The sequence below is a fragment of the Vigna unguiculata genome, chromosome 11 (genome assembly GCF_004118075.2).
Source record: "Vigna unguiculata cultivar IT97K-499-35 chromosome 11, ASM411807v1, whole genome shotgun sequence".
NCBI lineage: Eukaryota > Viridiplantae > Streptophyta > Magnoliopsida > Fabales > Fabaceae > Vigna > Vigna unguiculata.
Genome location: NC_040289.1, coordinates 34533645 through 34604855, shown reverse-complemented (window position 1 = coordinate 34604855; position 71211 = coordinate 34533645). Strand labels below are relative to the sequence as shown.

General features: G+C 30.2%; 8 protein-coding genes and 1 long non-coding RNA gene across 14 annotated transcripts; 2 read left to right on the top strand and 7 right to left on the bottom strand.

Annotated features, from left to right (window-relative positions):
* Window positions 1-11405: 11405 nt before the first annotated feature.
* LOC114168342 (4-coumarate--CoA ligase-like 7) lies at window positions 11406-14434 on the bottom strand. The gene is made up of 7 exons (XM_028053122.1): window positions 13951-14434; window positions 13233-13768; window positions 12921-13110; window positions 12608-12753; window positions 12298-12365; window positions 12099-12201; window positions 11406-11702 (listed from the first exon to the last, which is right to left on the bottom strand). Exons 1-7 carry the CDS (start codon window positions 14432-14434, stop codon window positions 11589-11591), a joined length of 1641 nt encoding a protein of 546 aa, XP_027908923.1. The 3' UTR covers window positions 11406-11588.
* Window positions 14435-15228: 794 nt separating this feature from the next.
* LOC114170033 (lactoylglutathione lyase) lies at window positions 15229-21004 on the top strand. Of its 2 annotated transcripts, none has more exons than XM_028055501.1 (9): window positions 15229-15378; window positions 15643-15762; window positions 15857-15918; window positions 17335-17395; window positions 17606-17685; window positions 17754-17824; window positions 19194-19283; window positions 20449-20569; window positions 20725-21004. In XM_028055501.1, exons 2-8 carry the CDS (start codon window positions 15670-15672, stop codon window positions 20547-20549), a joined length of 558 nt encoding a protein of 185 aa, XP_027911302.1. In that variant the 5' UTR covers window positions 15229-15378; window positions 15643-15669; the 3' UTR covers window positions 20550-20569; window positions 20725-21004. The 2 variants fall into 2 exon arrangements, with proteins under 2 accessions (XP_027911302.1, XP_027911301.1); XM_028055500.1 differs by having other exon boundaries at window positions 15371-15559.
* A 7439-nt stretch (window positions 21005-28443) lies between these two features.
* Window positions 28444-30237, bottom strand: LOC114168731 (transcription factor RAX2-like). Its single transcript, XM_028053644.1, has 3 exons — window positions 30000-30237; window positions 29764-29893; window positions 28444-29397 (listed from the first exon to the last, which is right to left on the bottom strand). Exons 1-3 carry the CDS (start codon window positions 30133-30135, stop codon window positions 28743-28745), a joined length of 921 nt encoding a protein of 306 aa, XP_027909445.1. The 5' UTR covers window positions 30136-30237; the 3' UTR covers window positions 28444-28742.
* A 7652-nt stretch (window positions 30238-37889) lies between these two features.
* Window positions 37890-42225, bottom strand: LOC114168510 (protein N-lysine methyltransferase METTL21A). 5 transcript variants are annotated; one of them, XM_028053352.1, is made up of 11 exons: window positions 42083-42199; window positions 41672-41762; window positions 41005-41087; window positions 40854-40920; window positions 40246-40311; window positions 39676-39769; window positions 39416-39526; window positions 39165-39265; window positions 38741-38815; window positions 38549-38641; window positions 37890-38419 (listed from the first exon to the last, which is right to left on the bottom strand). In XM_028053352.1, the coding sequence occupies exons 4-11, from the start codon at window positions 40893-40895 to the stop codon at window positions 38123-38125; spliced, it is 879 nt and encodes a 292-aa protein (XP_027909153.1). In that variant the 5' UTR covers window positions 40896-40920; window positions 41005-41087; window positions 41672-41762; window positions 42083-42199; the 3' UTR covers window positions 37890-38122. The 5 variants fall into 5 exon arrangements, with proteins under 5 accessions (XP_027909153.1, XP_027909154.1, XP_027909156.1 ...); XM_028053353.1 differs by having other exon boundaries at window positions 41672-41757; window positions 42083-42189; XM_028053355.1 differs by having other exon boundaries at window positions 41012-41087; window positions 41672-41757; window positions 42083-42189.
* A 2714-nt stretch (window positions 42226-44939) lies between these two features.
* Window positions 44940-46872, top strand: LOC114170475. The gene is made up of 3 exons (XR_003601080.1): window positions 44940-45072; window positions 45192-45263; window positions 46525-46872. It is a non-coding gene; the product is annotated as an uncharacterized LOC114170475 (long non-coding RNA).
* Window positions 46873-47072: 200 nt separating this feature from the next.
* LOC114170474 (serine carboxypeptidase-like) lies at window positions 47073-49447 on the bottom strand. The gene is made up of 9 exons (XM_028055961.1): window positions 49149-49447; window positions 48785-48953; window positions 48559-48678; window positions 48342-48485; window positions 48094-48244; window positions 47923-48011; window positions 47586-47847; window positions 47381-47514; window positions 47073-47273 (listed from the first exon to the last, which is right to left on the bottom strand). Exons 1-9 carry the CDS (start codon window positions 49427-49429, stop codon window positions 47079-47081), a joined length of 1545 nt encoding a protein of 514 aa, XP_027911762.1. The 5' UTR covers window positions 49430-49447; the 3' UTR covers window positions 47073-47078.
* Window positions 49448-50929: 1482 nt separating this feature from the next.
* LOC114169160 (serine carboxypeptidase-like) lies at window positions 50930-53356 on the bottom strand. The gene is made up of 9 exons (XM_028054199.1): window positions 52982-53356; window positions 52674-52842; window positions 52478-52597; window positions 52260-52403; window positions 51998-52148; window positions 51816-51895; window positions 51467-51731; window positions 51230-51363; window positions 50930-51151 (listed from the first exon to the last, which is right to left on the bottom strand). Exons 1-9 carry the CDS (start codon window positions 53314-53316, stop codon window positions 51062-51064), a joined length of 1488 nt encoding a protein of 495 aa, XP_027910000.1. The 5' UTR covers window positions 53317-53356; the 3' UTR covers window positions 50930-51061.
* A 4340-nt stretch (window positions 53357-57696) lies between these two features.
* Window positions 57697-60637, bottom strand: LOC114170483 (serine carboxypeptidase-like). The gene is made up of 9 exons (XM_028055969.1): window positions 60288-60637; window positions 59962-60130; window positions 59728-59847; window positions 59494-59637; window positions 59252-59402; window positions 59071-59159; window positions 58709-58970; window positions 58498-58631; window positions 57697-57920 (listed from the first exon to the last, which is right to left on the bottom strand). Exons 1-9 carry the CDS (start codon window positions 60596-60598, stop codon window positions 57813-57815), a joined length of 1488 nt encoding a protein of 495 aa, XP_027911770.1. The 5' UTR covers window positions 60599-60637; the 3' UTR covers window positions 57697-57812.
* Window positions 60638-64353: 3716 nt separating this feature from the next.
* LOC114168282 (vacuolar protein sorting-associated protein 24 homolog 1) lies at window positions 64354-68630 on the bottom strand. Its single transcript, XM_028053035.1, has 6 exons — window positions 68302-68630; window positions 68137-68213; window positions 67341-67443; window positions 65034-65155; window positions 64725-64916; window positions 64354-64632 (listed from the first exon to the last, which is right to left on the bottom strand). Exons 1-6 carry the CDS (start codon window positions 68411-68413, stop codon window positions 64552-64554), a joined length of 687 nt encoding a protein of 228 aa, XP_027908836.1. The 5' UTR covers window positions 68414-68630; the 3' UTR covers window positions 64354-64551.
* Between the last annotated feature and the right edge of the window lie 2581 nt (window positions 68631-71211).

Here is a 71211-nt window from a genome sequence, read left to right as displayed (position 1 = left end):
TGGTCGTCCATTGATTTATACAATTACTCATATGATTGATAATCATATTATTCATTACTCTTTATGATGTAATATTTTGTATTTACTATTTGATTTTATATCCTTTCTGGGTTACCATATTGTACCTATAAATAGGACTCGTCCTATCAGTAATGAGACACACATAAAAACAGAAGTTGCTCCCTACTCTCTCATTCTCTATTCTTCCTCTCCTTTGTCTCTCTTATTACCTTTATTTTATAACAAAAAGATTCTTTTTGTGTTCCTTTCAAATAAGATCATATTTGTCATTGTTGTTAACTATGGTCCATTACTTTTCAGTGAGCATATTTACTCAAAAGAGTCAATATTATGATCATGGTATTTTTTTATAACGTCATTATGCACCTTGATCATATTTGTAAACATTAAAAGTTAACTTTCAATTAATTTATTATATTTATTTTATTTTTATCTTGAAAACTCTACATAATCATTAATTTCTTCTTGAACTTGATTACCACGACACCCTGTTTTTTTTTTTTTTCACCTCATGGCAAAGAGAAGGGCAAGAGGATCATGGTGAGCAAGTATAAATGTTAAGTAGTATCTATCGTTTTTCAGATAATAACTTTTTCTAAAATAGTATACAAATTGGGATAAACATAGCATATTTTAAAGACGGGTTTAAAGAAGAAAGAGAAGAAGAACGAAAACAAATAGAATAATTCTTTACAATTACTTTTTATCTAATAAAATTATAAAAAATACAAAAATCATAATCATCCAAATATAATTAACATGTGTCTGACTATAAAATGGATTCTAATTAGAGCTGTCGAAACAGATAACTCGTTCGACTCAATTTACTATGGGTTGATCATTTAGTGAGCCAATCCAACTTGGTTCACTTATTAGCGAGCCAAAAAAAATTCGAATCTGGTCCGATCCACCACGGGTTGGTGGGTTAAACGGGTTGGCTCACGGGTTCAGTTAATTAAAAAAAATACATTTTTTTTTTATTTTTTTTAGTCAAAACTAAATTATAATTCTAATTAAAATCTAAATAAACTTTAATACAATCCAAATACAAACCAAAATCACAAAAATATAAATTATCTATGTGTTAGGTAAAAAAAAATAACCTAACATGACCCAAAGCAAAACCCAACTTAATAAAAAAATACTGGTGACCCTTTATTTGCGGGTTGATGAGCCAATTCAACTCACTGCGGGTTCAACTTAGATGAGTCAGATTCTAAATTAGTTAAAAATAAACCTATATTGAAATTTCAACCCAAGCTAATTCAAATTCATAATAAACCATGATTCAAAAATTATAATTCATTTGGACAACTCTAAGCTCTAATTCTAAAGTAAAAATAAGTAAAATGAGGGTAAATTCTTGCGTGGCAGTGGGAATGGTGAGAAATGAAATCCCACGTGGGTCTGATGTTTTGCTTCACGTGATGTAAGACCAGGTTGTTCTGTGGCAGACATGCGGGTGCACGGCTCTTTCTCACTTTCGACATCACAACAAAATCTAAAAATCTTATAATGGTGGAGATCATCATCAAATCCTTATCCTTTCATAATCTCATTATTAATCACTCTTCACATTCCCTCTTTCTTCTGCTAAACCCTTCATTACCATAATCATCTTCCATTCCAAATTTCCACATTTTCACTCACTCCACCCCTTTAAATTAAATCCTTATCATCAAATCATTTGCCCCATGTAGCTTCCACAACACAAGCCTGTTATTTTCTCCTTCCAATATGCTCCCTTTGCCTGCATTTGCACCTGCACTTTACTTGCTTTTCTCTCTTCAACTATGTGCCTCAATTACTCCCCACAAAGCACACATGTTAATGGAAAAAAAAAAAAAACGTTGTGTATGTATGTGTGTGGGAATGAATGAGAAACCAAGCACGAGGTGCAGGTGCATCTGCAGGCGAATGACATCTTGGTTAGTTAATATCAACTTCAGCAACCTTTTTTGAGTCAATTGTACTTGTCCCAGGAAAAGAAGGGTAAGAAAGATTAACATGGTACGAAGTGGTTCACAAATAAATGCGAATTAGAGTTAGTGTTTTCAGTTTGTGTAGTACTACATAAAGGAGATTACTTGTTAGAACTTAGAACAGATGGATACTAGTTTCTTAAACAGATCTTACAGTTTTAAGACGATTACTCTTTGATTCTCTATCTGAAAATTTCCGTACAGGTTCACATGAAGAATTTGAAAAGAAGGGTTCTGAAGCTAGATTCCCTTTCCCCTCTGCATTTCCATAGCATGATGTATATATTTAGTTACTTATGCAGATCCAGATCTGGATATGAGTCCTTTGGATTTCTACATGCTAAATTTTTGTTAAAAATGGTTGAATTCAACTTATAAATTCTAGCAACCCTTTTGGAACAGTGAATAGTTTTGAAGAGCTTTTTTTCAAATCTCACCAGAAATGGCATGGTTAATTTTGTCTGAGGGTATAAACCACATCCACACAGTTTTTTAGCCTTTTCATGAAGAAAATGTTGATACTAAAACTCAAGAATGGCATGATATGCTGGAGATACTTTTCTTTGTTTTTGTTTTTGTTTTTGTGTTTCTTTGGATCCATGATATGAGACTCGTACATGAAAATGACACCAAAAACGATGGTGGAACCAAATTGTTTCTTAGCCAAGAGTTTTTGCAATGAACTCTGGTTTCTGAGCATGAACAAATTGTTATTGTCTCTTATATGTGATATATATTGGCATCAAGGAATAATTTATGAACTAGTGAGCATGATAACTGTGCCCTAGTGATCCAAATTAATACACTGGTGATATTTGCTTCATTTGTTAATCTGCAGAATGGATCACACACAAACGCAAAGTGTTTTTCGCAGTCACTTTTCTGCATATTGGAAAACACAATAAAATACACTCACTGTTAGAGTGCACATATCGAGATGGAAAAAGGAGAAAAATGATAAATAATATAATAAGAAATAAAAGTATGTTAGGTCTGAAAACTTAAGATGTAAAAGAAATAAGAGATATTGAAAATTTTAAAAGAAAAAACCCTTTTATATATATATATATATATATATATATATATATATACATACATATATATATATATATATACATATATATATATACATATATATATATATATATATATATATATATATACATGTATATATATACATATATATTCCCCTCTTTCTTTTCTATCTGTAATTTTCTATCTGTAATTTGTCGTGAAGAAAAAAGTAAGCATAAGTGAACAAATTTCAAACCTAAATACAGTGACTGAGTGAGATGCTTCGGTTTAAACACAGTAAGTGTTTTCAAACATGGAGCTTGAACCACGGAGTCAATGAACACAAAGGTATATTACGAAGAAAAAAGGTACTAATTATTTTCAGTTGATTTTGGATATATTAAATACATTTTTTTTTATTGTTTTTGATTAATTCTGAGAATTTAATAAAATTCTGTAATTCATTGAATATGTTATTCACTGGCAATGATAAGTAACTATCAGACTAAATCATGACTTAAATGTTTATGTTCTGATTTTGAAAGTAGAATATAGGTTAAAAGCTAGTCACAGTTACTGATTGTTTGCTTAATTAATGCCAACTATGAATTAGAAAAAAGAAAAGTTGTATTGAGATTTAGTAATTGCCATATTATTTATATAAATGTATGTGTGATAATATTTGTCTTTTTTTAGGTTTGATTGTTATAAAATTAACTTTTGTATAAATTAGACGTAAATTCTGTAATTTTGTTCTTTTTCTTGTAAGTATTTATCGAAAAACTTTTTTCAACGTAACTGAAGTTCAAACATAAAATTATATATATGATTGCATGATGTTTGATTGCTAAATGGTTCAATGACTTGATTAAAGTTAACAAAATTATGATTGATTTTTTCGCCAAAATAAATGTGCGAGACACTTAATTGTTACAAATAAATTATAAAAGAATTAAAAAATGGGACCAAATGCCATTTTTTTAAAAAAAGTTTAAAAAAAAAGACAGAAACTGAATATTTTCACCTTTCTAACTCAAAGCATAAATAGTTATTTTAAAATATACACAAAACAGTTTTCCATTTTTTTACCAAAATTTGAAATATTTTTTTTTTCATTTTCGCATGAAAAAATGTAAGAAAAAATAATTATTAAATTCATTTTGACCTAAATTATGCTTATTTATTAACTTAAGTAATTGTAAAATTTTCTTATATATTACTCTCACTACAAGAAAATAAGCCATTAAAATCGATAAAAAAGACAATACGAACTACTTCATAGCTTGCGTGTTCATACTTAATAGTTTCTAATTGTTAAACCACACAAGATTTGAATTAAGCAAACATAAGTCAATTTGCTAAACCAATGCAACTGACTAGAAAAATGTTCAATATATATTATAGGACTTAAATAACTTCATTTGACGATCATAATTTATTATGGTATAACACTTTTATATAGATGTTAAAGATCTCTTGAGATAAGTGCAAGACTCTCTTATCTTACAATTTGATTTTATAGGATTGAGTTAGACTTAAAATTCAATTCTTAACTTGATATCAAATGTTTGTTGGTCATATTGTACCACGTACTATTAGACAGTTACCGGACCACCCATTAATGTCTAGTCTCACACTTGTATATACCTCGACGTTATAATGGTGCATTGGAGATACCAGATTAACAAGAAATAAGACAATTTTATAGTGGGTGCAAACCTTACTTTACAAGCCGATTTTGTAGAGTTGAGTTATGTTTCCACTTCTTAACCATTCAAAATCAATTTCTAAAAGACTAGAAAATAGGAAAGGAAACAAAATGTGTTACAAATAAAAGATAAGTTTTTATCACAATTGTCTTCACTTCATTAAACCATTTGGGGAATGACATGTTAGAAGAAATAAAAAACTAATTAAATTTTTTGTAGGATTTAGTCGAGCTTAAAGTTTACTTCTTAATATAGTATCAGAGTCATGAGTTAAAGTCTATCCTAGCAAATATTTTTTGTTTGTTCGACCTATTATACACTCGGTATTGAAAAATTTGTTGTTTGTTGGACCTATTATACTATCCGTTATCAAAACACCTATTAATATCTAGTCTCACGCGCTCGATATGTATTGCTTTGGCGTGAGGGTGTGTTGGAGATCTCATATTGACTAAGGATAAGACAATTCCATAAAATATAAGTAAAAACCTCGCCTTATCCGATTTATAAGGGTGAGTTAGGCTTAAAATCCATTTTTTAACAATTCAAAATTAATTTATAAAATAATGAAAGATATTAAAGGAAATAAAATGTGTTAATAAAAATATTCGTTGATAATTTACAATGTCTATATTATCGATAACTATTATTGTTAATAGATTTTATCACTTTATCACTGAAATAGGAGTAGGGATGTCAACGGGCGGGTATGATACATGTAGTTCCTCCCCCGTACCTACTAGATAAATATTCGTCTTGTACCCGTCCCTGTTCCCATATCCGTGCGGATAACCGTTATGCGGGTACCCGTATATTTTTTTAATATCCACAGATATCCGCCGGTACCCGTAGGTATTTACAATCTTTTTTAAAATATTTAACAAATAAAATATAATACATAACATTCATAAATTTCTAACAAAGTTCAAATAACTCAATTAAATAATGTTGAATGACATATTACAAAGTGAAAGTGATTGCATTTTAAAACCAATTGATAAAAATAATCCAAAAATAAATGTGTTAATATTTTAATCATGTTTTTTTTAATTTAAATTAGAGTATAGCGGGTATATGTATCCACGAGTACGGATACTATGATCGTTAACAAGCGAGTACAAAAATTACCTGTACCCATTACCCATAGGTATCCATTTTCAATATCCATTTTCTACCTGTTGCGGGTTTTATCCGCGAAAATTCGTGGGTACGAATTTTTTTGACATCCCTATGTCAAAGTATTTGCTTTTAACTTTATCTATTTCGTGGTAAAATGTGTGTGTTAATAATACACAATTTTCTTTTAAAGAATGAAAGAAAAAAAAAACAAGATGCAATATTTATCGATAAATAATCATCGATCATCAAAATTTATTGGTAATTACTTATTAATATTTACCTACAAATAATGATTGATGATCAAAATTTGTCAATAATTACTAACTAATATTCATTGACGAATAATTACTAACAAATTTTTATTATTAATAATTATTGACAAATTTTTCCTATTTCAAATTGAGTTAGAAATACAATATTAAATGAAATATAAATGTAAGTTCAAATAAAAATATTAAATATTTTTCTCTATTTCACCAAAAATTACCTGTACCCATTACCCATAGGTATCCATTTTCAATATCCCTTTTCTACCTGTTGCGAGCTTTATCTGCGAAAATTCGTGGGTACGAATTTTTTTGACATCCCTATGTCAAAGTATTTGCTTTTAACTTTATCTATTTCGTGGTAAAATGTGTGTGTTAGTAATACACAATTTTCTTTTAAAGAATGAAAAAAAAAGAAAAAAAAACAAAATGCAATATTTATCGATAAATAATCATCGTTCATCAAAATTTATTGGTAATTACTTATTAGTATTTACCTACAAATAATGATTGATGATCAAAATTTGTCAATAATTATTAACTAATATTCATTGACGGATAATTACTAACAAATTTTTATTATTAATAATTATTGACAAATTTTTCCTATTTCAAATTGAGTTAGAAATACAATATTAAATGAAATATAAATGTAAGTTCAAATAAAAATATTAAATACTTTTCTCTATTTCACCAAAAATTACCTGTACCCATTATCCATAGGTATCCATTTTCAATATCCCTTTTCTAACTGTTGCGGGTTTTATCCGCAAAAATTCGTGAATTTTTTTGACATCCCTATGTCAAAGTATTGGCTTTTAACTTTATCTATTTCGTGATAAAATATGTGTGTTAATAATACACAATTTTCTTTTAAAGAATAAAAGAAAAATAAGAAAAAAAAATGCAATATTTATCAATAAATAATCGTCGATCATCAAAATTTATTGATAATTACTTATTAATATTTATCTACTAATAATGATTGATGATCAAAATTTATCAATAATTACTAACTAATATTCATTGACGGATAATTACTAACAAATTTTTATTATTAATAATTATTGACAAATTTTTCCTATTTTAAATTGAGTTAGAAATACAATATTAAATAAAATATAAATGTAAGTTCAAATAAAAATATTAAATACTTTTCTCTATTTCACCTTTAAAAATATTTTTCTTAATGAAATTAAATACCAAATTAACAAGATAGTAGTGGAAGTGGGTTAACCAATATTTACGTACGTTTCTTCTATATAAAAGTTAACAATTGGCTATAGAACTATTATACAAGTTTTTTAATAATAATTAATTAGTTAAATAAATACGGGTTAAGTATTTTTCATTTTATCTAAAAAAAATGTATATAAAACTCATCTTTATGCTTTAAAAATATATGAAATGCATCCTTTTTATTGAACCAAGTTAAGTTTTTTTTTTAGTTATAAACGATGATGCTGAGCATATTAAAAGGTACGTGTATGTGCCTCACTTTCACACAACACAAGTAATTTTAAAAAAATATACTTTTTCTGTTACTTTATTTTATTTTCATGATTTGTTCAGCCAGCGAGAGCCATGATTATCAAACGCAACTCGAAATCAGCATAATGCAACTTTATATTTAAGAAAGTAATACAATTTTATGAAAATAGTATTAAATTTTTTTTAGGAGTTATTTTATAAAAGAAGTTATTCAGTTTTTTTTTTAAATAAAGAAAAGTTATTTAGTTATTTATTTTATTAAATGAATAAATTATTTTTTTGTTTATTAAATGATAAATCTGTACTATTGAAAGACGACATGTATTTCTTTATATAATAGTATAATTGAACTATTTTTTTAAAAAACTTATTATATATATATATATATATATAATATTATATAATATTTTTTTAAAAAATAGTGTAAATAATTGTATATGTTTTTATAATAAATAGCAAATAAAAGAATGTAAAAGTACAGATTAATATTTTTTTATCTTTAAGTTGAATCGGCAGTAACTATAATTGGTTTTTGTTAGAAAAGAAATATTGAACATAATTTTTTTTATTTAAGTGTCAATATTTAAATATACAATAATATGTCCTTTTTAGTGTTTTTATAATTTATTGTGAATTTTATATTATTTATAATATGATTCTTTATTAAAATAATAATTTTGAATTAGTATTTAAATGTAAACATTTTTTAATATAATACTTCATGATTTTATTTATTAAAAAAATATCTAGAATTTATATGTATGTTTGAATTTAATAAATTATTTTATAAGCTTTTAATAATTTCAATGTTACTCTCCTATTATTAAAATTAATATAGTAACCAAGTTTAAATAAAACATAAGAATTATGCTAGTATTTGATCAAGATATTTAAATATTAGTAGTCTTAAAACTGAAAGTACAATGTAATTCAGTTTTTTAAGAACCAGATAATTGAATGAGTACAGTAAATAAAATTTTAATTATATCCAAAAAGGTAAGCATGTTTAAAAAAATTAAGCAAGTATACTTTTAGGCTTAAATACCTTTTTGTCCTCATCTTCGTAGTGTTTGTTACGAATGGTCCTCATTTTGACAGAATGTTTAAAATTGTTCTCATTTTGACCGAATGTTTAAAATGGTCATCATTTTCGCAATTCATGTTTTATTTGGTCATTTGCTGTAACGCCGTTTAAATCATTAACGAAGCATTGTACAGGTGGTACGGTTTGTATTAGGGTGTGTTACGTGTACTGTACAAGTGGCTAATTAACGTTAATTCTTTAATTTAGGGGAAGTTTTACAATTAAGGAAATTTCTTCATTTTCGTCTTTCTTGAGCTCGGATTTGCAAAGGAAGCAGTTAATATTTGTCATTTCATCATTGGATTGCAATTGCGCTCTTCATTTCAATTTTCCAGTTAATCATCATCAACGAGGTAAGTGGATTTAGGGTTTTCTGGGTTGTGTTTGCTTGTGGGTTAAGGTTTTCGTACTTCTAGTTTGGGGTTTGTTTATCTTTCGATTGTTGTGATGTTCTGCATGGTTTCTAAATTACCTGTTGAGACGGCACCAAATGCCCAAACTGCTGAGAATGCACCAACTGCTGAAACTGTTGAGAATGCATCAACTGCTGCAACTCAAACAACTCAACCACCAAGGAATGAAGTGGGGAGTCAAGCAACACCACTACCAACACCAGAAGAACCACCTCAGCAGTTTAGGATGAAATTACAGATTAGGAGGAGGCCATGATAGCAGCTACAAACGTCTTAGTTATTTTTTGGAATTTCTGATGTAGAATTGTACTACATTTTGACTTTCCTTAAATTTCGTTCAATTTCACTTTTGCCAAACATTGATGTAGTGCATTTTGATGATGATGAATTAACGTTATGAATTTAACTTCTTCCAGACTTAGATCAATTTAATTTTTTCCAAACTTATATTAATATCACTTATTTCAATGCTCAGATTAAGATGTCATTTTGAACATGTTTGGACTAATATCAACATAATCAAATTAATTCATTTCTTCATTTAACAATAGTACAAAATAGATTGGACTTTAAAAGATTACACACAATAACATTACGAATAATACAATAACAACACAAGTGAACCCTATTACTAATTACAGCCTCTCCTCACCAACCTTCAATGACTTCTCCAAATCATTAATCTGCCTCATTTGTGTCATGATGATGACATCCTTTTCATCAGCACCACCATTTGAAAAAGTTGCAGCCTACATTATTGGAACCACCACTCTGTAAATCAATTAAACCAAGATTACACACAATAACATTACGAATAATACAATAACAACACAAGTGAACCCTATACTAATTACAGCCTCTCCTCAGCAACCTTCAATGACTTCTCCAAATCATTAATCTGCCTCATTTGTGTCATGATGATGACATCCTTTTCATCAGCACCACCATTTGAAAAAGTTGCAGCCCACATGATTGGAACCACTACTCTGTAAATCAATAAACCAAGAATTAAAACCATTTTATTATTAACACAAAAATAAAAACAGATTGTACCCAAAATTTTCTACCAATTTTCTTTGGAGTTCTTGTCATCCTCAAAGTTGCCATCTCTCCGCAACAATAACTCGGGGTTAATTCATTTCTCGTTGAACCACCAACAGTGCATGAAGATTGGGACCGTAACATACCTATATAATGGGATTGCAGGAAGAATATTGCAGCAACACCAATTGGGAATGGAGGAACAAGATTGCCAAAACTCACCACCTGCCCAAACATTCCTTACCAAAACCCGAACTCACTTATTTATCCTCAAATATCTAATTACCACATGTACAATACATGTAACACACCCTAATACAAACCGTGTCACTTGTACAATGTTCCGTTAATGATTTAAACGGCGTTACAGAAAATGACCAAATAAAACACGAATTGCGAAAATGAGGACCATTTTAAACATTCGGTAAAAATAAGGACCATTTTAAACATTCTGTCAAAATAAGGACCATACTTAACAAACACTACGAAAATGAAGACCAAAAACGTATTTAAGCCTATAGTTTTAATATTTAAATGTATATAATTAGTTTAGAATGGTACAAAAGTATAATATCTTTTATTTAAATTATGATGATTTAATGTAAAAAAAAAAAATACCCGATTAAGTACAATTAAGTGCCTACATTATATTTCAAACCTACAATTTCTCTTTCCATACATTTAGATAAGTTTTTAAATTATTATAATAAAATAACTTTGTAGTAACATACTTAATGTAATAGTTTGTAATTAATGTATAAATTGTGTTGTAATTATCACAATTACTATTACTATTTTAAATTTAAATTCAAAATTTGAAGTCAAATTTAAATATTAAAACTTGAAATAATAATAATATTATACATATTTATAATATTTTTTAATAACAACTAGTTGTTTTCAATTAAAAATCAATAATTATATATATATATATATATTGTTATTTTTGTTGTTTTATATATATTAAACCTTCACTAGAAAAATTTAAAATAACAATTGTACTCACGAATTTCTAAAATATTGATTAAGTATTACTTAAAAAAAAAAACCAGTGCATTAAGCTTATAAACTACTTAAGTTCAAACTAGAGATGAATAATAGTGTGTCCAAATAGTTTATAAATTGTGATATAAAATTACAAACGAATAAAGATAATAAATCTGTAGACTCTTAGAATACCCACCTTAGAATTTCTACTTATTAGAAATAAACACATAACTTTTTCTAACTCTTAAAAGAGATAAATTTAGTACACAACACCAGCTTCACTTTCTTACTTTCCTTTGGTTAGTATATGTTTACTGTAAAATTCACAACAATTTACGTGACAATAAATGCTACTCTGTAGGAACTGTTGTGTGACTTTAATCTTAAACTTGATTTGGCACATCTAATAATTCTTCAACTCATACTTTTCACTCTATCTCAGAAATTGAATTGATAATACATTAAATTTTAGATCGTGCTTTTGCAGCGATCTCTCTTCTAAGGATTTTTCCTGAAGATGTCTTTGGAACACTACTGATGAATGACACCCTTCGCAATTTTTTGAAAGGTGCAACCTGTAAATACGTATAAAAATGAGTAACTACAAGATATGCAGACAGAACAAACATTCAAATGTGATGAATTGACCTAAAAGTGAAAACAATAACAAGTGTGCTTTGCCAAAACTTTAACACACACACAAACAAGATTTTCACAGTATTTTCCCTACTTATTCATAGGTTTAAACAAACTCTGTAATTTTGGAACTTGTACTTGTCTACAGAATGACTACTTCTATAACAGAAAGTTCAAACACAAAACTAAAGGATGAAAGAAGCAACTTTGTTGAAAGCAAGAACTTCCTTTTTCCTTTTCTTGACTAAAATTCACAGTATTTTTACTTCAGCGAACTCTAGTTATTCTATGAGTGACAGCAAAAAATCAAACTAATTCTTTTAGCTTTCTGTTACCTGATCAGCAATAAACTTCTTAATTTCTTCTTCAGTTAGTGAACTATTGGGTGAACGAACAACATAGGCAATTGGAACCTCACCAGCCTCGTCATCGGGATATCTATTAAAGGGAGTTACTGAAGTGTGAGTTCCTAATAATTGATAACATATGATGACAAAAACCACAACATATAGAACATTTATATGATATACTTACGGGACAACAACGGCGTCTAGTATTTCAGGGTGAGAAATGAGAAGGCCTTCAAGTTCAGCTGGTGCAACCTAGTTACATGGAGGCAAATAGCTCTTAGTTCAGTACTATGTTGTCTGAAATAAGCAGAAGGATTATGATATGAACAAATAATTATCCAAACAGAGTAGAAAATGCTATATTATGGACTGAAATTCCTACAATTGAATTAACACATTGACCACTTTGGTATGCAACATCTGTTTGATGTTCTTCAACACCCCACTAGACCCACAAGGATTTGGTAAAGATTTCTGGTGTTTGCACTATTTACCTGAAAACCTTTGTACTTGATCAGTTCTTTGATACGGTCAACCACATAAAGTTGTCCATCTTCATCAAAATATCCAAGATCTCCTGTATGCACCCACCCCTTTTCATCTATGGTCAATCTTGTGGCCTGTGGATTGTTGTGATAACCTGAAAATTTGTGTGTAGTTGCACCAAGTTTTGTTTAGGAAAATATACATAACACATTAATGTCAAACTCCATAGAAAGAAGAATCTGAATTACAGTGTTCAATTTGAAAGTCAGAGTGAAAAGTTGCAGACTTGTATCAGAATAAAGCATTCTGGTATGTCTCTACCTTTCATCATGTTTGGACCTCGCACCCATATTTCCCCCAACTGTTTAGGAGGGAGAGACTTTTGTTTTTCCACACTCACTATTTGAGCTTCAACTCCTGAAGCGAGCATTCCCGTTGACCCAGTATGACGAATCCCTGCTCTTGGATTCTCCACAGAAACAATGCCACAAGTCTCTGTCATGCCATAGCCCTGACAACACCATAAAAACAATTAGTACGATCAAACATATGTAAGATAAAAACAAAAGAAAAAAAAATGATGAAAATAAGATAGAAAAGAAAGTGGATGGACCAAGATAACAGATATGTTACCTGACAAACAACAACATGAGGAAAACGCTTGCCACATTCTTCCATCAACTCTTTCCCCAGAGGAGCAGCACCAGAACCTATACGCTTCAACGAAGAGAGATTGTACTTCCCAACCACACCCTGTTGTTTCACCATAGCAAGCAGAATCGGAGGCACCAACCACAACTTCGTCACTCTGTGTTTCTCAATCGCATTTAGAAACGCCTCCAACTCGAACTTTGCCATCATCACCACCGCACTCCCTCGCCGCAGCGCCGTGTACGTCACAACCACCAGCCCGAACACGTGGAACATCGGCAAAACACAGAGGAACACATCGTTTACCTCTCCGGCCAGGTCATCATCCACGCCGATCATCACTGCCGCCGCGATGAAGTTCCCATGTGTCAGGACAACTCCTTTGCTCAGTCCCGTGGTCCCCGAAGAGTACAGCAGCGCCGCCGTGTCCCCCTGCTTAATCCCACTTTCCGGCAGCTCCGTCACCGGCCCCGCCATCTCCATTACCGCATCCAAGCTCGTGATTTTCGGTGACACGTCTGCATGGTGGACCGTGAATTCAGACACAAATTGCATACTTTAATATTACTAAATTTAGATATGAATTTAATTACTCTGAAAAAAGTTACTAAATATAAATTCAAACAATTTTATAAAAAAAATCACAAATGGAAACAATATTATTTGGATGAACATAAAACTCAAGTTTTGGGAATCTTACCTTTAGTTGGGTACTGAAGGTTGTCGGTGGCGCTGAGAATGACGGCAGGGAGGTTGAGTTTCTTTGCTTTGTCCCATAGTTCAGGGACTGTGATCACAAGCTTGGGGTTGGAGTCTTTGACTTGGTTAGAGAGTTCGTGGACTGTGTAAATGGGATTGGCAGTGGAGACAATGACTCCAATGGCCGTGGCGGCAAGGAAGCAGACAGGGAAGTGAATGGAGTTGGGAGCGAGGAGTAGGACGACGTCGTTCTTCTTTATTCCTAGTTTGAGGAAACCATGGGCAAGCCTTGCGACCTGGACTTTGAGCTGAGCGAAGGAGAGGGTCTGAGAAGAGTCAGCATCTACAAGAGCGGTTCTAGATGAAAAAGAAGAAACGCTTTGGAAGAGAAACGAAACGAGTGAAAGGTTGGTGTTCCTCGGAAGAACCAAGGAAGGTCGTAGAGACCGGTATATTCCGTCGCCACCGTACCCGGATCTATTCATTGCAGAGTTACAATTATAATATGACAGATGAACGAAAATGGGTGTGATTTTGTAAATTTATACACTCAGACGAACAAGGAATGAAGAACAGGAAGCAGTTCCTTCCACGGAAGTTGTGGATTAGGTGGGAGATGAAAACGAGACATTAATTGTTGTTTTGCCGGTGTTTTTCACGGAAGGAAGGTGATTGTGATATACTGATGTATTAGTACCATGACTTTTTTCTTAACAAGACACAGTCAGAGGTTGTGCAATGTAACTTTGTTTACTTGGATAGATTGCATGCAATTTTAAGGTATTAGAATTTCTATTTTTCTTTTCTTCAAATGTATTTGTCAAATTAACAAATACTACTTTTCTGTGCATGGAAAATATGGACTGGGTAAAACCATACATTTCAATCCTAATTAGTATATTTTTTATTTTTTGGTAATTTTATGAAATTTATAAATCTTTCATATGTGTTACATCATCATAAATAAAAATTTGTTTCAAAGTTAGGAAAACATCATCTCCAATCCGTGAAATTGAAGTCATTCATCCTCGTATGCTAAGTGAACTCTTCCAAACTTGTTCTATAAACCTACTCTTTTCTCTTTAAGGAAATAAACACTTTAACACTCGTATATATGCTCAATCAATTTTGGAATTATTGTCTTTTATATTTTTCATACATTTTATTTTCTTAATTTGATATCTTATCTAGAGTCACATCGCACTACAGTAATGTGTGTTAGCCATAACACCACATCACTCTCACATCAATATTATAATTTATGAGAAAAATATGGCAAAATAATATGAGAAAAAAAATGGTGGTTAAATTCATTTATGGTAAGGTAATTTAAAATTATGCTCTATAAAATAACCACAAGAAAAAAAATTATGTTCATAATCTCGTGTCTCTAGTTCAGTCTCATCCTCATCTACTTCAACATCTCAAGGTACAGTTTCCTTTCTCTCTCTCTCTTTCTCTCTGAATTACTCATATAAATACGAAATCCACAAATGGCAACCACAGCTTCCTTACTTCGCCTTTCTCGTCTCCGATTCATCGCCAATTCCCAACCCCTTCTATCTCCTTTTTCAATCCCATCCTATTTCCCTCTCACCCCCAAAACCAAGGTTCCAAATCCCTGTTTCAATCAATACCTCACTCATGTCTTATACTTATATGGTTAACACTCCCGATTTTTTTTTTTTTTTAGAAACCGACTCGATTGCGGTTCTTCTCCATGGCTGCGGAACCCAAGGAATCGCCCGCCAACAACCCCGGTTTGCATACAACTCCGGACGAAGCTACCAAGGGTTACATTATGCAACAAACTGTGAGGCGTTGTTTTACCCTTATGCTTATCATTATTACTATTATTTAGCTTCAGGGGTTCCATTTTGACTTCTTAACTGTGATTTCAATTGTAGATGTTCCGAATCAAAGACCCCAAAGTGAGCCTTGATTTCTATTCTCGCGTCTTGGGCATGTCGTGAGTTTTCTCTTTTGGATACAACCTTCTCTTATGTTGGTTATACATTTATTTCTTCGTCAGTGCTTGAAAGTGAGCATAACCTTCTACCAAACTATGAGTAAATACCCAAATTGGTCTATAAAAATTGATACGTCTCTGATTAAACTTGACATGTAAATGGGTCATCGGAAAACCCATTTTGTTTTGTATAAGTCCTTTTAAGGGTATTTGATATCCAAATATCAAATTCTCTTTATATTTGAGGTGGAAGGACTTATATGCAAACAGATAAATTTTTCAGGGATTTATTTGCATGAAGTTTTAATGAGAGACTTATTAATAAAATCACTCTCATGGACCAATTTGGATATTTACTCGCAAATCTAATTGGATTTGATTAGAATCATACTATCATCAAGTCCAAGAGTCACATTAGCTTTGCTATTGAATGATAGAGGAAATAAAAGTAGGTAGAGAATATAAATGAGGTGATAGAAAATAAGAGCGACTTTGAAGTTATGAACCTCATACACACCTCTTAAATGGGGTGTCCTATGTCCAACACTCATGGGACACCAACATGCATATGACATGTATAGGTGAAGTGTTTAATTTAGTAAACATTTGTTTTGGGTTTGTGACATAATTCTGACATGACTCAAACACAAAGTTAACAAGGACAAAATACACTCATTTTTTAAAAAGTCTTAAACTTGTAAATTTCTATTACGATTATAGAAATAAGGAACCAATCCTATATAATAATGAATATTTATGTTATATTTGTATTAGTAGGAATGTTTTTATTTATTCTCCTATCATAGATAATGTGAATTTTTTTTAACATTGTTAATTTGTCTTAAATGAATCTAGGCTAAAGTGTCTTTTCAATGGTAACGGTGATCAAGAAGGTGATGAAATGTCTTATGAATTATATCTTCTTTTCACTTTTTGGATTTTTGATAGATGGATTAGATTACTTTTGTATTAGGTGACAATATGTTTAAATTGCTATATTTGACTAACCATGTTTATACATGATTTTGAATACATACATCTTGATTGTCAATTGAAATAATTCATGATGTAATATATAAATTTGTGTCTCATGTCCTACATTTTGGAGATTACACGTGTCATATTGTCCGGTGTCTGTGTCAGTTTCTGAGTTACAAAATATTTTTGAGTTTTTACCTTCTATAATAACTAGTTTAAAAGTCGTATCTAAAATTATTTTTATTAATTGGCACCATAAAGATCTTTATGATGACACTTTATTAAAATTAAATTTGAACTAAAATATTGTGCCTTGTGTAACGAATTCCTTTGTCTGTTTATATTTTCGCAAATATTGTCTGGATTCTTTTTTATTTTGAATTTTTTCTTCAGTTGTCAATGCTATGAATGCTGATGACAGTTTGTTGGTTGGTTTAGTTTGCTTAAGAGGCTGGATTTTCCGGAGATGAAGTTCAGCCTGTACTTTTTGGGCTATGAGGTATGACATATATTTTTGTACCTATTTGTGGGTGAAAATTTAGTCCTGTTAATTGGAATACTAGATGTGGATTATGTATATACTGTGATGCCAGTATTAAATCTTCTCTAAATAATTCTTATTGTCAACTTTCTCTAAGCTTATATACGCAGTTTTTCTAATTTTTGTGGATATGCTCTTGATATTTTTCTTGCACTTTTTGACTTTTAGGATACGTCAAAAGCTCCAAGTAATCCAGTTGATAAAACGGTTTGGACCTTTTCTCAGAAGGCTACAATTGAACTGACACAGTAAGGAATATAAACTTGTTTATTTCTTTATCCCAGCGTCTCTTATCTAACAATCACATAATGTACAGTAATTGGGGTACTGAAAGTGATCCAGAGTTCAAAGGATACCACAATGGCAATTCTGAACCTCGCGGCTTTGGTATGTGTGATATTTCATTTAATTTAATTTGGTAATTGCCTCGGTGCAATTTGTGCTATAAAGCCTTGCTATTTACTTCAATTGGTGATTACAGTTTGTTATCTCATAAAAGAAGCTTAATTCCTGGCTATCATTCTTGCCCCTTGTAGTTGCAAAGTTTAGGTCCGTATATGATGCTTTGAGATAACATGTTTCATGAAATACAGAGTTGTAAACATCTTTTGTTAAAAAATTCTCGTGAACACCTTAGCACAGTTGTTGGCTCTTTTAAAAATGTCAACATAGACATTAATTTCATCAAATGATGAATTTCGTTGGTCTTCATCTTTTGAAATGTTTATAGTAACTAAACGATGTTAGATCCTGTGAAAATATCCAATATCATCTTTATTTTAGCATACCTTTGAATATCTTATGTTGTTAGTGTCTGCATTTCCTCGCTATCTATTAGGATTGGCTACCATATTTCCATATCTCATTGTTTTCCTTTTTAATTAGGATTATGATTAGAAGAGAAAAAGGGTTAGTTTTAGTTCTCTTGGTTTTATGATCCTATTATCACATTGTAATTCGTCACATTATATCAAGTCAATATCAATCATAATATTTAGGTTCTATTCTTATTCTCTCTGTCAACACTTTAAATGGGAGGTATTTCCGGGATTTGTTTTGAGTAATATGATTTGCATTCTTTTTAGATTCTAGGTTATCAAATAATCATTCAAATAGGGAATTGCCAAGCTAATTTTTAGTTGTTAACTGTTAATTACGTTGAACCATAAGGTTCAGAGGCCAATGAAAAATCACATGTAATGTATAAGTGATGTGCAGTGCTCAATATCACAATTCTAAACTATTATAAATGGACAAAACTATTTAACCAAAAGGCTCTTAAAACGAAATCACATGTCATGAGTCTTGAGTTACCTGAGTCAGATTTATTTTTTATCCCAAGGTACACTTTACTTTAATTTTTTTATTTTTAATTTCAACATGCATATTTAGTACCTACCAGCTGTTACAGCTGTTATTGTTCACGTGAGGGGATGTTCATCATTGGCATTAAATTTAATTTTGCATTGCTTTTTAGTTCCTGTGCAGTACCCCAAGAGGATACCGATGGACTGAAAAAGTTAATCCTTCCTGGTCACTTTGATGACCTAGTTTTCATGTCATTGACATGTCTGCAATTATTATTTTTAACTGCTATTTACTGACTATGTTTTATGCTACTTTTCATGTCATTAATATGGCTGTAAAGCGATTATTTATTTGCATGGCTATTTACTATATTTATTTATAGTACTCTTTGTTTTTGTGGATAAATAGGGGATCGAATCCTGATAGGAAATTGTCTTTCTGATTACAGGACACATTGGCATAACTGTTGATGACACAGTAAAGGCATGTGAAAGATTTCAGAATCTGGGAGTTGAGTTTGTTAAGAAACCAGATGACGGTAACAAATTTCTTTAGTTTTCAACTAACTTTCTAGTGGTTCTCATGTACATTTTCGAATATATCGTCATTTTCAACAGCTATTAATTGTTTATTTTATGTCTGTTGTACAATACAGGACAACAATAATTGCTTTTGTTCCATACAGAATGATATATTATTATATTTTTTTTGTGGTCTGTATGATTCGTGTGCTTGATGACATCTATGTTTAATTCTAGAGATGTGAATGGATGACCTGAGTGTGAAATATTAAAATAGTTAGAATATTGGTGGTAAAATTTAATCTTAAAAGCTTGGGTTTGAGTTGAATAGGCTAGGTATGGTACATGATTCTGTAGTTGTCAACCTGTCATTCATGTCGGGGTTACTTAGAATTGAAAGTAAATATCCAAAAAATGCGTTTAATTTGTTGAAAAAGCTTCCTTGCCTTGGTTGAAAAACTCCTGCGTGTTCAAGTAGGAGGCCCCGCTGGGAGAGGCCTAACCTGGAAAAAAAGTCATCAGTCTTTTGGCACCACAAGTGAAAGGAATGCACTGTGACATCGTCATGCTGATGAATGCGAGGTAGAGCTGTTCAGCTGGTTTGAGTTGCTGCTTCTTAGAAATACTAAAACTTGTCTGCCTTTTCATACACCCTATTTGATCAGCACCTTCAAATGATGCTGCGAATCCTTCCCACCAGTTTTGTATCCATGATCATCTGTCCTCTTCTAGTGCTGCTGTTCGTGCACCAACACACTGTTCTGTTCTGTCTCAGAGTCATCATTGCCATCACCCCAATACATCCCGTGTTTTGAAGCCATCTTGGAGTTGCCGGATGCATTATGTGACCCTTTATTGGTGGAGCACAGAAAGAACAACTGTACAGCATCACAATGAAAACCTACAGGGAATAAGTATTATTGTGTGGCTAGTGCTACTGTGATCTGATTGTTGTGGTAGTGCAATGATTAAAGAAAATGGATCATACTTTACTTGCACAGTTATCTGGAAGTTGGGCTGACAATTGTTGGCTGCAATTTTTTAGTAGCCTAGTGATGCACAAATGTTGAATGTTGATGGTAGATGTCCGAACTTTGTTGATTGCGTAGAGATTTTTCCAGCATTACTACTGCTTCAAATATCACTGCGAAGTTTTCTTTATTTTTGAATTATTTTCTGCAGGGAAAATGAAAGGTATAGCATTTATCAAGGATCCTGATGGATACTGGATTGAAATCTTTGATCTAAAAAGAATAGGAACTGTGACTCAAAGTTCTTCTTAGGCTTAAGATATCCCCTTCAGGTACAAACTCTGATTTTCTATTCCGTTGCCTTTATTTTCCGTGCAAGCCCTTGTATGCAACTCTTTACGAAATACGATTTGTTTTGTCTCTCTTTGTTTAGGGTTAAGGGTTTCCTCATGTTTATTACAATGAAGTCTTCTGATTGTTGTTGCAGGCCCGGCTCTTGTGTGATAAATTTTCATATCTCCACCGATTTTAACTGGGTCTTTGCTCCTGAAGAGTCTGTAGTGTTTTTTTTAAGCTTCCCTTCAAGGATGAATAATGTTGTGAGACCAGAATAAATAAGGATTGTGTTGACTTCTACGTTTGCAATGGATGTGTGATAAGAGCATGCTTTCTAGAAAGTAATAATGTGTGAGAACGGTTTTGTATATATTCTGCAATTGGCTCCTTTGCTAGTGTTGGGTTAAGAGTGAAAAACTTTTCCTATAGTATTGATTTGGGTAACTACTTTATATGATTTGAAATGAAATAAAATTCATTCTAACCTAATTATATAATAAATATATAGATAGTAATATTTGTATAATAATTTAATTTAGTTAAGAAAATAATCTTATAGTTAATCATATAAATATTATGAACAAATATTTTATACCACATACTATTTGCTTAAATACTAGATATCTCACATCATTGCTTGAAAACACATCTGCGAATTGTAAAATAGTTTTATGATTATTGGTTCAATATTTAAGCATCTTAAGAATTATTATTTATATTAAAGTTATAATTATTATTGTTATCTTATAAGTAACAAAATTATTGACTGAGGTATTTTTCTAAGAAAAAAATAAAGATGTAAGACTACTTTTTAATTATTTATCGCTATTATAGTTTAATTCCATTGAACTAATTTGTGTAATAAAAAAGTAGAAACTGAACTCATCCCAATTCATTATAATTTAATTGGATACAGTTGTTATAATTCATTTTTTCATTCCTTAATATAATATAATCATTGAATTTATCGACCACTTAATTAATGAATGAAAAATTGATTTAGACTATGTCTTGATAAAATAGCTAAGAACTGAGTAAGAAATTTCAAAACTAACCAGATGATGGTAGCAATTTTTCTTAACTTCCAATTCATTCTAGCGCTACCCATATACAGTTAAGACTTTGCAAGTACATAATCGTGTTTAGGTCTGTTGCATACAATAGATAATCGTGTGAATTGATTTTGTTCACTGCATACATTTTGTTTGGGTTTGTATTATTTTTGTGCATCATGAATTGTAGGTTGTTTCTTCCTGTTCTGTTTGCCGAGACATTCTGAAATTGGGTCTGTTTCGTGGGCTGGGCTACGATTTGAGGAATGTCTCTCCTAAGCCCTAAATATATTATATAGGTTTAATTAGTCGAATAGTACCACTCTCGTTCAGATGTATCAGATGTATCAGTTTGGTACCTGCTTTTAAAAATGTGTCAATTTAGTCACAACTTTTGAAAAAGTGTCTTAATCAGGTCCCTTTTAGACAAAATTACTAAAGTCGTTAACTTAATTCATGGCTTTTACTACTAAATTTTTATATAAATATCAATACATAATTTTGTAAGTCATTTTAAACATCAATATCATTAACGGTGTTAATAATTTTTTGTTGAAGTTGGGACTCAATTGACACATTTTTTTAAAACGGGTACCAAACTAATAAATCTAAATGGAAGTGGGTACCATCTAATTAATTTTATATATGTATATATATACATACATATATACATACATATATAGATGTGTGTGTGTATAGGGAATTGTAGTGAAGGAAAGAATGGAGGCATTAATATTGTAGAGTTGTTTGGTTGGAAGTCATGGTCAGACAAATATGAAAGGACTAGTTAGTCAAAAATGTGTTTGGTTAGCTTTTTAAGCGATGCGTATGAACATACGTAATTACATTTCAACTCTTGCTTTTTGTGGAAAATATTCTCAAAACCAACAAAACAAAAATAAAATAATTCAATATCTATATATAGTCGCAGACAATAGTCAATCAGAGTCCACCACCTGGAAGGTTAAGACCTAAAACACCTATTCTGTTAGGTAAATCCTTTTCCCTTTGCTTCACAACTAATAACTTCTTAATTATTCATTAATCAATTCAATAAATTAAATGGAACATCTTAATCACTTTGTTATATCCTCGTTGAATCTATGCTTCACACCTTGAATTTCAGTTTTAGTGTTTTGACTCTCATCTTCCCACAAAAATAAGTCAGTGTGGTATGATAAATAAGTCAAAATAATATTAATTAAACCTCTTTAATTAAATAATTTAAAGTACTTATTTAATACTGTTTTAAATATTTTAACTTTTGGAATATTGAATTGCGATTATCTTATGTTCTGAGTGTCGTACGTAGCAGCCTATATTAGTGTCTGGCAACGCTGAAAATGATGTGAATCAATACTAGTCAAGATTTATGCTGTGATTTGATGCTCAACATTGCTACATTATTCTCTCAATTTTATTTCACGAAAAGTGACTTTAATTTATGAAATTTTATATTACATATATATCGATCACAAGTAAATAAAGTTTGGTGAATGATATTTTCATTGAGTATCAAACTTGGACATTACTTGATACGACTTTTTTGTGTTGAGTAAATTAATTATCTGCGTTCATCTCCTCGATGATAATAAAAAAATTGTTATTTCATAGTTAATTTGAAATAATTTTTTGGTTAATCATAAAATTGTCTTGTATTATCTAATTTAATTTAATTTAATGTTAATTAGGATTATTCTTCTCTTCTTCTACTCTAATTCTTTCATCTCAAACTTTCAAAGTATATTAAAACCTTTGTATCATCATTATTACATTGGAAGAGGTTGCGTGTTTACCCATGTTTTTGGTACATGCCATCTTTTATTTGTAAGTATTTTCATTTCAATTTGCCTCGTTTTTTGTTGTTGCATTTTAAAATCAAGTTTGAATTAAAATCTTTACAAATTCATTTTCAAAAATTGTAGGCTAGCATTTGTTAGGTTAAAACATTATCTACTAGGAAGTTATTGTAACATATATTTCACAATTTATGATTTTCAGATAATCAATCATCATTCTAATTAAAATTTGTGATAATCTTTGAAGAAAAACAAAAGAAATTATAACTATTAGTTCACCAAAGTTCCAAAATCACAAAGTGTCGTAACTAGATAACAAGATATAAACTATACTTTAGTTTCATTATATATTCCTACTCTGACTCAATTTTATACAATGAATATATAAGATCAATGATTTTTCTTTTTAAATTTTATATTTAAATTTAATTATATAAACAATACATACATAACATCTCTAATCTTATTTTGTATTTAATGGACCCATCTATGGAGGTAGTGGCGTGTGCGTATGGTCATCCCTTCAGATTTTGTGGTCACCCAGTCTCCTCCTTAGAGGGGTACCCTACATAATTAGATACTATGTGTCACATTATTGCTTAGTCGTACATTTTGACTTTATATTTTAAGAAAAATATATAAATTTGGTAGAAAATATTTCTTCATAAAAGTTAAATTAGTATTCTAACAACAAAAACTAACAATGTAAATGCAATACACCACTTACTAACTTCTAGAGTGAAAATGTGAGAAATTAAATATTTACATATCTTATCGTAATTTATTAGTGGTTTATGTGCTCATAATTTATTACGAATGAAAATCCGCAAAAAGTGAAATAAAATGTTACAATATTCAACCTCATACTTATAATTAAAAAATAGATTTATCCTCATCTTCGTACTTGTAATTGTCATTTAATCTTTAAAGAAGTACATACATAAATATATACTATTTATCAATAATTGTCACTACTTTGCAATTATGTAATACCAAATCACTAAAACATAACAAAAAAAAAATGTAAAAAAACGAGAAAACATATTTTTGAAGTCATTGAAATATAAGTAATAAAAAAAGATATTATTACAAAACATTTGATATAAATAATTTATTTTTCTATATATCTATACATGCTTTAGAAATGAATCTTTATGCATTTTTTTCAGTTAAATATCTTGAAATTCATTTCATGTATGAATTACTTAATTGAATCAGGTTGTTTATGTTTAGATATTTAAAAGAGTGATAAAAAGAAAAAAAGAGTTAGAAATAGTGTAAAGGTGACAAGAGAGTGGATTGAAAAGTGCATTAGTGTGTGTGTGTGTGTGAGTACTGTGTTTGTGATTTGAAAATAGAGGAAGTGCAAAGTCTGACACAAATCTTGGGGATCTTGTTTTTTTGGAACCTTTTCGATTGGGTTCCCAATGAGGATTCCACCACACCACAAAACCTGTTACTCTTAATTTAAAGAAAAATGTGTTATGTCTTGCATCCACTTCTTTTGTCGCTTACACCATCTTATGATGTTCCTCTTCTCTGCAATCCCCAATGCCTTTGGAATCACCCAACATATTCCTCTAATTCTCATTTTCTGAACAAAGTAGAGAGAAATGACATACAGTATGTTATTTAAATCACACAAATAAGAAGAAAAGGAGTATGGCTTCTTAGTTTTTGGGAATGCTCCAATTTTGACCAAAATTCATCCGGCAGTCATCACTAGGAATAATTTATGTATTTTTAAATATTGTTTGTTTTGGAATATTTGAACTCCGTCACAGTTTTGTTCTTAAAAGATATCTCAGAGGAGAAGAGAAATAAGAGTATTTAAACTTCGTGACCTCAACTCTTGAACAATGTGAAATTTATTGGATATACCAGAATAAAAATAAGTGAAAAAATAAGTGAATTATATTAAAATGTAACTATATTAATCAAAATATTTTGTAGTAAACTAGATACGAAAAAATTCATCAACTCAATTCCTTTTATCTTATATTTTCACAAACAACGAGTAAAAGCCAAGGGGGTTTTACCAGAATTTGGAGTAATTTTAGTTTTTCAACTCGAGTTTCACAACTTTTAGTATTTTTTTTCTTTTAAAAGTGTTATAATAGGTTGATATAAGGAACGAGGTTAATATAGTTTTGATTCTTTTAACTTTTCTTAAAAATTAGAATTATTTTATTTTTAAAACTTTGATTCAATCTATTTTTAATTTTAAAAATATATGAATTTAGTCTTTTTAATTAAAGTTTGTTAGTTTTATTTAAGGTTTCAAACGCATTTAAATTGTTTAACTTGTTTAACACATTTTAACTTTAATATTAATCAAATAAACATAACATTTGAAACCTTAAATAAACTTAATAAAATTGAGTTAAAAAAACTAAATTTATACATTTTTAAAGATAGAAAACTAAATTGGTTCCTGATAAATTAATTTTAATTTTAATTTTCACCAAAACTTTAAAAATAAAAACATATTTAATCTTTAATAAATATAACAACTTTTTGTCATTTTATCGCATACAAATAAGGATAATACGGTATATATGTGTATGAAAGAAAAAAAAAGTTGTTCGCACTACCTTGTAATGTGTGAAATAAATTATAATTACACTTAATTTAAAATATTATTTTAATTATCCAAAATTATTAATTAAGACCTGTCACTAAATAAATAAAAGAATTAATTACTTTCTATTAATTTTTGTTAATATTTTTTTATGGCTTCATGTTAATAGTTCCTGTATATACATATTACCATTAGTTGAGGTTGACCAATCCTTCTCTTGTATTTTTTTTTTTATGTTATATTCGACTCTAATATCTTAGTTTAAAATTGATGAAACTTCAACCTGACATAAGTTTCTTAATTGATTATGTTCTCAGTAGATCCTTCTCTTTTGTTTAAAATAGAAGAAAGTGAAATCACAATTATATCATGTTATGAAGATCTTACCTATATATAAGTTTAAAGTATAATATATAAATAAGTAAAAACTTTATCTTTACAAATTTACTTTATGAGATAAAAGTAAATCATAAAACCACTTATTAAGATAATTAAACTTCTCATTATTCTTTAATTACGATTTAGCACTTAAATCTCATAAATTACAAAAATAAAATAAAAACACTAAAAATGAAATTATTGGATAGATTAGTCATTAACAAAATTAATAAGTATCTTTAATTTTTATTTTTTAAAAATGTTAGTATACGATACACAAATATAGATTAACTAAAATCATTATAATTATCTCATAACTAGTTTGTTTAAGTTTTTTTTTTTCAAATAGTCATTTAATAAGATAACCCTTTTTGGTCTTTTATCTGTAACAACCTTTTCAAAATAAAAGAATTTGAAATAATAAAAAAAATGTTATTATAATTACAACCATAAGTCAACTTCCAATTAAAAAAAAAAAACACTAAGTTTATACACGAATAACTTCTTTTGTTAACTTTAAACAATAACAAGTTGTTAAAAACTCTATTCATTAAGCATGATTTACACATAGAATGTATTGTGAATAGAAAAATATGTTAATAATTGTAGTAATTAAAAAAAGAAATCTAACCTTTAATATCTGTATTGTTTCTAAACACAGGCTATGTTTGGAAAAGAACATTATCTTTCTTCTTTGGAAGTGCTTTTACAAATATCATTCATGCTATATATATTATACTATACGTTGAGAGCGATAGACAACCTATAAAGACGATAATATGATATAAATAAAAGTACTTTTGTGGAGAGTGATTTTGTTATTTCATTATCTTCATTTTCTTTTCTAAATTAAAAACAAAAGGAATAGCAACAGCTAGGGGAGGGTTCATGTGCATGGGGTCCATTTATATTTAATACGTGATTTTTTGTTCCACTTATATGATCTTAATTTTTCGTTAGTTTGACCGTTGATTCTTGAGATGATTTTAATTATATTATATAAAATAGTAAAATCAATCACTCAGATAAATCTCACTGGCAAAATAAAAAGAAAAAATTGCTTATGTAATTTGCCATTTACTTTTATTTTACTCTTTTACCGAAAGGTATTATTAAGTTTGGTTTGAGTGCAACGTCTTATAAAGGAAAAAAATTATTAATAAAGTTAATGAATATTTTATGCTAATAATATGGGAAAGTCTTTACAAAAGTATTTTCAATGAGATTCCTTATATCGTTTTGAATTTGGTATCTGTCATCTATTGCTATTATAGTATCATAAAATTGACATAAAGTTAACGTAAAACGTGAACGAATCATGGACGAAAAATATATTGTTTCTAATCTTCATGTATATTGTTCACACTCTAATGTTTTAAAACTTATGCAGAAAATGATCTGATAATAAGTATATATAAAAAGTAATTAATAATCCATTTGTAAGAACTAAATTAAAACTGATTGGAGGGATATATATTAAATGTGTAATAATAAAAAAACGCTCGATATAACTATGAAATGAATGATTACAAAAGTCAAAAGAAACCTGTGTTCTGCTACTAGTTTTATAGAATTTCAAGAAAGAAGAAAAATGAAGAACAATGAGCATGTTTGTAAATAAGGTAGAGTTAAAAATGAGGGTGAATTTGTCAACAATGGCTTCCGTTTCGCAGGAACCACGTAGGAAACAAGTTTCATGTTTTTTGCTGCCTTTGTTGTCGTGAGACTGAATAAAAACAACTCATTGAAAACGGGTAATAATTTATTCGATAATTTGAAGTTAGTGTTACGGGTCTCAGCACCCACACTTGCACAGAAGACAACAAAATTTTTCCCTAACCTAATAGTCTTTCTTTTCTTCTGTTGCCCATATTTCATCGCTTTCGTTTTATTATTAATGCCAAGAAATTTGAGGTTTTCGTTGTTAACGTAGCCATCTTCACTCAGACTTTGCAAAAGATTCTTCAACGGAGTGCTCAGCTCAATAATGCAGTTTCTGACATAACAAGTCACAAATTCTCATCGAGAAGATAAAGATCAATAATATTTATAGCAAATAATTAAGAAGAGAAAGATATTGAATCACTTCAATAGTTTTTTCATATACATACTCAACAAAAATCTAACATCATCGTCTTCGTAATCATCATCACCACTTCCGAGAAGATATGCACAAAATATAAAGAAACTTTTACCATGTACTGTCAAAACAAGAAATGTTTCATTTAATCAAAGAACACAGAGCCCCAGAAAATGTCATCAATATCCTGAATCTTTGCCACACCAACATACCCTTCTTCCTCCATCATCATATCTTTTACCAGTAGTCAGTCATCATCATCATCATCAGTTGCAGTCACTAGTAGTAGCAGCAGTACATCGCCTTCTCTTCTCCCTTGTTTTCATCAACATTATTATTATTATTATTATTCAAACTGCTGCTACTGCTACTAATCAGTTGCTTAATATCCTCAAGATCATAATCCAACGCTGTTAGCGTTTGCCCCAACAACCCTCCCACACATGATGATTTATCTCCATCGTTAGTGTTGTAACTCAGCATCAAGTTATGGTTATTGTAGCTGTGGTACCCGATTTCTTCTTGCTTCATTTCTCTTCCCTGTGTGCAGCTTCCGTCGGAGGAACTGCAACTTCCTTCGCTTCCAAACATCACCATGCTATCACTCACAGGGTAATAGCATTGCATGGGATTAACGCCGCCCATGTTGTCTTGGTTTTGGTACAAGGTTTGAGAAACTGAGGTTGTTGTGCTTTCATAAGGAAGGGTAACGAGATGTTCCATGCCTGTGACTGGGATGTAGGTGCCGTACTCTCCGTACAGTTGGTGAGACGAAGGAGAAGGGTTTTGAAGGTTAGATGATGGAAATGAAGGTTGTTTTGTGTGATGGGAAAGAGGAAGCAACCCCATGAGCTTTTTCTTCAACTTGGTGTTCCAGTAGTTCTTGATATCATTGTCTGTTCTTCCTGGTAACTGAGCAGCTATAATTGACCACCTGTTTGTTAATAAATATACATGAAAATTAGGTACAAATCTGTCACAGTAGACCAACTCTAGTGGATTATGTTATCAAGTTTCCACCGAGGAAAATTATTTACTCAATTAATATCTTAATTAGACATAGTGGATGACAGTGTTGGATCAAAACTCGGCATGCATGTGGATTACTATAGGCAGATTATGAACAACAACAACAACAACCATGGTTTTCTGAAAAAAGTATGTTGCCCTTTTTCTCCCATTTCTTAAAAGTATGTCACATAACATGTAGGTCATCGATTGCAGAATAGATTGGTCAGAAAATGGTAAAAATAACTGTTTTAGTTTTACATTAAAATGTTAGTATAATGAACTACTATACCTGCTTCCAATGTTAACATAGAGGCTGCAAATTATTCTGTCTTCTTCATCCGAGAAATCTCCATGCTTAATGTTGGGTCTGAGATAGTTGAGCCATCTCAATCTGCAACTCTTCCCACATCTCTTAAGACCTATTTTGGAATCAAACAATTAGAAAGAGGGTGTAGGAATATATAAACACATTATTCAAGCATTTTTTTGTTTGTTTTCATAAAATGATAACATTTATTGAGTTACCAGCTTTCTGAGGAAGAGCAATCCAATTCCCTCCAGTTCCATTTTTCTCTATGTAGTCCTTTAGCTTTGTGTCTTCTTCTGGTGACCATGGCCCTTTCTTAACACTTGCTTTGTCACAACATGGAGCTCTTCCCATATCTCTTTTCTTTTGAGTATTCCCTGAAAATTTTCCAAACTCTCACTTTCTGATCTGAATGAAGATTTGGTGGGTAGTGCTTGTGCCTTATAAATAAGAGACCCTGGTTTTGTACAGTTCAAAAAAAATATTATTTTATCATCTGAAACACTGTGTGTGAGTGAGAGAGAGAGAGAGAAGTCAAATGAAAGCATGGAGAGAAGATTAAAATTTAGAATTAGTTTAGTTTAAATTTCCACGCAGTGTTAATAATTAATTAATTAATATTTAAGAAGGGTAGTGATTTGAATTTGAAATGTTGAAGTCACACATTAACTCTGTTGTTCGTCTTCTCTAAAGAGAAAGCATCCAATGTTTGCAATACAGAAAGAAAGACAACACAGAAGAGAGGACTAATGAGTTGATGGGTACAGCTACCAGAATTGTGACACTTTCCAAACACTAGGACCAATGTGAAGATGGTCTTAGTTTTCTTCTGCTTTTAATTATTTCGTTATTTAATATTTTTTAATGTTATTTATTTCATACTAATTTGCGTTGAAACTTTTCAAAAAGGTAAAAGGCTAGCTAATAATGGGATGCAAAGAATTTGGAATCGATTAATTAGATCAAAATATTATTAAACCCCATCACCTGAATATATTCATGAAACTATTGGGTTTGAATTAAATCGACATGAGTTGATTGAATAAAAGGAGTTTGGACCCTTCAAAACACGTTGCTTTTGAATTCGATTTTTAGATTTATGTGTGAAAAAAAAATGAAAAAACTCAGAGATTTCACACTTAATTAACTGCATTTGGAAAATTAGGCTCAGAGTCTTGGTGCATGGATGGATCAGACTGGATTCTCTCTGGCTTCCACACTTCTGCAGCAGCCAATAAATTAAAGAGAGAGAGAAAAAAAATAGAAAAAAAGGAGGGTTTGAAATTCAAAGAAATACAATAAATAAGTATAGAGACCAATGAAGAAAAAGGGTGCTGCTGCTGATGAATCAAACCCAAGGATACAGTAAAACAAATCTGCATAAAATCAATTCACAGAAGTTTAAATTTTAAAATTTGGAAAATTCCTACACTTCTTATATAAAAGAAATTATTGAGTGCGTGTATCGTTGGTACACCATAAACCTAAGGTAGACATAAATAGGACAAAACATTTCTTTAGGTATTTCCTATAATTAACTACAAATTTTGATACTCTAGTTTCAAATCCTAATTTAATGGAAATTAACATTATAGATTATGAAATCAAATAAAATAAATAAAGAACTTTAGTTTGCTAAATAAAGATACTATAACGATTACTAACTACTGAAATATTTTTTAAACATAATGTTCCGTTTTGAACTTTTTGTGTATTGAATACAAATGAGTTCGAGCTAGAGTAAATAGTTTTGAAACATGAAACAACACATGGATTTATATTATTGGCCGATTAAATAGTGTCCCAAGTATATAGAAATAGAATCTCTAACACACTTTTTTACATTAATATATATAATTATAGAATTAATAAATAATAAATTTTATTTGAATAAATTTTTAAATAATTTTGATATTACGTTAAAAAATATGAACTTTAAATTTAATATAATTTTAAAATTTTGAATTGTAAAATGAGATTTACAATTATCTGTACCGTTAATTTAAAGGGTTAAATATGATTTTGGTCCCTTAACTTTCAAAAAATTTTGGAATCCTTCATCTTTTGAAATATGTGGATTTAGTCCTTTTAATCAAATTTTGTTAAGTTTATTTGTTATTTCAAGCGCGTTTCATAATAGTATTTGACTTAACATTAAAACAAAAATGTGTCAAACAGTATAAACAAATTAAATACAATCAATCCTGAAATGCGTATGAAACAACAAATAAACCTAACAAAATTTGATTAAAAGAACTAAATCTACATATTTCAAGAAATGAATGACTAAATTGATCCAAAATTTCGAAATGAACTAATTCTAAAATTCACTCAAAGTTAACGAAAAAAAACATATTTAAATGAATGAAATGACATAGGAGGAAAAAAAAAGTAAAGAAGGGTAATTAAGATGGTTGCATGATCCATGTTAATAAATGTTAGAGATGAGAATGATGATAACGTTTGAGAGTTGCATGGGGCCAATGAAATGAATGAGATTCTTTGGCATTAGATTCATTGTTTTGGATTGACTAATGAAGTACACCATTTTTTTTAGTGACAAAACATCATATTCATACATATACCTAGCTAGCCATGGTTTTGAGGAGCAATAATATTATTGTCTCAGATATTTTGTGCCACACTGTATCATTCCCACCGGGGAACCTCACGTTACATAATAGGAATAGCGACCTAAAACACCCTACCCTACACCCTCACAATGCTTCATATTATTCATCACCCTACGTCCTACACCAACACACATAATACTATGGATCCTCTTCAACCAAATTAATACTTTTCTTTCTAAATATGTAATCACAAATTTCATCTGAATTTCTCATAAACAAGATATGTAGGTTTCATTTTAAAATAGTTTTCTAAGATTCAGTTAATTGTACATATATTTATAAAAATGATATTAAAATTTAACCTCACAAACTTATTAAAATAATATCAAAATTTATGTTGAAACTCTTGTATCACTTCCTAATTGTACCACCCAACCAATATTTAATTTTATATATTCACTTAATTATTATAACATCAATTAATTAAATATGTGCACAAAAGATATATGCTTATTTTGTTTTACACGATATTCTTTACAACTAAAGCAATGCATTCTACTGGGTAGTCTTATGTGTCATTTTGGTATAGTTAATCATTATATCAGATATGAGTATTCATTTAGAAGAAAAAAAAATACCTTATTATGATTAAACACACACACATTGTATTTCGAAATTAAAAACTAAAAGTAAACTGAGATCATAATATTTTATTATTGACTATAAGTCTGGTTAACAATCAATTTCATTGACTAAAAGTTGCTATTATAATGACCAATTAATATATTAAATTACAAAACAAAAAATTATTATTCACTAAAATAGTCAATATTATGAATAAAAATTATAATTTGTCGTTAAATTGGTCACTAATTAATTAGAAACTAATTTAGAAACAAAATCCTTTGGTAGTACAAACCTTAATAGTTAATGTTTAGTGACAAATTTCTGTTAGTAGTTAAAATCTTGGTAACTAAATTTTAATACCAATTATAATTTTTTATTCATAATATAGTCATTATTTTAGTAACCACTATTTTTTTATTTTGTAAATTGATATTTAAATTGGTCAATACAATAACTAACAACTTTTGATATTAAAATTGATTGTCAATAAGACATTTTCGTATATTGATATATAAATGAAAGTCTTATAAATATTAAACCTTAGTGTTATATGTTGAACATGTATCATGTCTCTTATATAAATAACTCATATCTTAAGGTGGTGAACTTCCCTGGTTTATCTTAGGAAAAATGTTCAATAATGATATATATTAAAATCGATGATTTTTGTTGGTAGTATGTTCTATATTGTGGTAGAAACCTCTTGTGAAGTCCAACTCACGTATGATCCAAGTCACACTTATAAGATAGCTTGTATGAGTACAAGTTCTTAAAATATTGTTAGCACAGTAAAAAAACTATATTTCCTGCTAATTTTGTTTTGAAATTTCTTTTGTAAGAAATACTTTGAAATTTTGCTGTCAATTTTTTTTGCAAAATATTTTTATATAAAATACTTTTTATAACAAATTTTGTAGAAAATACTTACGAATTTTATAATTTTATAAAAAATAATTATACACGAAAAAGTTACCTACTAATTAAGATTCTTAGAAAAAATAGTAGAAAAAAAAATTTTGTAAATTTTTCTAACAAATTTGTAAAAAAAAAATTCATTTAATATAAATTTTTTTAGCGGTGTAAGTTTTTTATGTGAACAACTTATACCTCGAAATTATTAGACCTCTCTGATTTATTCTTACAATAAAATTTCCAATAAATAAATAAATATATATATATATATATATATATATATATATATTTTTTTTTTTTTATTGTGTGTGAAAATGTTGTTGGTAGGTTGGATGAGTAGTTTTTGTGAATTGATTTTACTTGAATCATTGAATGTAGACAAGAGGAAAAGTGTCCTAGTGGGTGCCATAAAGTAGAATTATCAAAAGAATTAATAAAGCAATATGATAATCTCCTTTGGCAGACAAGGATTATTTAGGAAGATACATATGCTGCCTCTAAAGTTGCTATCTCTTTTGGTAATTACCTTATTATCTGCATATAATGCCTGCATTTTGTTCTCATTTCTAGTCATACATACTACTTTTTTTAGTGCTTCTTACACTACCAATTATAGTTGACTTCTATCTATCAATTATGGCACAATCATTGCCTTCATATCAACAAATCAAACTTTTCACCTTCTAAATATGTTCATCCCTATATCATAAAGTCAATCATTTCTTTTATTTTATCATACACCACACACACACATATAAATACATTCAATTTTCTTCTACCTTTTCAACCTAAAAACATAAGATATTTGTTCATCACATCACAAGTTCATGAAGTTTTTCACATCTTTATAAGCACTTTTTTTTTCAGAACTATATGTTGTAGCAAATACACTCATTACAGGCACATGCTATAGCTACAATAGACCTCTAGGTCATTGTTTTTTCTTTTACACATTAACAAAAAATTAATTAGTAAGGACTTTAATTTGAAGTCTTAAAGAAAATGACGAGGCTTCATTTGTCTGTTTCTTTCCAAGTGAAGATTTTGAATAATGCTAATGGGTCATCATCTCACGACAAACCATGGACAAACATGTGAATTGTTTATACAAATAGTAATTAATCATTCATCACGTGAAAGGTTTCATGTTATTAATTTGATTCAATTATTTGCTGTAACTATATATATAAATATATTACCGCGTGGTTATTTTTATGATAAGTTTCTTAAGAAATATTTTATTTTATTTTTCGTTTTTCCAGATTAATGACTTTCACAAAACGATAGTTAGTCAAACTCCATCCATTTTCACATTTTGGAGGTTGATCAACCTATGTTGACAATGGTTTTTATATAGTTATAAGAAGACTTTAGATTCAAGAACACATTGTTTCAACCATCCACTCTGTGTAAGAAAAATAAAAAATCTTCCATTGAGATATATAGTAATAGGAAAATTTTGTATACATCTATTATTACTGAATAAGTTTCTTAGTTCTTTTCAAATGATAAAAAAAGGTCTTATTATAAGTTGTATTTGTATAAGGTTGAATGTTGCGTTTTTAATATTAATATAAAGATGAAATCAATCATTTTGTTACTGTGGTCTCAATTATATGAGAGAAGTTTATCTATTGAAGTCAATGAATGGCATCTTAGATTAAATTATATATGTTAAAAGTTTGTACAAATAAATCAAAATTAAAATCGTACTATATTCATAATCATGCAAGTTGAAAGAACAAGTGTCATAGTCTTCTGCATGATTAATTGACTCTAAAACAGCAAATGATGCTACCCTTTTTTCAACGTTGTATAGGTTATAATCGTCTCCATAAGTGTAGCAACAATATCCATTTATTAATATTGTACCTTTTCCTTTGCACTTGATTATAATTTTAAAATTCCTCCCACACTGGTGCTGATAGATAGAATACTATAAACTATATCTTGTCATTTGCGTACCACTCAATTATATGATCTGATTAACATGTGTTAAACACACATTCTACAACTATCATAAATACACGCATATTCTTATCAGAAATCATAGTTAAAGCAACAATGATTCAGTACAAAGACACGTACGATGTATATTTTGTCTCTGAAATTTTGGTTTTGGTTTTGTTTGAAGGATGAATGAATACTTGGAAGAATAATGAAGCAAACAAGTAATAGGAGTCACGAGGTAGGCTAGGTTTTAGTTCACCAAGTTTGGTTGGTATATGATTATGATGTCTGATGTGACAAGGGAATATTATTTTTATTAATATCTTCTTGTAGTGTCTGGAATCCTCTTCACATTACATTCAAACAAAAGCAACACATGAAAACTTCAAAGCTGAGTAATTCAGGGTGAAAAAGAAAATGAAAATGAGGGTTAGAAAAAGTTGAAATAGAAGGAAAAGAAAGGAAAAAGTCAAAGAGGTCCTAACTACACTGAGATACGATGGACAAGGATATCCTCCTGGTCCATAGAGTGAGGACAAGATTATGCAACGTCGTAACTAATTTCTGTATTATTAGTGTCAATCATTTCATTTTTTTAATGTTGATATTACATGAATTAATTATTATTAATCTAATCTGCCCTTATAATTAATATGCTCTCATTTTCACTAAGATTAGAACTTTTGTGTTCTGATTCCCGTGACAAGGTGGCTGAGACTCAGCCACACGTGCATGCACGCTCCTTTAACAGTAACCAAGCCTGAATCAATCACTCCATGCAGATAACAAATTGAAAACTGCTAGATTTTAGTTTCCAAGTGCATTATCATAAGGGAAAATATATACGTTGACCTTTCTTTTGTTTTCTCTCACTTGCTAGCTGCATAATAACTTGTGTCAGATTAAACAATGAAACTATATTTGTATTTACATTTACCAATGGATCATAAATTTCCGTTTGTTTGATGAGGTTGGTGAATATTGGTTCCCTACTTTGAAATTTTGGAACGTGGTGGCCAATGGGGTGGCAGAAAAATGACTAGCCATAGCTAAGAAAAAGAAGGAGTCAAAGGAAGGGATAATGATTTGGTGGTGTTGACACTCTTGACAGCATGCAATTTCATGGTCCTTCTTCTTCTTCTTCTACCTTTGCCTTGATTGATAAGTTAGCAGTTATATATCTGTTGTGTGGTCTATCACGTTAATCTCATGACATGACCCTCCTTTCATCACTGCAATTCATGATCACCTATCTGTCTTTTTATGACTTGTTTTCTGCCACAAGAATCAGTTTCCTTCATTCAAATTGTCCTTCTCTCACTCCTTATTTTTTCCACAGTTTATTCAAACCAGCTCTTTTGAAAACATAATTACTTTTTCTAATGAACACAACATCCTTAAAACATAATTTTTCAGATAATATTTCTTAACACTGATAAAGTTATAATTGGTTGATACTCACTATTTTGTCCTGCTTCCTTTCTTTTTCTTTACACTACAAAAGTATGGTATCAGATAATCTTTGAAGTACTTGTACTTGCATACTCGTTAATTAATTTTACGCGACGTGACCTAATACATGTTTTATCTTTTGGATGCTGTGGAGAAAAGCAAGAAACTAGCTCCTTCCAAACGAAACCTACGGAATCAGCTGGTAGAAGTTTTGCAAAAGCAAAATGTACCAGGCAAATATTTTCTGATTACCGTATTTTGATCCAAAGATAAATTAAATCACGGAGCTCTGATAGATTGTTCAACTTTTTTAAAGACTAACATATCCTAATCATTTATATTCGATTATAATTGTTTGTACTTTTTCTCTCTTTATGTTGCATCACAAAGCTATTTAGTGGGGACACCGTCTCCACCATACAGTGTCTCCTCTGCTGTCATTCAGAAAGTAATTTAAAAGAACTTTCACGTTGATTAGATCATAGCTAAAGGAAATTTGTACTTGAGGTTTCCATGTCAAAAGCATAGTTTGTATGGATCTAATCACAGATTCTCTCACAAATTGGGCTTGTGTGAATACATGACAAAAATAAATTAGGACTTTGAAATGCTAGTTTGTTTTTTTCTACGTAGTACTTCATATGAATAATGTTACAGTGTGATGACAGTATTAAATATTGAACATTAAGTAAACAAAGGAACCAAAATTAACAACTAAAATACATGGATCATATTTAAAAAAAAAATACCAAACATAAAGTTCAAGCATTGCTACGACTATCATAATATTTTTGCCACGACTAAATTTCCCAGAGCAACTCTCAAAATCAGGATATTTTTACATCTCGCAAAATCCTTGCAGCCATAGCTCCATACCTTCTTGCTTCCCACTCACTGAGCTTTGCATTTTGCGAAATAGGCTTATTTTGGTCATCAACATTTTCTTCAACGAGACCAGATCCTTCTTCTACTACAACATTTCCCTCACTGCTTTTATCCTCCACAACAGTTTCCACATCAACTTTTTCAACAGTGGCCTCACCAGAGTTTTCTGTGCACTCTGCTGAATGTTTAAATCCCATGATGAAGAGTTGAATACTTGGATGTTGAAATGTCTCATCCATCTGCACAAATTGAAGCTTCGGTACTAGTTAACCAAACTCACCTATTCGTTAACTTTGACTGAAAAAAGTATAGCTAATTCAAGACATATATACAGCGATAAACGTAACTCATTGGAACATATAGCTTACCTTGGACTTCGACACAGTCTTCACGTCGAAGTTTCTTTTCCACATCTGAAGCATCTTCTCATGGACACTTGTAGAGCGGATTTCATACCCCAACTTCATGAACAAATTCAAAACAAAATAATAAACAAGTGAATTATACAAGTTACTGTAAGAAATATGTGCATAATTTAATAGAGGAGTAGAAAAACAAACCACAATTGTAGTCCTAGGTCCAGATAAAGCAAGTATTGTCTGTAATAGAGGTTCCAATAGATGGTCTACATAAACCTTCAAAGAAATACACCAAATCAAACAGAAACAAAATGACATTCAATTTGTGATTACTATACATACCAAATTAGTTTCCAGTGGCACTAGTCAATTTAATCCTTGAAATTACAACTAATATAAATTTATTACTTAAAATGATATTTGTAAAACTTCTAGGATTAAATTGAGTAACGGTTAAGATGACCAATGTTAACAAATATCAGGGATTAAAATCACATTTTTGTAATTTTAAGAAGTAAATTGATTAGAGATTGTAATTTTAGGAATTAATTTGGGATATTGTTAATGAGTTAGCTTTTAAGGGATATTCACTTCCACATTGCTAGCAGAAAGGATATACACTTACAACATCAGTACCAATAATGTAGTCAAATGGAGGACCCACAGCCTTAATGTGACTCTCGTCTCCCCACTGAAGTTCAGCGACCTTGATTGAACCAAATGTCTCTAAAAACAATTGATTTCCAAGTCAAATACTATCTTTAAATCCGCAGACAGAATAACCAGAGACAAGTACAACAAGATATAAAGAATTTAAAATAAATAAATACATAAAGCAAATGGCAATGACGATGGTTCAAAAGTATCAAATCAAACCAGGATTCTTTTGCATGACCCTTGAAATATTACGCTCAACATTTCTCTCCAACAATGGCAAAACCTCTTTTTGGTCTGTCACTATAACATCACACCCCAGCAAAGCCATGCCTGCAATGGAACTGCATATCAGACTAGGCATCACCCCCAAACCTAAGTACTGAAAATAGGGTAAAAGTAGACCAGTTTCAAAAAGGAGTGAATATAGCAAAGTACATTGATTCAATGGACAGATTTTTAACAACAATTTTAAAACTCACCAAAACCAGAAACACCACAGCCAGCTCCTAGTTCAATTACACGTTTTCCTTTAAGTTTAGCTGGGGAAAATCTCCCCCTTCTGCAATTCCGTTCCTGAAATAATATAAAGGTAATATAGTCATATTACTCTATTACTAGGTAATGGAAACTAAAATCAATATTTAAAGAGCTTCATGACCTAGTTCACTGTCAAAGGATCTAATGTAAACTTAAGATCATGTCACTAACTTTCGTCTTCCAAACTTCCCCTTACATTTTAAAAGCAAAGAGCTATACCAAAAAGGGTGATTTATATGCATTCACGTAAAATTTTATTCATTCGCAGTTTCAAGAATAAGTTCAAGTCCAAGGCTTATCCGTCAAGTCTGCACCGCTAGTTTTTCATGTACATAGCAAATTACAGGGTGCACATCATATATGCTTTAATAATTGAGAACCTAAAGAATATTGAATGAATGAGCTAATTTCAAAAGTTAGAAAAAAAATACAGTAAGGATCTAATAATTTTTTTCATTTATGAAAAGGCTAAAAGGACATTCCAGAACATGTGAGATGCACACATAACTTACAAGAAACTTAGCAAACACAAGTGATGCATCCCATACTGTAGTCCCCAAGTGCTTGGAATTGGGATCCTATAAAAGAAAAGATTGAATTGTCAGAGTAGAAACATTCGCAAAAAAAAACAGCAAACATTTCAAATATATGATCAATTTCAACAAAATCAGTAGTTGACGTCTACACTCTACAAGCAGAACAACAAGAGAAGATCTCAGTAAATAACATGTAATAATTTGTAGGCACATGTCACTTTAGTCAGTCATCATTTCAAAAATTTACAATGCAGGTCTCATTTCTACTGCATATGCCCTAATTCTAACTAGTGGTTTTTTTTTCTTCCAAATATTTTGGGAATACTTACAAATAAAACAGAGTGTAGAAGTCTCTAGTCCACATTGAGTGGCCTTGATGCACTAACTTCATCTTACCAAATTAATTGCTCATTGTGATTAATATCATTCACTGCATAACACTAACAGAGCCCAGAGTTTTCTAAAAGGAAAAAAGTTTTGGATGCCTAGTAAGGTCACAAAACTAATGTTCAATGGGCATTTGCAGAAAAGAACACCCTCCTTGAAGCACCCTCCAAACACGTGCTTTAAAAACAGTATAATACCTGAGAAAACTGCAAGTCGTGGCCCAAAACCTCCAATGGCATCTCAAATGTGGTTGGGGAATTTAACCTGGTGAAACGATATTGAATATTATGAAACACGTAACTGTAATATGTAAAAAATCATAAAGAAAAATCATTCAATTATCTTTACCAACAACCATTATAGGTTCTGTATGTACAGCTGTAGTAACAGCACAACAATGTCAAGCTAGATATCACAGTAGATGTTTTTTCCTAAACAGAAAAAAATGAGGTCTTAATTAAGCTGACAATTTGTATGATATGTCCAATTATCGACTTAATAACATGATGGGGTGCGAGACTAAGGGCATAGAAGCTAATCTAATGTGGTTACTCGATACAAATTCCACCAATTCATTGCAAATTTGCAAGCCAGTATAACAAGAGGAAGTCAAAGGTTCACAATCTCACTTTAATGAAAGAAGCAGTATAGCAACAAACAAATATTCAAAAAAGGCCAACTAAGTTAATCTCGAATCAGTAATCGGTACCACACATATCTCAAAGCATTAAATTAGAAAAGACATCCATGGTTCCATGGTTCCATGATCATGATCATGGTCATTAGAATTTAGTTTAAAACGACAAGTTGAACAAAAGCAAGCAGGTTAAGATATCATAACTAATGATCCATAACTGCACACAAAATAGAATTGGCAATACCAACAACAAAAACTGCCCACACGTTAGGTATGCTAATGTTATTGCCAAGGTTCAGATATTATAATTCGCGGGTAAATATACAATTTTAATTTTGTTTTCAATAGATAAATAACTGATTAAGAAGGAATGTATACCTGTCAGGCTCCATGAGATCACAGCCTTCAAAGAAAAATCCTTAATACGAAAAAGAATCTAGATGACCTATCTCCCACTTAAGGTCCTGCGCTAAATCATTGGCAAAGTAAAGACGGTAAAAAGGTTGATTAACTACGCAGAGAAACGAATAAGCTAGGAAGGGGGCAATAGTAACAACACTCACGCAGTATGTAATGACAAAGAATTTGACTCCAAATAGATTTTTAGGTGACAATATTTTTTTCCTAATCAAAACCCTAGCTTGTTGAAATCATTGAAAAAGTTGAATTCCTTTACTTTAAGTGGGTTTTATCCAATTCAAAATATTTATCATGTTTAAAAAAAAAATTATGAAGGGGAAGTGAGGGAAAAAAAAAACAACAAAAAATGAGATTGAGACGAGATAGAACCTTGAAACGTGAAAGCTGAAGTGAGAGTCTTTGAATAGGAACTACATAGTAGCAGACAGAGACACCGAGGAAGAGTAGAACTTCAACTTGGGATCAACCAAGGCTTGATGGTTGCGCCACTCTATATACTCATCAGATTTAAGCTATGAAATCATATTATTTTCCACTTTATTTATTATTTTGTACATTAGTATTTTTTATTTATAACAATAAAATATACAAAGAGAATATCTCTTTTGTATTTATATTTTAAAACTTTACTTTTAATTATTATTTTTAAAATTAATTATTTTATAAATAATTTATTTTTAATTGTTATTTAAAAAATAATTATCTTTAATCGTTAGTTTAAAAACTTTTGTGTATATATATTTTATTTTTAAATTTTATATTTAACAATTATTTTAAAAATAATAATTAAGGGTATATATGTATGTATTTTGAGAAAAAAAATTTTGATTTGAATTTTTTATTATAACTAGCGAAAACATAAGTTATATGTTTGTGTGTTCGTATTTTTTTTAATTTTTATATAAATTTGAGTTAAGATGAATAAGAAATATATACTTAATTTTTAAAATAGTTGTTAAATATAAAATTTAAAAAATAAGATATGTACACAAAAGAAGTTTTTGAAATAACGATTAGAAACAAAAGATGTTTTTAAAATAACGGTTAAGAGTAAATTATTTATAAAATAATTGATTTTAAAAATAATAATTAAGAGTAAAATTGAAATATTGAAATGTAGACATAAAATATGACGTCTCATTATATATCGTTATAGATTATTATTATAATTGTAAAATTAAATATATTTAATTTTTTTAATTTTATTATAAATAATTTGTATTTATTTTAATTAAAAATATTAAATTTTAAAAAAATCAAATAAAAATGATAATAAATTAAAGAAAAAAATTAATAAAATATTTTTTTTATTAAAATGTATTTTTTAAAGGATAAAATTAAAAAATAAATGTAGACATAAAAATGGAAATCCATTTATATTTAGGAATAAATATATATTACTAAATAGCCCATAATTTGATTAATTAATTTAATTTCTCAACCATGTCAATAATTTTAACCAATTTTCATAGTATAAGTATGATTTGTTTTATTTTTGAAAGATTGAAAATGCAAAAGTAATTTTATCTATATATTTAAGTCTTTGATCGACTTTGGTCTCAATATTATCTTTTGAGTCAATCAAATCTCAATTTTGTTAAATAGATCGAATTAAATAAGTATTAACCCCATTATGAAGTTATCATGTGTTAGTCCCAAAAAAAGGTTTAATAAAGTTTTTATATTTTTAATATAAAGACCAGTGAAAACCGTAAATAACTATAATTATGAAAGCAAATACAAATATTTTTTATAATTTTATTATAGATAATTATCTTAATTTTAGAAAATGGTTAAATTTTAAAAAACAATCAAATAAAAAATATCAATTTTGAAAATAGTTCTTTAAATGATAAAATAATTATTTTGATTTTAAAAAAATTATTTAAAGGATAAAAAATAAAAACAAATGATATACCAACGAGGGAAATTATATAATAGTATAGATAATGTGGTTTCTTTTCTATCGGGATGAATCCTAGAAAAAAACCCAAAAGTTTCAATTAAATTCACGTATTCATCTCTGATTATGTAATAAAAAAAAATGAAGATATTAAATCTATGATATTAGATTAAAAAAAAAATGATCTTGGATTTGAAGGGAGTAATATAGGTGAGATTATATTGCTAAAAAAAAAGATTAGGAAAGGAGAAGAGAGTTTGAACTCAAAAATTCTCACATCTTAAGTATATTAATGTCGATACCATAATGTCTCTATTTAAAAAATGTAAAAATCACATTGATTCATAAGTCTAAATATAAGAATCCAATTATTAATCAATTATTTTATTATAATGACATATGTTATTTCCAAAAAGATGTTATGACAGTTTAATACAAGTGACTACATCAATTCTATTTGAAAAGATTAGAATTGAATTGAATAAAAAATAATATGAAAATCAAAATGAATAAAGAAAATGATTAAATTAATAATTAGACTAAAAAATATAGAAGAAAATAAGACATGTTTAAATTTGAGAAAAATGAAAAAAACATTTTATTGAATGCAACATCAATTGCGTAGGTAGAATCATGATGCAGACGCAAATGGCAAAAAGTCCATGGCGCATTAACCGGTTCAGTTCTTCGGAAAAGCTCAAGTCTTGTGTTATATAATTTGTTTTCACAAGCACATTAATCAGAAAAAAAAAAACTAATATACCAAACTTTAACAGAAAATAATTTCTTTAAAATAATATATATATATATATATATATATATATATATATTATTTTAACCAAGATAACTCGATCCATTTCATTTATTTATTTTCTATAAATACCTAAATTTTTATCTAACATTATCTTATTTTAGTTTTCTATCATTAATTTACAATGCCACATTGATATTTTGATTGTACACTTTTTCTTTATTATTATTTAATACTATCTCTTATTATTATTCACTTTCTCTTTATTTTAAATACGTAAAAGTTATCTTTTGTTAAAAACTATTTTAACCTTCTAAGTAATCACAGAAATGGCGAACATTGCTCAAATCGTAAGATCAGTTATTTCACAGAAAGGTTAAGTGAAAAACAATTTCAACCTCCAAATATATTATGCATGAATAGTACAGTACACGAAGTAATTGTGAACACTGAACATGTCAGAGGATGTTTGGTTTTGGTGTAAGCCCCTTTTCTGTGCTTTAGAGTTTTGGGCCTGGCCTTTTCGGAGGCCCAAGGCCAGCCCTTCAGTAGGACCCTATACCCCACTCAGTTGCCTCATTTACATCTTGTCTCCCTTTTCAGAAACAGCAGCTTCATCTTCCCCTCTGATCCCCTACAAGGTGCTCTGCTAGGGCACAATCTTCTTCCATCCCGAGTTAACAAAAATCGACCCTGTACCTCCTGGTAAGTCGAACTCTTGAGCCTTGGGTTTACTTTCTTCCCCTTCTTCCCGCTGTTTGAGAATGTTGGTCAGTTAGGGTTCCGTTTATTTACCTCGTTTTGTGCTGATTTCCATGTTTCAGCTCACTGCTCTAGCCCTTGGAGCTGAAATACTTCTTAGTTGCGAGTTTATTTCGTTTTAGCATCTAAGCAAGGTAAGGGGAGCTAGCTTTAACCGTTTAAAGTTGTTTTGGGTGCCATTTTGGTTTGTTGCATGTTTATATGCTTGAGAAGTATGTGTAATCGATTGAAACTGGGTGCATGTGTTTTTGGTTGTTGGATTGAACGGTTACTCTGTTGCATGAGTGTGGACAGTGGCAAGAGCTGTCAATCTCGCCCAGGCGAGCTCGTCTCGCCTAGGCGAGAGTGTCTGAGACCCACCCAGGTTTTACTCGAGCAGCTCGCCCAGGCGAAAGGCCCTTGTCTTTGAGCGATGCGTTGTCTCGCTCAGGCGAGAGTACCTCGCCCAAGCGAGTTCTCGAAGGGGAAGCTGGTGTGCTCTGTTCGCAGCCTCGTCCAGGCGAGGTGTTTTATTTTTGGGCGAAGGACGGTCTCACCCAGGCGAGCTGATCTCGCCCAAGCGAGATGCTCGCAGAGTGCCCTGTTCCAGGCCTCGCCTAGGCGAGATGGCCTAGCTTAAGTGAGACAGTCGCTGCAACTTAGGCGAGGTCTTCTAGCCCAGGCGAGAATAGGGTAGTTTTATGTTTTTGAATTCATGTTTACTTGAGTGTGGCTATTTCTCTCGAACATGCAAAATTATGGTGTGATTTCATGAGTTGTATGAGTTATATGCACTAAAATCTGTATGATAGCATGAGTAATGTATGAAGTTGTGTTTGGATGGTTGATAATGAGCATGAGAAATTAATGTTGAGGTAACAAGTGGTGGTTATGTGATATGAAACATGAGATTGGTGTGAAATAGGCATAATTCCATGATTCTCGTGGGGAGACTTTATGGTGGCGTGTAGTGTATATATTAAGGTAAGGATTCAAGTAAGGATTTCATCCCGAAACTCTAAAGGGTTAGTGAGTCTCAAGTAGAGCAAACTGACCCAAGTGGTGAGAGTAGCGGGAGGCCCTAGTCTTTGGCAGGATAATGGCCTTAGATGCTTAAAGGCTAACCTTGTGTGTGGTAGGGTGAAACCCATTGGCAATGGCTCTGCAGAGCAGTAGAGGCCACCACAAGTGCAAGTGTCCAGTGAATCCGATCTTGATATATGTATCCGGATAATAGAGTCATAGGTGTCTTGCTTGTTTGCCATCATATGATTTATGTGTCTCTGTGTTATGCCTGTATATGTTTATGCACTTATTCTTTTACTCTATGATAAGTTTCATGTTACACTAGCTTACCCTTGCATTTTGTGTTGTTTCTGTTATGTTTCCTCTTTTGCGATGATCACCTTCTGGTAGGAGCAGATGAGAGGGAGGTTCAAGCTGGATCTGAGAAACGGAGTGGTGCGGCCTAGATTCCCTGTCTGGATGTCTTAGGAGTAGTTTCATGGCCATGAGGCCTTTTGTATTAGTTGCCTTGAGGGCAACCCTTTTGCAAGACTGTCAAACTTTAAAAAATTTCCTTTTGCTTAGGGCTATGTGGTATGCCTAAGTTTCCTTTTAAGTACTTCAGGATGACTGTAATAGTTACCTTTCGTACGCTTCATGTTCATCTGAGTGTTTCTCGTTATTATGATTGTGTGATGTTTTATTTAGTAGTGTAATCTATTAAAATGGGATGTCACATTTAGCTTGTGTTATTCTGATGAAACAGCTTCCCTTCTCATTTCATTATATCTTTTATTTGTATTATTACATCCAGTAATTTCTCTCTTCTCTCTTTTTTTTTTTCTATCCCGACAATAGGGTGTAATTTAGTAATGTTACATTTGGTTTTGAAGTGAGTGTATTAATTATATGAGAGACATTATTATGATGTTTTGTAGCAAAATTTTCTTGCAGCTATAACAGGGTCAAGATCTGAGGCTTTGATCGGTGATTATATGATAAAGAAAGAGAATGAAGAACACAATCAACGGTCTTGGTTTTAGCCGGTGAGAAAAACTTTGAAGAGAGGAGGCATTCAGTTTTCCTCCCATCCAGCTTGTCATCATCTGAAGTGCAGCTTTTGGTTGATCCATTGGAACCATGTGCCCTGCGCCATGCACCTGTTAACAAGGGTAAACAATGGATACATGAACTATAGTTGACATTTGAATCTATGAAATGAAAAACATAAGTCCTATAGAATTCAAAACCATGAATGAACACAGACCTTGAGAAAAGTGAGAGGTCCATAGCTATTAAGAGAACCTGCTTCTGCACCATCAACCACAAATTTCCCTGTTGGAGATATTTGAAAGGCTTTTTGGCCTGACCACTGCATGGCTTCTACCCACCTTGAATTCCCTGCCATATTCAACAACACATCAACAACTCAAACATATATTTTCAACCCAAATATGTGAACAACAACTCACCAAGCCAATTGCATATGAGATCTTCTTCTCCAGCATACACCAGCACCTTCATTCCTTCTTCAAGAAGATCAGGAATCCCCACTTCCAGGTTTTTCATCCAGTCTTCCATCATCGCAAATCGAACATCTAAACTGCATAAGGCATACCCCAAGTCATCGCTCACACCTAAAGCACTCTTCACTTTCTGCATGTTTAGCAATCTCTCCACGTTTGTGAAGTTGTAGCACATAGGCCCCTCACACTTCTTTCTGATGTCGTAGTACTGCACTTTGTGTATCACCACAATCAGATAACTAAACACTTAAGTACCTTCTCTTCTTTCGTTATTATTACTTACATTAATGTTGTCGGTAAAGTTTAAGATACGCTGGAAAATCTTATAACAACTATATAACGCATCGGTGCAATTGTTTCCACCCTGAGTTTCTGAAGAATCATACACAAACAACGTCAAACACCATAGTAGAAAGAAAGGGATGGGAGTGAGTGAGAAATGGAAAAATTGTACCGCAAGTTTTAGTGGCTTGTTCACAGTCTGGGATTAACATGCTGACGTTGTCGTACTCAGCCTGTGTAATTATTCTGTTGTCAAATGCAAAATCTGGGTATGCTTGGTATTGAATTGCAGGATCGGTTAACCCGTTACCGATAGCAAAACCCTGTTGTTATGTTCAAGGAGTCAATGCCAGCAAAAACAAGTTATTTCATTCATTAACCTTTCTCAGTCATATCATATGTACATATATTGTGCAAGACCTTGAGGTTTATATGAAGTGTTTGATTTTGTTTATTTCCCTGGTTAACCCGGGATGCAAGTGCAGGAACATAGTGTCCACCATATGATTCACCAAAGATGTAGAAGTCATTCTTAACGAAATCAGGATGCGTCTTGAAAAACTCCTGCATTTATAGTAAAATCAATCATTTATGGATACATTATGAAACAAGGGACTTTTATATAATTAATTATCACCTGCAAGAAATCGTATAAATCATTGCTAACGCCGGCTTCATCGTGTCGAATGTCACTGTCGTCAGAAGAGTAACTGAAACCTGTCCCAGTTGGTTGGTCAACAAATATAATATTTGATGCCTGCAAAAATGAGAAAAAACAAGTTGTTGATACAATAACAAAAGAAGTTTGGTGTATGTTTTAACAGTTTCTATGAAGGAAACATGGAACTTGAGTAATGTGAGACCTGATCCCAACCGTAATCATTCCATGTAAGAGACAAGTTATTGGTGATATGAAAAGGACCGTTTTCGTAGAACAAAGCTAATTCACTTCCACACCCTGGTCCTCCAGTCAACCATATCACAACAGGATCATCCGTACTTTTCCGTGATTCAAAGAAAAAGAAGAACATCCTGCATGTCATACAAAGTAGATGCATATATTTATGGGAACTGAAAAAGAAGCTCGATCTTAATGAATCATTATGAAGGAAAAAAAAAGTTTTTTTCTGAAGCCCTTTTGACTTATCAAATGACATTTACTCAATCATTCTAAATGTCATTGTCATAACACTTTGTGATTCCAGAGAAGTGTGATATATTATTTACCTTGCAGCTTTGGAATGAGGAAGTGAATAATAGCCTGCATGGTGACCAAGGTCTTCAACAGAAGGCCCAGAATCACCAAGAAACGAGAACTTCTTCTCCACGATCATACCAGGGACAAAACCATCATCGTCATCATGGCTTCTTATGAGCTTTTCTGCATGTGATTGTGGCTGGTGGGCAGGGTCATGAGAGGGATCAGAAGTAGCAAAAGAAGAGGAAAGTGAAAGGAAGAAGAAGAAGAGAAGAGAGAGTTTGGAGGATGGTGATGATGGCAATGACATGTTGTTTGCATTTGTGAAAAAGGCAAGGCAATGACTTTGAATTTATAAAACTTTCCCAGTGCAGAAGATATACACTAAAAGTTAGAATAAATAGGATATACGTAGAGGACATTGAGACACAAGAAGATTTTTGTTTTATATCCTATCTGTTATTTGATTTTCAATTGCACTACGCAAGGCAGATAAATTACAAGATGAATACACCCTTCTCTTACCTAGTTATCTTTTATAGCTATGCAAATCAAACTCACTTGCCAAACAAAGTGCAATACAACATACATTGTTTTAATTCTCAAATTGTTGTGAAAAATCAATTTGTTCCCTATAGAAATTATTTTGTATGATATTATAAGTTGACTTAACGGTCAAAATTTTGGTCTCTTCTCCCTTTCATTCTCATGTGTTTTGATGATTTGTATTGTGAAATTTCATTCCTAATCCATTAACCTTATTTAATTCTTATCCAAATAGTTCCCTTCTCCATCAAAATTTTTATTTCCACCTCATATTATTTCAATTTGCTCATCTTTAAGACCAAAACTTGCTTATCAATTCAATCGTTATACATTCAAGAGTATTTTTGTGTCAAATATATATAATTCCATTTATCATGCCAAAATTTAATTTTTTATCTCTTTGTTATATTATTGTCAAACCAATTTGCGTTTTTTTTTTTAAATCCTTTGCACCGATTCATTTTTTTGTTATACATTTCTTATTATTGTCAAACTTATAAAAATTGAACTAATTATATATAGTCACTATATGTTCATTTAAGTTTATAATTTCTTCGTGATATTTTTCGTTTGTACAATTAAGATTAATATGCATTACAAATTAATACATAATAAAAGTTTGATGGAGAGCAATTTGTGTAAGTTAAACTTTTTGTTGTAAAATTTTACATGATTTATTCATACAAAATTATTTAACTACAGTTTTTAAAAAATACATCTTCAAATTATTCATGGACACTGAAAAAGATGATTTCCACCTCATTCAATTAAATATATGAAATATATATATATATAAAGTATCTTTCAAATGTATTATTATATATTTTTAAGTTAATTAATATCTAACATAATTTAAATTATTAAAAAAAAAAACTGAATGATATTAGAGTGATTAGTTATTATAGAAGGAAAAATAGCATATTAAGTAGAATTTGAATAATTAATGAATCACGCCATGCTTATTTTCCCCTGTTGGTAATTGTTTTTATTTATAAAAATACTCCATATTATATTGGTGCAGGTGATTACAAACCGCTGTATATTTTTTGAGCATTGTATCATCCAAACATCCAATGATATTATCGGTCTTAGTTATTCACGACGAGAGAAATGTAGTTTATATGAGAATCTTCTCTAGCCATTAAATTCCCTGTATTAGTAGATTTACTCAAACACTCTAAATAATTTATGTACTATGTTTTTTACTTTTCAATAAATCCAATCAATCTGTAACGACATTTTTAGCATAGAACAAGAGCAAAAGTAGAGGGTGTGGCCCCTGGGTGAATCATATAATATTTATTCAGAAAAGTTGTATAATTTTATTCAAATTGTACCCAAAATAATTGTGATTGTTACACGGTGTTTGGTTTATGTTTAATTATCTCCTTTTTGTTTAGGTCATTTTCCCTCCCATCCAACGTTTGAACATCTGAAGTGAAACTTTTGGTTGATCCATAGGGACCAAGTGGCCAGCCTCATATACCTGTTGAAATCTCATATTAATCCAAAAGTGAAATTAACACTCTAACTCAATAATATTAATCCAACCCTAAACACAAACCTTGAGGAAAGAGAGAGGTCCATGGCTTCTAAGAGAACCTGCTAGTTCACCATCAACCATGAATATCCGAACAGGAGATTTTCCAAAACCCTTCTGCCCTGACCACTTCATGCCATCAACCCACCTTGAATTCCCTATCAAAATCACATTCATTCATACATCACCATAATATCCAACACAGAATCTCAACTCAATTTCAAAACAAGATCAACTTTCAAATCAACCAACTAGCCTCACCAAGCCAATTGCATATCAGATCTTTTACCCCAGCATACACCAGCACCTTTATTCCATCCTCAAGAAGACCAGGAATTCCCACATCCAGGTTTCTCAGCATGTCTCGCAACATAGCCGCTTGAACTTTCACACTGCATAAGTTATACCTGAACCCATCCTTCACACCTAAACCACTCTTCACTTTCACCATGTTTAGCAACATCTCCACGTTTGCGAAGTTGTAGCACATATTCCCCCCACCACACTTCTTTCTGATGTCATAGTACTGCACTTTGTGTATCACCACCACAATCAGATAACTAAACACTTAAATACCTTCTCTACTTTCATCATTGCTATATATACTTACATTAATGTGGCCGGCAAAAAACATTATCCGACCGAAAATGCCTTCACAAATATCTAACGCTTCGGGGCAACTCTCTTCACCTGCATCCGTTTCGAAAAAATCATACACAGACAACAACATCAGAAAGTGAAACACCATGGTAGAAAGGAATGTGAGTGACAAATGGAAAAGTTGTATTGTACCGCAATTTTTAATGGATCGTTCACAGAGTGGGACTAACTTTCTCACGTCGTCGTACTGAGCTTCTGTAATTATTCTGCTTTGTAATGCAAAATCTGGGAATGCTGCGTATTGAATTGCAGGATTTGTAAACCCGTTACCGATAGCAAGACCCTGTTGTTATGTCGAATGAGTCAGTGCAAGCAAAACCAACAACTCAATTAATTAACCTTCATTTCATTCATTAACATTTCCCAGTCATGTATATAAGACATTTTGTACGACCTTGAGGTTTATATGAATTCCTCGTTTTTGTTTATTTGCACGGTTAATCTGAGATGCAAGTGCAGGAACGTAGTGTCCAGCATATGATTCACCAAAGATGTAGAAGTCGTTCTTAACGAAATTACGATGCGCCTTGAAAAACTCCTGCAATTGTAGTAAAATGAATAAGTAGATCTTGTTTATACACATGATAAAACAAGGAACTTTTATGTAATCACCTGCAAGAAATCGTATAAATCATTGCTAACGCCGGCTTCATCGTGTCGAATGTCGCTGTCGTCAGAAGAGTAACTAAAACCTGTCCCAGTTGGTTGGTCAACAAATATAATATTTGATGCCTGCAAAAATGAGAAAAAAACAAGTTGTTGATACAATAACAAAAGAAGTTTGGTGTAAATTGAATAAGGTTATTACCAGATCCCAGCCATAATCATTCCATGTAAGAGACAAGTTCTTGGTAATATGAAAAGGACCATTTTCGTAGAACATAGCTAATTCACTTCCACATCCTGGTCCTCCGGTCAACCATATCACAACAGGATCATTCTTGTTCTTTCGTGATTCAAAGAAAAAGTAGAACATTCTGCATGTGGTAGAAAAGTAAAATTGCAATTGTAATCATGTGACATTACTCTGAATTAATCCCACTCGGTACTTTTCCATTTCAATCAAATCATTGGAATGAACAAGTATATAGAATGAATGAAATGTGATATATTTACCTTGCAGCTTTGGAATGAGGAAGTGAATAGTAGCCTGCATGGTGACCAAGGTTTTCAACAGGAGGCCCAGAACGACCAAGAAACGAGAACTTCTTCTCGACGATCTGGCCAGGGACAAAACCAGCATGATCATCTTCTATGATGTTAATTGATTCCTCTGGGAATAGGTTAAGGCTTCTAATGAGTTTTTGTGCATTTGAGTGTAAGTATGATGCGTTGGCAGGGTTATGGTTGAGGCCATGAGAGATTGCAGAAGAAGAAATTGAAAGGAAAAGAAACAAAACAGTGAGACAAACTTTGGAAAGTGTTGGTGTTGATGCCATTGGCAAAGCCATGTTCTTCCCCAATACTGGAATAGCAGAAGATGGTTATGAATTTATAGCAGAGACTGTGCAGACAAACTTTACATTTACTGACACATACGTACTCCTATACGGGTTTATGATTATTTTATAATTAATTAATGTTTAAATCATTCTAAAATTTGAGTATTTTCTTTAAGTGATTTTATTAAAAATAATGCTGCATCTTTTTTGCATTATTGTCCTTTACATATTTTCTTACAGAAAAGAAATATCAGTTTAATTAACTTTAAGATTTTGAGTATTTTTAATTAAATTTTTATTAAAAAAATATTTTATTAAATGATTAAAATGTTTATATTTTTTAATTCCGTTAGTTAGGAAAATGTGACTGTTTGTTCATACAGTAATATTATGAACTTGAAATAAAAAATAGTTTCAAAATCCTAATTACTTTTACCAAACATCATTTTGTGTCTTTATTTGACATTTTGTTTTAATATTAGGACAATCAGGGTTTCTATCTTTATTTTTCTTTGATTTTATGGTATTTTAATTGACAACACACAATAAAACATTATAAATATCTTTATACTTAAGAGAATAGAATTTTTTAATACAATCCCATTAAAAACACTTAAAGAGATTTAAGTGTGTGTGTGTGTGTGTTTTTTTTTTTTACATATATGTAAGCAATGATCATTTTAAAGTAACCTCTACATTAGTACCGATTGATGACAAATTCAAATAGGGTGAATTTAAATGAAAGGTATAAAATTTTTGAGTACTTAATAAAATACAATTTTTTTAATAGAAACTCAATTGAAAATAGTAGAATGTAATAAGAACTAAACACTTAATTAAGTTTTTAATTTATAATTATATTTTAAAAAATATTAAATAAATTATGTATTATTAAAATAAAACTTTAAATATAATAAGAGAAAAAATTTCGACTATAATAAGTATTAAGGTATAGTTAACTCAATCCAAACAAGTTGACTTATCAATGGTTAAACTGAAAACCCAGTTTTTTGTTTTGGTAAGTCATAAATTTAATAATTTAATTTGTCCCACATGGATTGGTTTATTAGTGGTTGAGGTGAAAGTATGTAAAAATTAAAATAGTAACTTATTATATAATTGGATAAAAAAATAATTTATATAAAAATAGTAAATACCTACGTAATTAAAAGTAATTTATAATTTAATTAAAAGGATGATTACAAAATTATAAAAAATCACTGCAGTGAATTACAAGTAAACCTACATTCAAACCTATTATCTTACATAATAAGACAAGTTCAATTTTACCTATATTTAAAACGTTATATTTTTTCAACTCAATCATTTCAAAAATAGGATTAGTTATGTCAACTAATTAGAACATGATATTCTTAACCGTTACTATATTTTTCATATTAATTAAAGTATCACTAAGTCATTACTTCGATATAAAATATTATTATGTAATAAAATAAGATAAAAGATTGAAATTAATTCATTTTACTTATCCTTCGAAACACTCTCTTTTCCTGTTTAATAATAATAATAATAATAATAATAATAATAACTTTTAAATATTTAAAACTTAAGAAATTTTATCGTATTCTTTTATTGCGATCATAAAGAACTTGTAAAGTAACCGAGGAAGCAATCAATAGACCTAATTAAATGAGAAATATACTTTCATTAAATATTAATCAATAACACATTAATGCATTAAATGAGAAGTAAAATCCTTGAAAACCAAATTAATTAAATTAGTCAATATTTTTAACTTATTTGAATATGTTTTTGAAAAACCTGAAAAAGATCTAAACAAACGAAAATTAGTATTATATATATGAAATTTACTAACGTAATTATATAATTTTTTTTATAATTTTTGTTATTATTTAATTTGTACAATTCAGTTATGATTTATGATGCATATATACGATACGCATATCGGATACGGCACGTATCTGATACACCTATACGCTAATTTTGAAAATAATAAGATATGACACTTGATATATGCATAATAAAAAATATACAATTTTTTTCAAAAAAAAATGAGAAATATATGATTATTCTTGTGCGAATCTAAATTAAAATCAAATGTATTAAATATTTTCAATATAAAAATTTATAAATTATTGTCATTATAAAAAGCGTTATTGGTATATATATATATATATATATATATATATATATATATATGTATGTATGTATGTATGTATGTATATATATAGTTGGCGTCAGTTAGGCGGTATGTAGACTTTTGTTGCTCTCCACGGTGCTTTCGGATTAATAAGTTTCATGTTATGTCAATTTGAACTTGTTCGATCTGTTCAATTGCGACCTTATAATGCAATCACACTCTCATGTCCAATTGCATCTCCTTGTACTTCTGGACCCCACAATAACAACAAAAAGTGTGCTAAACTATTAGCGGGAGTGAAAACTGCATCGGTTAAGAAGTTGCAACCTTCTAAATAAAAATTTGTCAAGCTATGAGTATACCATGAAGTTACGAAAACGAAACAGTCTATATATATATATATATATATATATATATATATATATATATATCAATAAAGTATCTTAAAATACCGGATACGGATTCGTGTCAAACACATAACTAGTTAAAATTTTAGTTTTTATACAATTCTTTGTTTTGTGCTTGAAGTGTTTTTTGTTAGCTTAAGATGATAAAGATATTTTAAAAAAAATATTTAGTTACAGAAATTTATAAGTTTACAAATTTATTTATTAAATTAGATGAAGTTATTTATCAGTCAAATTAGTTTTATTATGTGGTAGAAATTTTTTAATTTAATAATACTCTACTAATAAAAGTATTATATATATATATATATATATATAAATTATACGTAGTTGTATACTATAGAATAAATATTTCTTTTCATTTGGATAAATTTATGTATTGGTCATGTTTTTTATGTTGTATATTTATTTCACTCTACAAGTAACATTTTTTTTTGTGTAACTAAACGAAAAATATTAAACAGTATACAAATAGTTAACCTAATGAAGATCACGAAACTCAGAAAGTTCAAAAATCAGTATAATTTGTGCCTCCAATATATTAATCAAGTAAAAAAAGATGATATATTTGACATCTTTTTAGAAAATGCAACCACTTCACAATTTTATATTTTTATATTTAAAAAGTGAATATTTCATTATATTTTTATATTTATAGATCGTAAAACAAATGTATTTTTGTTTTAATGTCAAAGATTTTTTTATAAATCTATAGCCAAAAGTGAAATTAACAGTATTGTCATACTCAATAATGCAACCTCATTTTTAAATTTCAATAATGTGAAGTTGAAGGACTTGTATACATCCATTTATATCGAGTATTTCTGATAATATCAACTAATGAGATAACGTAAACTAAAATGACTTGGAAAACTTATAACAAATTGTTTAACAAATTATTTATATTTTCTGAACTAATTTCGACAACTTAGTAATATTTATATTTATAAAGACAGAAAAACCTAAACAAATTTATAAAAAGAAAAAGAAAAAAAAAAAGAGTGTGCCTCAGAAATATACTCGTTATTGCTTTCACACGTAAAAACTTTGTAACTTAACACATACTCTTACTAACTTAAACGAAGTTTTCTGTAAAGTTAATTTATTCTTACTAACTTAACTGACATAAAATCTTCCATTGAAAAATCTCATTTCATTATGTGAATGACTTCGACAATAATTCATTCATAACTCCAGCATAAAGGAACAAAACCTTATACAACAACTTATGTAAAAACATTCTATCTTTTGATAAGAATAAACATAATTTTATACAGTATTTTACAAATGTACTTAAAAAGGATATTCTTATAAATTTGATTTACGAGATTCACCGAAAAGATTCAATAATAATAAAATATGAATCCTCTCTAAAACTTTAAAATAATATTTTTTTTATGAATATTTTTAATGACAGACTTTATTTTAATGAAAAAAAAATATTTTACACAACAACTTACGATTAGGTTAAAACAGTGTTTTCCGTTCTTTGCTTGATTTTATAACTTTTCATACTTTTCTAAATTAAACTAATGGCCACTTAAAACTTTGATTTCAAACTTCCTTTTTTTTTTCTGGTTCCCCGTCCAGTCATATTTTAATTTGTGATAAATAGTCCTAAATTTTTATATTTGTAATAAAAAAGAAAAGAGAAAGTAAAAAAATAAAAACTAGTATCAAATAAATGTAAAAAAATGGATGTTAAAATATAATTGTCTAAATCTAACAAAAAAAGTGTGTTAAAAATGTACAAATTTCGCTTTATATATATATATATATATATTTTGAATTGACCTTATTTTTAGTTGATATGTATTTTCAACGTAGTAATAATTAGATATAGTAGTTAAGTATCCAGAATTTCACCCTTGAATTTATTCGGAAAGCCATGTATACAAAAATAATTGTGATCGCTATCCATGTTAAAAGGATGTTCGGTTTTGGTTTTAAGATGACTATATAAATCATTAGGAACACTAATTATCTGGTGTTGGGTTCATCAGTTTTCCTCCCATCCACCTTTTCAACATCTCTAATGCAACTTTTGGTTGATCCATAGGTACCATGTGCCCAGCATCATGCACCTGTTAGTACCATCAAATAAAGTTATAACCAAAGTAAAAATATCGAATTCAGATTCTCGAATAAGTTTTTGTTGACTTATGGTTATTTGAGACATTGTGGGTTTATGTATATATAAAATTAGTCTAATATATATAAGATATTTCACATCAGTTTTATATCAAAAATTTTAAAAGGTGAGTTTTTTTTTTTGTTATAGTTATGTTGTTAGTCATTTAGAACCATCGATTCTAATACCACTGATGGGTTATGGTTATTTGAGAGATTGTGGGTTTATGTATATATAACATTAGTCTAGCACATATAAGATATTTGACACCTGTTTTACACCAAAATCTGATGATAATGATGTTATGGGTCTTTATTTATACTTAACTTTGTCTATTCTATCAATGTGAGACTTTGACTCACACTTTCACTATCCCTAATATTTTTATTGTGTTGTTATCTACTAAAGTTAAAAATACACTTCAATATTTTAAAGATAATTTTAATATATTTTAAAATTTCAAAATTAATAGTTATGGACGTATTCCAGACAAAAAAAATAATAGAAAAAACCTTGAGAAACAAACAAACCTTGAGGAAAGAGAGAGGTCCATGGCTGTTTAGAGTCCCTGATTCTGCACCATCAACCACAAATTTCACTGTAGGAGATGCCTCAAAACCCTTTTGGCCTGACCAGTTCATGGCATTGATCCACCTTAAATTCCCTGCAAAATCAACACCACAACTCATTAGTTTTTTCAACACAAAACCAATGTTCTTGAGATGAATCAAGTAGCCTCACCAAGCCAATTGCATATGAGATCCTTTTCCCCAGCATACGCAAGAAACCTTATCCCATCCTCAAGAAGACCAGGAATCCCCACTTCCAGATTTTTCATCGTGTCTTGCAGCATAGCATCATACACTGTTCGACTGCACGAAACATACTTCAACCCCTTCCCCACACCTAAAGCACTCTTCACTTTCTCCTCGTTTAACAACTTCTCCACGTTGCTGTAGTCATAGCACAAAGGTCCCAGACATTTTTTTCGAATGTCGTAGTACTGCAATTTTCACACACCACAATGCATCAATCAATCAACCAAACCCAACTACCTCATTTTTCTCAAACAGTTTCTATTGTTTCAGGACAGCTTAACTTACGTTAAGATCACCGACAATAGACAATAATTTATCGAAAATGGCTTCACAAGCATCTAATGCATCCTCACAAACCTTCCCACCACGAGATTCTGCAAATTAAAACGCAAACAACGATACACAGTGAAACATATAAAAGGCTGTGAAGTGAGTGACAAATGGAAAAGAACTCGCTATATACTACCGCAGGCTTTAGCGGTTTTGTCACAGTCTGGGATTAACTTGCTGATATCATCTGCCTCCTTCTTCGTAATTAGTCCGTTCTGTAACGCAAATTCTGGGTATACTTCGTATTGAATCGGAGAATTTGTTAACCCATTACCAATCGCAAAACCCTGTTGTTATATATATATATTTCAAATAAATCAACTGAACCAAAACCAAGACAAAGTAATTAGTAATTAATATTATATATCCTTGCTCGACCTTGAGGTTTATATGGATTCCTTGTTTCTTTTTATTGTTTTGGTTAATCAGTGAAGCAATTGCAGGAATATAGTGTCCGGCGTATGATTCTCCAGTGATATAGAAATCATTCTTAACAAACTCAGGATGAGCCTTGAAAAACGCCTGTGAGATTATAGTAAAATTAATTCAGTAGATAATATCATATCTTATATTCAGGTCAATGGAATGAAAGAAGGAACCTTATGTAATCACCTGCAAGAAATCATATAAATCATTGCTAACGCCAGTTTCATCGGGGCGAATGTCACTTTTATCAGAAGAGTAACTAAAACCTGTCCCAGTTGGTTGGTCAACAAATATAATATTCGATGCCTGCAAAATGAGCACATAAAAAAGAGAGTTGCAGATACAAATAAGAAAAAAGATTGGTGCAAGTTTATAACAGTTTTTATAAAAGAAACATGGAGAAATTGAGTAATGTGAGACCTGATCCCAGCCGTAATCATTCCATGTAAGAGACAAGTTGTTGATGATATGAAAAGGACCGTTTTCGTAGAACAAAGCTAATTCACTTCCACACCCTGGTCCTCCAGTCAACCATATCACAACGGGATCATTCTTGTTCTTTCGTGATTCAAAGAAAAAGTAGAACATCCTGCGTGCCACACAAAAAGAAAGACACTGAGGTTAATGATGTGTTAGCAATTAACGTAAACTAACTAATCCACAAGCATATACTTATGATTCCTTAAGATCTGTACACTGATTCCTTGAGTATATCACACACGATCTAATGAACAAAGAGAATTTACCTTGCAGCTTTGGAATGAGGAAGTGAATAATAGCCTGCATGGTGACCAAGGTCTTCAACAGGAGGCCCAGAAGCACCGAGAAACGAGAAGTTGGTCTCTACGATCTGACCAGGGACAAAAGTATGAAGGTGGTGAAGTTCTTGGATGGTGTTGAAGGGTTCCTTCGGGAATAGGTTAAAGCTTCTTATGAGTCTTTCTGCTTTTGATGATTGTGGTGGGAATGCAGGGTGGCGAGAAGTTGCATAGGAAAATGAAAGTGATGCGAACAAAAGCAACAGAGAGAGTTTGGAGAAGGGTAATGAACATGCCATCTTGTTTACACTGGAAAATCTGTGCCCACGATGCCTGTCAATTTTATAGAGGAAACACGCTATTTTCACATCAATTTTTCTTTCTAAAACCTATATTTAACACTACCTCTCGTTATTTTTTATTTTTTTTAAATATAAAAATCAACTTTTATTAAGAGCACTTTATTCTTATCAAATATTTCAAACGGTAATAAAACGGTGTCGAATAATATTTTCCTTATTGTCGGAAACTGATATTTAACTCTGATTTTTTGCTTTTAAAAACGATAATTTATACACTTTCTAAAACTACGTTCATTATTTAACACCTTTTAAATGATATTATATTTAATATTTTTTTATAAATTATTTAACTCATTTAACTTTTATATTTAAAGAAAATATTTAATTATTTGGATAATCTCTAAAAATGTGTTAATTTGTTCTCGCTATTAAAAAAAGTTTCGATTACATCCTTGTATGACACCTATTTCAAACTTTCATTTCTTTTTATTCTCTCTTACATTCAATTGACTCGGATATAAAAGCATAATTTCTTATAGTATTTACTTTTATCATATTAATATAATATCTTTGTATAAAAGTTCAGTGTAAAGTGAGCCTAGAAATAAAAGAGCGTGTGAAAGAATAATTTTCGTCTTATAGCACTTCGCAATGCAAAATCATGCGACTAACTTTTTTGTACTTCTTTTCGTAGATTCTTTTTTTCATTTTCACAAAAAAAGTTTTCCAAATTCTATCAACTTGCCCCCATAATTCCCAAACTTGCCCCAAATAATTACCAAACTATAGTGATTAAATACATAATTTAATAAAGTTATTTCATTTAAATATTAAATATCAACTTATGATTACTTAATTAATAAATATTAAATATTAATCATTAAATTACAAGTATTCAATTAATAAATTGTTAACTTAATAAATAATATAAAGAATGCTAACCAATGTAGTGAACGCATAATTAGTGATCTTTGATTTTAAAATTTTAAATTGAAAACTGAAATAATTAATTTTAGGAAAAAAATTTATTTTTAGTCACTAAAGTTTGGTTTTAATTTGGAAATGGTCCATAATCGAAATTTTGTCAATGTTTGGTCCCTACAGTTTCAAAATTATTGTTTTTTATCCTTATTTTTGGATGACGTTAAAAATAACAAACGCCGTATTACGCATTATTTATTTATTTATGAAATAAAAACTAGTGTCCACATGCTTTTCACAAAAATTGGAAAAAATATATTTTTAGTCTATGAATTTTGAACTTAATTTGAAAATGGTCCTTATACGAAATTTGGTCACTATTGAGTCCTTGCACATTCAAAATAATTTTTAATATAATAATAATAATATTATTATTATTAACAATAATAAAATACAATTATTAATAGTATTATTATATATTAATTATTATTATTATTATTATTAAATATATAATAATAATTATTATTATTATTATATATTAATTATTATACATCATTATTAATAATATTAAAATAAATAATAATATTATAATTATTAATAATATATAATAATATACTAATATATAATAATAATAATTATTATTATTAATATTAATATTATTAACAGTTAACAAAAATTAAATATTAATATATGAGTAGTAATGTTAATAATGATTTACAATATTAATATATAAGTAATAATATTAATAACAATTAATAATATTATTATTATATAATAACACTATTAATAATTATATATCAGTATTATTATTATTATATTATAAATAATAATATTATTATTATTATATAATCTCATTAGTTATTAATATTACTAATGAATAATAATATTAATAATAAATAATAATAATATTGTTAATTATTATTAATTGCTATTAATTATTATTACTGATATATTAATATTTTTAATTATTATTTATTTTATTACTGATATATTAATATTAATATTATTAAATTATTATTATTAATATTACTACTGATATATTAATATTATTACTCATATATTAATATATATTTTTTATTAACTGTTAATAATATTAATAATTATTATATATTAATAATAGTGATAATATTATTATTTATTTTAATATTATTAATAATATATAATTATATTATTAATAAATAATAATAATAATACTAATAATTATATATTATTATTATTATTAATAATAAAAATTATTATTATATATTAACAATAATTTTAAACAGCGACCAAGTTTCGATTAGGGACTATTATTAAGTTTAAATTTTAGGAATCAAAATATATTTTTTTTACTAATGAAAATATTATACTCTAATGTGAAAAAATTTCCTCTTTTAGTAATATTTTTTGCCACTCCTTCAAATTAATTTTCTTTATTTTAAATTTATTTATATTTTAATTTTCAGTAATATTAAAATATATTTTTTTTATTATCTCAAATTAATGTTCATCAAATAAATTATTAATCAGAATTGTACATCACTTTCGGGAATTTTTGAATTTTAAATAAGTAAAATTGTAATTATGATAATTAGTTTAAAATTCATTTAATATAACATTTAACTATGCACTTTTGTAAAATTCAAGACATATTAATCATCTAAGACATTAGTTAGCAGGACCCAAATAATATTAATAATTTCATTACTAAATGTAAGATTATTTACTATCTACAAATTATATAATTAATTAATTTATGTCAATTTTTTTAAAATTATTGGACATAATTAAATCATTAATTTGTAGTGAGGTTAATAAAAAAAATGTAATCCCGTCACAAATAAATATGTATATCATTGTGTAAATCAAATTCTTCCTTCTTTTTTTTAATATACACTTTTTCTTAATTTTACTTTTTAAATGATAATTTTTACACAAAAATAATTACTTTATCAAATTTTGTTTTTTAAGTAACTTTTTTTCTAAACTTAAACGTTTTTTATTTTGATTTGATTCTTTTCTTAAAACTTAATAAACTTTTTAGATTATAACAACTATTTATAATAAAAAAATATCCATAGAATAAATAAAAATTATTGATAATAAAATTTTATAAATTATATATAATTATACAATTATATGTATATAATGCAAAAAGCAACCAAAGACAAGAGAGTTTGAGTTTTCTCCCTATAAACACTATCACATAAAGATACTAAAACAAAGAACATGTAATTATGCAATAATCCACCATTTTACAAATGCGGTAAATGCATTAAAACTCAAATTACAACAAAAAGGAGGTTAGTATAATCGCTACAACCAATATTGTAAATACATTATCGAGATACTATTCAAATAAAATAAAACCATATTAAAAATTAAGAGCAATCAAATCCCAAAAGATAAAAAGTATAAATTTTAATTAAATGTAATTTGTTAGTTTTTACCTTTCTCTTTAATTAAAGACGTTAATAATTTTTATCTTAAATAAGCCTAATTGAAATATCTTTTCAAAAGTTGAGACTCAATTAACACATTTTTAAAGAAGAATACCAAACTGACACATCCAAATGATAGTGACTATCATCCGACTAATTAAACTTTAAATTAACAAGTACTCACCACATTCTTGTCCATTTCACATTCATTGACAATTGTGAATTTCTAACCACTTCATTTGTGGCACATAAATTGTCTCATAATCACATGATATATGTGCATTCTCAAGGAATTTCAAGAATTATTTAGAATTGCAAGTTTCATAAGCTGCTGATTAATTTTACTAATTTTATTAAACCAAGTTATGCAATAGATCCTCAACCATGCATGTAGACTTTAAGGTCAGTATCTTGTCACAGCAAAAAAAAACTACAGCTTGAGACATTTTGCAAGAACGGGTGTAATTACATACGAACCTCCCTTCACAATATATTACCCATTAGATTTATCAATTGTCTGTTTCAACAAATAGGATACAAACCTGTCAACATCTCAATCTCTTAAAACACACCAGAGTACAAGTAGAGGTGTGAGATTAGAATACTTGCTTATGATCTAACTTTAGCAAGTCGGGCCCTAATTTCTTCCATTTCTTCCTCATCATCAACACCCTCTGCTATAGCCTCTTCCTGCAATTCATAATGAATTCCATGATTGGTGTTTATGTGTAAGGCAGGAAAGAGCCATGTTTATAAAGAAAATTAGCTATAACTGAACATACCTCTGAGGCTCCAACACTTTGACCAGGTTGTTTCACCCTTTCTTTCCTCACAGCTTCAGGAAGTTGTGCAGCTGTCTCACCGGCTATTGCGGTCAACACTTTATCGACTTCTTCTTCTATCTCATCTTCTATATCCTCAGAATCTAGTGCTGAGTCCACAGCATCATTTACTATCTCCTCGATAACTCCTGCCTGAAAGAGACAACACTACTCATAAATACCAATGCAACTATCTTCTCTAACCACAAGGGGATGACAGGACTCAATGTGACGTTCTTCCACACCACTAAAAGGATTTTGCAGGTATACCTTAGTCATTTCTTTGCTGAACTCTTGCATTGTCACAGCCATTTCGGGAGCCTTCATGAGATTATTGACAAGCTTCATAACCTCAGCACTTTTTGACAGATGTCCCACTGTACGAGCAATTGCTGCATAAACAACCAAAAATCATGAATTTCCGAACAAAATTCTAACAACACAAACCCGTCATGATGACTAATTGCGTAAGAGTTCACAGCTAAAACAGTAATTGATTAATTTAATTATTATATATAAGTATATTTATAATAAACACGTACATGAGAATATTACAGTATATGATTTGTCACAATAGTCATCGCATCAAGCCAAATAAAAGAAAAAATTCTAATCAAAGAAGGCTGATTATACACAAATCATCCTCTAGCCCAAACAAACCTTCCCTCTGTCTTGGTTTTAAAGGGCTCTCTCAGCTTACACATTGGGCAGTAAAAAATGGAGATCATACCAAAGGATCAGCAGAGACAGAGAATGAAACAGAAAATGTGACAGATTGTAAGATCCTATTCAAAAACATAAAATTAAATTCATATCATATTAGCAACAATCACCTTAAAATTACAAACTAACACTCACAGAGTGCCAGGTGGGAAGGAAACAAATAGGTGAGAAATAGGGTTAATGGAAATAGAGAAAAGAGAAATACAGTAAATGAAAATAGGCAAGAAATAGAATAAAAATAGAAGCCTTTGAATTAAGAAATAGCGAAGAGAAAAATAAGATATAGAAGTGTTTTTTTGTAAGAATGATGAAATGGAGGGAGAGGAAAGAAGAGAGTGAAAATGAGAGAATGGATGTGGTTTGATAGAATAGAAATGTGAAAATAAACCAGACATACCAGAAGAAATGTAGTGCAACAAAATCAATTATATTACCCATTTTGTGTTAATAACATATAAACCTCCGTCATAATCAATCATCCAGATATGATAATTAAATATCCCACCCTGAGAATCTACTCCCAAAGTCTTGTAAGACAAAGCCTTTTGATTAAAAGATAAACCTCACGTATAGTTTCTTGGTTTATCCTCCCCTTACAAATGTGAATATAATAAATAATGAATTAATAATAAAAATATTAAAAATAAATGATAATAATACTATTTTTTAAACTAAATAGTTTTGAAAGTTTAATTGCTACTTTATTATCTCTCCCTTCCCCTTCAAATGGACAACTTTATTTATTTCCACTTTATTTCTCTTCTCTTCTTTTCCACCTATGTCCTCTATCTCTTCTCCCTTACCCCAACATGCCATAAGACATGCCATAACTGGTAATGGATGAAGTATCCAGACTTTAATGTTATTTCTCCTCTTCTGATGGCATTTTTTTTACGTGGGACTTGTAACTGACAACCTCAATTCTAATAACTCCCTCCATCTTCTTTCCCTCCTCTCGATTTCCATGCTAATTGTATTCTACAAAACATATCCTTAACTAAAATCTAACTACAAATCAATGAGACAACCGAAAAGTTGGAATTCATAATATAACAGACAAACTTGGTAACAATTGCAGCACTGGAATGCAAAAGACAGACAGGTCAGAAGACTCAAAACAGAGAGCAAGGGTTGAGAGTAACAGAAAAAAGTACTCACAAACAGTCATACAAATCATGGTGGGTTTTTTTCCTTTTCAACAGAAAATAGGCTTTTCTGAGAACGCATGGTGGGATAGTATGATTCCAACAATTCTATGCCCAAGATTGTGCATTGCTACTCACACCAGTCATACCAAGACATAGTTTTCATGTGAATGGCAATTGCAAGCAAATCCATGCAAGGATAGTAAAAAATTGAGATCCTACCTCAGATCGGAATAAGGGGATGAAAAATCATAAATCATGGAAACATAACACTTATCATAAGATGCTGCCTAAAATGATAAGTTATATTAAGGTATAAATGTGTGTGCGCGCGTGCACAAAAAATAACATAAATAAGACATACAGACAAGTCAAACCCAAGGTATCAAACAAAACTATCTGCATGTTGCACACTAGATTAAAATCCTCGAACCTCTATCCTCTCTACCCCAAAAAACTAAAGGCAGAAGCAACAAATAGTCAAGTGATCGTTTTCCTCAACCAAAAATTCAATCATCAACAAAATCAACTACGTTGACAAATTTATCCACACCATTCAGTTACAAGAAAGATTAAAAAAAATTAAAGTTCTACAGCTAAGGACCAATTATCAAAAACCTGGTATCAAACATAAGTAACTAACTTAGACAGTCCTTATCTGTTACAAGGCAAAATTAAGGTAAGGCTAATAAAACATGGAGAAACCTACCAACGCTCTCCCCAAGGTGCATTGATATAGAATTCATTTGTGCTTTATTTTCATAAAGACGGTTAACAGTTTTCCTAGATCTCACAAGTTCCTTGGCAAGTGCCTGCAAATTACAGAAATATCACAATAAGGAGAAATTTTTCTAAAAATACTGACCGTATCCTTTGAACCTTAAAATCTAAAAAGATAACACATATTGATGCCTAGAAGGCCACAAACAAATGCAACCCAAAAATCACTTCATTATTAGTTTATTGAATATTGTGACGGATCCTAACGAGCCCACCAACGGACACAATCCATACAAACTTTAAGCTACATAACTGCTAGTTCTTCCTCCAATGCATGCATAATCCAATTGGTCAATCCAATAATTCATTAGATTCAACACAAATACGCAATGCAATAAGAGTCCATCCCAAGTTTTTCTCTCATCCCGTCTACTGCGTCTCCTTGATCATCATGCTAAGCATTAGGGACTTGCACGAAAAATATGTCCTAAAAAATAAATTAATATCTTCCTCACCCACACTCAATAATGGAAACCAAGATGTATTTCATGCTCTTCCATCTAGAACCAACTCTACTCACAACTTACAACTCCGCTCACAACTTACGTATTCAACAAACAAATGTAAGAGGTGATATACCCACCTTGCTCAATCCCTCAAACTAAGTCAAATTAATGCATGAATCTACCAAAAAAATTAAAAAACTCACATGCACGGACAACAGGACATCAATGTCAAATAACCAAATTACAAGTAACAAAATAAAAGAGTAAGATAGACCAAACCTTTGCGGAACCCATGTCATTTCTCTTTGCAGCTTCTCTGATCGCCTTCTGCACATTTTTTTCTTCTCTCTGTATATCTAATAGAAACCCATAACACAAAAATCAAGCAAACAAAAAAAATTACAAAAGAGAATTGGGTAGGGTTTAATAAAGAGGAAGGAATACCGCGAATTTGGCGCTCAATGTTGCGACACTCCTGACGAAGCCTGCGCTGCCAATCCCTCAATAGTTGTTGCGGATTTGGCTTCGGCTTCAGAATGTTCATCACCTTCTCCATTCCCACTGATCCCAAAATCGAAAATTGATTTTCAAGAGATCGGAAGGAATTAAAGTTTGCTCACAAAAACAATTGCTTCAAATTTGTTCTTTTGGCAAAACCTCTGAAAATTAGATCCTACTGAAACATTGGGTTCATCAAAGACGATGATTCGCTTCCACGAATAACACCTACTATGTTCTTTTACCCCTTTCACGCGTTTTACCCAAAATGTTCTGTTCTAATCATTTTAAAAAATAAAGAAAAAATATAAAAGGTTTTCACTTCTAACATTATATGATTATTTTTTCACTTAATTTTGTTTAGATAACGAGTAAATTCAAAAAGAAAATAGATGAATAGATAAAAACAGAATACAATTAAATTAATTTTATATTGTCTTAACTATATATAACAAACTAATATCCTTATCTTTTAATTAGATAAAGATCAATTATATGTCATATATATTAATCAATAGACCCAACCGATACTTCACACATAGTAACATTATCAAAATTTATCTAATATGCTTAACTAACTACTTTATATAACAAATTGTTTTATGTGATAATATTTAATTCTTAAGAAAATTAATATCGAATAAATAAATAAATAAATAAACAAACGTCATGATCTTGTTTACATAAATAAATAAAAAAGTGACTGAATAATTATTTATTTGTTAATTTTCTCCACCTTTAATATAAATTTTTTTTATGGCATGTATATTTTTAATATTGGATTAAATATGTTTTTTGTCTCTCAAGTTAGTAAAATTTGGAATTAGTCCCTTCTTGAAACTTTATATCATCTTAGTCATTCATTTTTAAAATACGTGAATTTAGTCCTTTTAACCAAATTTTGTTAAGTTTGTCTAACGTTTCAAGCGCATTTCATGATAGTATTTCCACGCATTTTTTAAAGATGAAAGACTAAATTGGTATAAAGTTTCGAAAAGGGACTAATTTCTAAATTCACTAAAATTTGAGGGATTAAATACATATTTAACCCTTTAATATTTGATCTTATGGTTAAAAATTGAAAAAAAAAAACATTTATATCTCATTTTACACATTTTTCCCGTTTTAACATTTATCAGATTTTTTTATTTTAAAATTTGATTCCAAAAGTCCAATCTATAGGATGATTTAACTATACGAGAAGGTTAAAAATAAAACTTTTTTTCTAGAAAAATTAAACGATAGTTAATGTGACATTTCATTTAAATAGAACAAATATACTAAATAAAACATTACATAAATATAATATTAAAAAAGAGCATACGAGATGAACCGTATATAAGGATTCACCATTACAGTCATCCATAAATACACTTAGGAAAAAAAAACTAAGGCACACTAAGATGTCATCAACTAAACAGTATTAAAGAGTTTTGATAGTTGTCAAAAAGCTTGCTCATAGAGCAAGATATATAGTGCCTTCAAAAAGTAACCCAAGTTTGGCTACACAACAGAGTTTCCATCACCCTACTCACACTAATAATTGATGATCAGTGCAAAAGAAAAAACCACACACAAAACAAACATAAGCTGACAAAAAGGGTAAATTAAAGTATAAAAATTTTGAACATGTTATAGCAAACAAATACTTAAACACATCATAAACATGCAACAAGATGGGCATACAATCATGTGATAACAAACAAGCAGGACTCTAAGTCTCAAATATCTGAATACATATAATAAGATGGGATTCACTGAATGCTTGCACTTGTCGTGGCCTCTACTACTCTGCAGAGCCATTGCCAATGGGTTTCACCCTACCACACAAAGGGTTAGCCTTCAAACATATAAGGTCATTATCCTGCCAAAGACTAGGGCATCCCGCTACTCTCACCACTTGAACCAGTCTGCTCTAGGTGAGATTAACTTATTCTTTAGAGTGTTGGGATACAATCCTTACTTGAATCCTTATCTAATTATATACACTACATACCACCATGAAATCTCACTAAGAGATTCATGGAATTACGTCTATATCACACCTGATTCATGTTCCTCACACCCTAACCACAACTTTTTTTCTCAAGCATTATAATTTCATGCCAATACTTCAACCAACCAGCCAAATTCATGTTTTACTCATGCCAACATACCAATTTCGGTTCATAAAATCAAATAATACATACATATTCACATACTTCATGCTTTAAATAGGGTAATCCAATCAATCATGCAACCAACAACCGAAAACATGTAAGAGAACATCACGTCCCTACACCAGTCTCGCTCAAGCCATGGACCCTCGCTCAGGCGAAAGAAGCCTTTCGCTCAAGCTTCAAGCTCTCGCTTAGGGGAGACGACCAACAAGAAGCACTGGGAGGCTCTGTGAGTTCTTGTTTTGGCGAGACCTCCTTGCCTGAGCGAGATTGCTCTTCGCTCAAAGCTGAGATCTCCCACCTGAGCGACAACTCAAGCAGAGAACCCACCAAGTTTCCACGAATTCTCGCCTAGGCGAGACCCTCTCGCCTGAGCGAGATGATTCATCGCTCAAAACGAAAACTGGGCGAGAGCTCGAGCAAAAACCAGGGCGAGCTTCTACTATTCTCGTATAGGTGAGATGGGCTCGCTTGGGCGAAAATATCAATTCTCGCTCCTATTCATATATGCAATTCAGAAAATCAATCTAATACAACATCCAGTTCAATCTCATACAAGCATAAACATCAATCAGGCATTTTTAGCATGAAATAAACGCAAAAACAACCAACATACTACAAAAACGCGAAAACCCTAACTTCCCTTACCTTTGTGTGAAACTAAGCTTAAGGAGAAGAACACATAGTGGGGGCACCT

Bases quoted from the DNA above. Each gene is read 5' to 3' on its own strand.
- LOC114168342 (XM_028053122.1), bottom strand. From the start codon at position 14,434: ATGAATAGATCCGGGTACGGTGGCGACGGAATATACCGGTCTCTACGA. The intron at 12,754-12,920 runs GTAGAGACATAC...ACAAATTTTCAG, and splicing joins AGGTCCAAACATGATGAAAG to GTTATCACAACAATCCACAG. The intron at 12,366-12,607 runs GTAAATAGTGCA...CCATGTAACTAG, and splicing joins TCAAGTACAAAGGTTTTCAG to GTTGCACCAGCTGAACTTGA.
- LOC114170033 (XM_028055500.1), top strand. From the start codon at position 15,443: ATGGCAACCACAGCTTCCTTACTTCGCCTTTCTCGTCTCCGATTCATC. The intron at 15,763-15,856 runs GTGAGGCGTTGT...TTTCAATTGTAG, and splicing joins GTTACATTATGCAACAAACT to ATGTTCCGAATCAAAGACCC. The intron at 15,919-17,334 runs GTGAGTTTTCTC...TGGTTGGTTTAG, and splicing joins TCTCGCGTCTTGGGCATGTC to TTTGCTTAAGAGGCTGGATT.
- LOC114168731 (XM_028053644.1), bottom strand. From the start codon at position 30,135: ATGGGAAGAGCTCCATGTTGTGACAAAGCAAGTGTTAAGAAAGGGCCA. The intron at 29,894-29,999 runs GTAACTCAATAA...ATTCCAAAATAG, and splicing joins TGCTCTTCCTCAGAAAGCTG to GTCTTAAGAGATGTGGGAAG. The intron at 29,398-29,763 runs GTATAGTAGTTC...ATTAACAAACAG, and splicing joins TATGTTAACATTGGAAGCAG to GTGGTCAATTATAGCTGCTC.
- LOC114168510 (XM_028053350.1), bottom strand. The intron at 39,266-39,415 runs GTTTGATTTGAT...AATTGTTTTTAG, and splicing joins GGTCATGCAAAAGAATCCTG to AGACATTTGGTTCAATCAAG. The intron at 38,420-38,548 runs GTAAGCTATATG...CAATTTGTGCAG, and splicing joins AGACTGTGTCGAAGTCCAAG to ATGGATGAGACATTTCAACA.
- LOC114170474 (XM_028055961.1), bottom strand. From the start codon at position 49,429: ATGTCATTGCCATCATCACCATCCTCCAAACTCTCTCTTCTCTTCTTC. The intron at 48,954-49,148 runs GTAAATAATATA...TATGACATGCAG, and splicing joins CCTCATTCCAAAGCTGCAAG to GATGTTCTTCTTTTTCTTTG. The intron at 47,515-47,585 runs GTGAGTTGTTGT...TGAATATGGCAG, and splicing joins TCTCATATGCAATTGGCTTG to GGAATTCAAGGTGGGTAGAA.
- LOC114169160 (XM_028054199.1), bottom strand. From the start codon at position 53,316: ATGGCTTTGCCAATGGCATCAACACCAACACTTTCCAAAGTTTGTCTC. The intron at 52,149-52,259 runs GTCGTACAAAAT...ACATAACAACAG, and splicing joins GAATTCATATAAACCTCAAG to GGTCTTGCTATCGGTAACGG. The intron at 51,152-51,229 runs GTTTGTGTTTAG...AGATTTCAACAG, and splicing joins GACCTCTCTCTTTCCTCAAG to GTATATGAGGCTGGCCACTT.
- LOC114170483 (XM_028055969.1), bottom strand. From the start codon at position 60,598: ATGGCATGTTCATTACCCTTCTCCAAACTCTCTCTGTTGCTTTTGTTC. The intron at 59,848-59,961 runs GTCTCACATTAC...CTCATTTTGCAG, and splicing joins ATGATTACGGCTGGGATCAG to GCATCGAATATTATATTTGT. The intron at 59,638-59,727 runs GTGATTACATAA...ATAATCTCACAG, and splicing joins ATTTATATGATTTCTTGCAG to GCGTTTTTCAAGGCTCATCC.
- LOC114168282 (XM_028053035.1), bottom strand. From the start codon at position 68,413: ATGGAGAAGGTGATGAACATTCTGAAGCCGAAGCCAAATCCGCAACAA. The intron at 67,444-68,136 runs GTTTGGTCTATC...TGTAATTTGCAG, and splicing joins ATGACATGGGTTCCGCAAAG to GCACTTGCCAAGGAACTTGT. The intron at 64,917-65,033 runs GTATACCTGCAA...TGTCTCTTTCAG, and splicing joins TCAGCAAAGAAATGACTAAG to GCAGGAGTTATCGAGGAGAT.